We start from the raw sequence: 54,198 nt of genomic DNA on the forward strand, positions 1-54,198 counted from the left end.
CCAGCAGGGGTGGTGATATCTAGGTTAGTATACTTCTGGACTGCCTCTGTGAGGCATGCCAAGAATAAGGCTGGATTTTCGTCCGCCCCTTGGGTGACTTCCCTGACTTTATCATAACTGACATGTATAGGAGTATTTTTCTGCATTCCTTCTAGAAGGCAGGTAATCATGATTGAGTCTCCTGATACCTGGGTCACTGGGCTGGTACGTCCAGCGGGGATCTAACTGAGGGACCGCCTCATCAGCAGCTGGGCTATCCAGGTCTTGGTTATGTAAGTGATCAGCATGGGCTTTTGCTGCTTGCCAGATATGGTCTTTTCCATCTGGGGTGAGAGTGGCATTTAGGATATAATATACGTCACTCTATGTGAGGTTATAGGTCTTGGAGAGTCTCAGGAATTCTTTTCTGTATCTGGCAGGATTTACAGAAAATGATCCTAACTTTTCTTCTATCTGGCTCATGTCTGACAATGAAAATGGCACGTGGATTCGGGTGGGGCCGTCTGGTCCTGCCACCTCTCTCAGGGGAAACATGTACTGACTCTGTGGGTACTGACCTTGTGGTGGGGGGGTGGGGCGGGGCGGAGGGAAGGGGTCGGGTTGGGAAGATGCGGTAGTGGGGTTGAGGGAGAGTCAGGAGAGGTTTCGGAGTCAGTAGGTGAGTTGGATGAAGGGGAAGGAGAGGGTCGGAGGTGTGGCTGGTAGGGAGGGGGCTCGTCAGTGGGGTCAAACTCCAGGGGTGAGGAAGGCACCATAGGGGGTTAATTGAAGAAGAGCCCTTTTGTTTGGGAGACAAGCTGCATAGAAGGACCTCGTGGGTGGAGCAGGCCTTGCATAGGGAGGGCCTGCTCCGAAGGGCCTAAAAGGCTTTGGCATGTGGGACCTCCGACCACTTGCCATTCCCACTTGCCATTCCGTTTAGGGAAGTCGGTGAGATTTTGAAGAATGTTAAAGTCAAATGTGCAAAATTCAGGCCAGTGGTCTTGACTGTCCAATTGGTATTGAGGCCAGATCTGTATACAGAGTTGTTTTAAGCGGTTAGCTTTAAGTTCAGTGAGTAAGAGTGGTTTGAGATTTTTGAGAACACAGGCCAGAGGGGAATCTTTTGGGACAGACTGGCCAGACCCCATAATTGAAAGGCAAGCAGAGACTCCTATTGGGAGTTCAAGTTGTCATCCATAACAATAGGAATTATGAAAAGAGAGCTCTGTGTCGAGGTGCATCCCCCACGGTTGCTTACAGAGTGGCCTTAGGCCACGGGTCCCCAGGACCCGGAGAGGACTGGGTTCTAGGGTGCCTCTAGAACACCATCCAGATCTTACCTTAATCTAGGGGCCGGCTTGAGTGGAGTGTTGCATGTAGAGCAGTCGAATGGCAAGAGTTCCCTATTCCGGAGGCTGTCAGAGAGAGAGAGAGAAGGGGATAGAGCCGGAGGCCTGTGGGTACATAAAGCACCAATAAAGCCTTAGGACAAGGCTTGCACCACTCACAAAGGCACTAGGCATCCCTGAGGGGAACTTATGAGCCTTGGCAGAAAGTGAGTTCACGTTTCCAGATTCCAGCAACAGGGGAAACAACGAGAGGGAGAGTGAGAGCGAGAGCGAGCGAGTGAGCGAGAGCGACAGGACACAGGAGTGCCGTGCCCTCTCCCGGGTTTCAGCACCAAAAATGGAAGGTATAGTTCAGCTGAGGCAGAAAAGGAGAGACAACCTCAATGGAGGTAGGTTACCTTTATTCAGGCAAGGAGGGGCGACAGTCGGCCTAAGGCTGAGCGCCAGAGGGATCAGGGAGGCTTCATATTTAAAGGGAGGTTTGTGGAAGTGATAAGGGAAATGTTATCAGGCGGGACGTTTTGGGTAATCTTTGGTTGAGATGGCATTTGTAGTTGAACAGGGGGCGGGAAGTTTTGGGCAGGGGGTGGTTAAGTCCCAGGTAGATGCAACCAGCCCGGAGCACCAGGGTGGGACTTAAAAGTTCGGTTTTGTTTTCCCGGAAGTTAGATGGTTTAGCAAGGGCCTTTGTTTTCTTTTCTAGGCCCAAGGACTCCTCCAGACACAGTCATTCAGTCAGTCAACAAGCATGTACCATGCACCGGCTATATATCAAGCAATGTGCTGGGAGTGGAAGGTGCTGTGGTGGACAAGACAAATAGAGGGACTTTAGCGGTGGAGAAAAGGTTAACTTTACAAGTTAGAAATGGGGAGAAAGTGACAACTTAGAGCAGGAAGAGGCTGAAAGTGGTTGGAAATAAGGCAGGTATCACCAAAGGAGAAGCTATGTCCAGACGCACCCATGGAAGAGATTCTTCTCCTGGTTGATGCTGAGACCTGCAGCTGGAACCACCTGTCTGCCCTGGCTCTGTGGAGATCGAAGCAGGTAGGATGGGCAGGGGAGAAACTCAGGAAGAGGGACAGGAATGGGTACAGGTGGAGGTTATAGACTATTCATAGTGGTTTACCTGAGGACCCCCACCAGAAAACATCTTTGGGCTGACAAGCAGTTCTCTAATTTAGCTGCCTGTTGGAATAACCTGAGGAACTTAATACCCTCACCAGGGTTGCACCCCCAGAGATACTGATTTTCTTGGCCATGGTTTAGAATTTATTAAACAATCTCTAGTGTTCTTGCCTGGAGAATCCCAGGGATGGGGGAGCCTGGTGGGCTGCCGTCTATGGGGTCGCACAGAGTCGGACACGACTGAAGCGACTTAGCAGCAGCAGCAGTGAATCTAAAGAGCAGCCAGGGGAAAGCAGGCATTAGGAGCTGGCAACCTTGCCTGTCCTCTCTGTAGAGTCTGGGGGCCATCTGTGGGAAGCGGTCTGTGGGAAGAGAAACTGTGTGATGGCTTTAGTGTGTTGTAAGTGAGGCTCAAAGACTCCAAGGGTCCAGGCAAAAGTACAAGGGGGTCCTCTCCATGGCAGGTACCCCCTTCCTCAGCTGTACCTTTGGTGGAAACAAGAAACATGGTGGTCTTTAAAGGAAAGAACCATTTAAACTACTCAAAACTGCTGCCAAATTCTTCGGAGTTTTTGCACCCTGCCCACTACCCACACATGCAAATCCCTCCTGCTCTGCTGGCTTCATGACGGGGCTTCTGGGGTGGAAGAAGCACAGCAGCCCCAGCCTTCATCTCACAAGAGGTTTGGCAGCAGCCCAGCAGGAAATTCAACCCCACCTCGCCCCTCAAATCCCTGCACCCTAAAGTAGCTGACTCATGGAACCCGGGTGGAGTCCTTGGCTCAAAAGTGAAGCAATCTTACCTTGAATAATGGCATGGGAACAGAATGTACGGTCTACATAAACAAGTCATATGTAGATGTAATTGTATGCAAATATTCATTCTTTAGCTCAGCATACATTTCTTGCCAGTCTTCTAGTACTGGCCTCAAAACTTCCACGGCAGTCCACAGTCAAAAGTCAGAAGAATGAAAGTGGGTAATGCAGTGTGAGAGAGTGAAGCCCTTTGCCTGTGCCAAGAACAGCCCAGAGAAGGAAAAGGCTCTGGCTTAGCAGGAGATCAAACTTGGAGCAGGTTCTTGAAGGATGCATAGGAGTTTACCAGGAAAAAGGAAGGAAAAAGTAAGACAGGAAATAGAGGAGTATGTGTTTAGGTACTGTGGAACCTTTTCTTGAGGCAAAAAGGTAGGATTATGGAAAGAGAATAGGATGGCAGAGGGAGATGAAACATGAAAGGTACACAAAGAGTGTGAAGGCCATTGTTTGCCTAGAAAGGAGTATGGACTTTTTATCCAGAAGGGCGAAGGGAGCCAATGAAGGATCTTAACTGAAAAAGTGAATTCTTTGGAAGTCCTATTTTTTTCAAAGGGATAGCCTGGAAGAGACTAGTAACAATTATTCAACAATTACAATATACTGGGCATACTGCTCTGTATTTTATTACATCAACCCTTCATGATAATGTTATTCAAACTGCTGGTCATGATCAAGAAAAGAAAGTAAGGGAAGGGATAAAATAGGAGGAGGTTGGGATTAACATATACACATAGGGCTTCCCTGGTGGCTCAGATGGTAATAAATCTGCCTGCAATGCAGGAGACCTGGGTATGACTCCTGGGTTGGGAAGATCGCCTGGAGAAGGGAATGGCTACCCACTCCAGTATTCTTGCCTGGAGAATTCCACGGACAGAGGAGCCCCCATGGGCTACAGTCCACAGGGTCGCAAAGAATTGGACATGACTCAGCAACTAACACTTTCACTACTATATATAAAATAACAACTTCCCTGGTGGTGCAGTGGTAAAGAATCCGCCTGCCAATGCAGTAGATGTGGGTTTGATCCCTGGTTTGAGAAGATCCCATGGAGAAGGAAATGGCAACCCACTCCAGTATTCTTGCCTGGAGAATCCCACGGACAGAGGAGCCTGGTCAATGGGGTCGCAGAGTCATACACAACTCAGCAACTGAACATGCATGCATATATAAAATAGATAACCAATAAGGACCTACTGTATAGCATAGGGAACTATACTCAGTAACTTGTAGTAACCTATGAGGGAAAAGAATACACACACACTGTGTATGTATTTCAGAAGGAATACATTCCTTCTGAAAAGGAATACAAACACACACACACATATATATATCTGAATCACTGTGCTATACACCTGAAACTAACACAATACTGTAAATCAACTAGACTTCAATATTTAAAAAAAAAAAAAAGGAAAGGAGGGAGGGAGGGAGGGAAGAAAGAAAAAGATAGGACAAGACAGAAAACATCAGTGGATCATGGTAGGAAGGGTAAGTATTGTTTCTGTAAAATTTTATCATACACTCACAGGAGTATAAGTGTACTGGGTGAGAATGCAAATGTATTTCTCACTGTGGGGTTATGATAAAAAAAAAAAAAAGTAAAGTCCTGCTCTAAGGTGTAGGTGTGAGCAGCCTCATTTCACAGATGAGGACATTAAGATGCACGGAGTTTCGGTACCCTACCTCTCTTGTAAGTAGGCCGTGCGAGTTTCGAACCCAGGCTGGTCTGACACCAGAGTGGATTCCTTCTCACTAACGCGTTCCAAAGTTACACATCTTATAGGGAAGATAAACCTACCCAGGTCGCGCCTGCCAAGTGCTGTACTAACAGCACTTCATTCAAGGAGGTAAGTGGGGGCAGAGGCCAATTCTGTCCACCAGAGGCGCTCGTTAGAATGCATATTTCTGTCTATAATGTCTATATTTCTATAATGCATTTTTTTGCGCCGGACACAAGAGGCAGTCCTAGAATCTTTTAGAGAGCTTCAGGTGATTCTGATGCCCACGTTGGCAGGTTGATGCAATAACCAGGAGAGGATTGTGAGGGATTTGAACTGAGACGGTGAAAATACTTTGAGAAGTGTCACGCAGCCCCAACTCCCGCTATTGTGCCTGCTGCCAATGTCTCACTGACAAAGTCGCCTGGAGGCTCACTTCCCTCTTCAGAAGCGATGAAAGATAAAAAATTGAATAAAAGGCTGGTGGCTTTCAACTCACCAGGCAACGGGTTGAACAGCAGAAGTGCGAGACACCCCTACCACACCAGGGCGACGCTGGATTTAGGATCAAAGTAGATTCTATTTATAGGGCATTTGTCGGCCTCACCCTGAGGACTTTTGATTGGTTTTAGGGCAGATCTATCACTCATCTTCTGGATTAAAGGTGGGTGGAAGGTCAACCACGACCAATACAAAACCACTCCTTAGCTAAGCCCCTCCCCATCTAGCTTCCTGTTGCTGTCCATCAACCACCTGGTAGGTGGGACTTTGCCTCCCTTCAGTTGGCTGGCGAACATGTCGTTCACTCTTCAGTAAGCTTCCGGTTGGTGCCCTCTACCGTCCGTCAGTGACATTTCACAGGTCTATTGGCCAAACCAACGTCGCTCTAGATGCCTCTCTTTGATTGGTTGATAGTGCTGTCGGTCCCCAATGTACCGAGCTCTTATTGGTGAACGCTGCCGTCGCTCGGGCGATGGCAGGCTCCGGGATTGGCGGGTGCTAGGCGGGCGGTGTCAGGCTCTCGGTGGCGGCGGAGGCGGCGGAGGCCAGGGAGGAAGATGTCGTAATGAGCGGTGGGTCCTGACCGCTGCCGGCGGGGTCTTCCCGGCTCTCAAGGGTCGGGAAGACGGGCAGAGGCCGCAGGGAGAGGGAGCCGGGACTGGGGGTTCCCCCCTGGGGCCGGACCTGGCGCCGGGGCCCGGCTCCGGTAGGGGCGGGGAGGGAGGATTCCCGCCCGGAGGAGGAGCGGGGCTGGCCAGCCAGGCGGAGGCACCCGGAAGGGGGCGTTCGACTCCCCGCCCCCTCGGAGCCCGCTAGGCGGGAGGGAGGCGCTTCCGGGGCTGGCGAGAGGAGCGGGCACCCAGGGCAAACCTGGCACCCCGTCTGCCTGGTCGCCGGCCCACCTGAGTGTTTCCCGGCCCGGGGACGTTGCCTGGGTCTGCTCTGAGGAGGCGGTCGGCTCCCTGTGCGCTTGTCCTGTGTTCCGGGACCCTCTTGCATTCTGACTCTAGGTGCCCACCAGCGATTCAGTGTTCTCCCGACTGCAGAGAGGGGCGGGGGAATACTTGAAATTCCGACGGCGCCAACACATGGGCACTGATGGGCGTGGAAGCCAACGTAGTTCTCTGGGTAGAAAGTCTAGAGATGGTATCAGGACACACAAGGGCACTCCCTAAGTAGATGACCTCTCGCCTTAGGCTGAGGAGTGGGCGGAAACCTTTTAATATTTTCACTTGCATCTTTGAGCTTCCAGCTAGATATCTGCCAACGCTTAGCAGAATTGTGAGACGTTTAAGAACTTGTGGACAGAGCTCCCAGCCTGTTGCCTGATATCCCATGGGTGTGGGGAGGGTGGAACTGCCGAATCCCAAAGGCCAGGAGCAAACCTAATGAATAACAGAAGAAGTAAAACAATATGGATATTTACTTTCTTCCTCCACCCCACCTCCATGCCCATTGCTAGCTTATGATTCTCAGCCTTCTACCCATGCTTCTTGGTTTATGTTCTGGGTGGCTTTCTAATTTTAGATGAAAAGGAATTGTGTCTTCTCCTCTGAGCAGTTGAGAAACCTGTCCTCACGGCATTCCTTGGTTTTGATTCCAAGATACTGTCGTGTTTAATTGTTTCTTAATTAACTTGATCCAGGGCGCCTCAGTCTGGCTTTTCTCAGTGCATATTATCCCGAAGTTTGTGTCTTCTTCTGAGACTACTTCTTGCTCACTTATCTGTTGCTTTCTTAGAGAAAGGGAGGGAGGAACTGGTAAATCCGCTTTAAACAGTGAATTGACCCATGGTCACCATTACACGGGTTTGATTGCAGATAGAAGAGTGATGACTGTTGGGCAGTACACTGGCATGCAGTAACCTTGCATGCTGTACCTCGGAAGGCATTAAGTATGACAGTGGAGGACTAAGTGTTGAGTTGGTATTTTGGATGATTTTTCAGGCTAGAACATTTAGGGTGTTGGCCAGCTCGTAGGCTTTGAAGGGAATGATGGTAGAATCCACACCATAGGAGTAATTTAGATTTGATAGCATAAAGAAACCTGTTGTCTGCAATAATGAATATAACTGCAGTGTCTTGTTTTGTTTTAAATTCTTGTGTGCAATGAAGGGGGCGAATCTGTTAGACAGCCTATCAATTGGGCTGATGATGTCAGTGTTCCAGTGGCTTCTCAGTTCAGTTCAGTCACTAAGTCGTGTCTGACTCTTTGCGACCCCATGAATCACAGCATGCCAGGCCTCCCTGTCCATCACCAACTCCTGGAGTTCACTCAAACTCATGTCCGTCGAGTCGGTGATACCATCCAGCCATCTCATCCTCTATCGTCCCCTTCTCCTCCTGCCCCCAATCCCTCCCAGCATCAGAGTCTTTCCCAATGAGTCAACTCTTCGCATGAGGTGGCCAAAGCATTGGAGTTTCAGCTTCAGCAACAGTCCTTCCAGTGAACACCCAAGACTGATCTCCTTTAGGATGGACTGGTTGGATCTCCTTGCAGTCCAAGGGACTCTCAAGAGTCTTCTCCAACACCACAGTTCAAAAGCATCAATTCTTCGGCACTCAGCTTTCTTCACAGTCCAACTTCCACATCCATACATGACCACTGGAAAAACCATAGCCTTGACTAGACGGACCTTTGTTGGCAAAGTAATATCTCTGCTTTTCAATAACTTTCCTTTCAAGGAGTAAGCATCTTTTAATTTCATGGCTGCAATCACCATCTCCAGTGATTTTGGAGCCCCCCCAAAATAAAGTCTGACACTGTTTCCACTGTTTCCACATCTATTTCCCATGAAGTGATGGGACCAGATGCCACGATCTTAGTTTTCGGAATGTTGAGCTTTAGGCCAACTTTTTCCCTGTCTTTCACTTTCATCAAGAGGCTTTTTAGTTCCTCTTCACTTTCTGCCATAAGGGTGGTGTCATCTGCATATCTGAGGTTATTGATATTCTCCCGGCAATCTTGATTCCAGCTTGTGCTTCTTCCAGCCCAGCGTTTCTCATGATGTACTCTGCATAGAAGTTAAATAAACAAGGTGACAATACACAGCTTTGACGTACTCCTTTTCCTATTTGGAGCCAGTCTCTTGTTTCATGTCCAGTTCTAACTGTTGCTTCCTTACCTGCATATAGCTTTCTCAAGAGGCAGGTCACGTGGTCTGGTATTCCCATCTCTTTCAGAATTTTCCACAGTTTCTTGTGATCCACACAATCAAAGGCTTTGGCATAGTCAATAAAGCAGAAATAAATGTTTTTCTGGAACTCTCTTGCTTTTTTCATGATCCAGCGGATGTTGGCAATTTGATCTCTGGTTCCTCTGCCTTTTCTAAAACCAGCTTGAACATCTGCAAGTTCATGGTTCACATATTGCTGAAGCCTGGCTTGGAGAATTTTGAGCATTACTTTGCTAGCGTGTGAGATGAGTGCAATTGTGCGGTAGTTTGAGCATTCTTTGGCATTGCCTTTCTTTGGGATTGGAATGAAAACTGACCTTTTCCAGTCCTGTGGCTACTGCTGAGGTTTCCAAATTTGCTGGCATATTGAGTGCAACACTTTCACAGCATCATCTTTCAGGATTTGAACTAGCTGAACTGGAATTCCATCACCTCCACTAGCTTTGTTCGTAGTGATGCTTTCTAAGGCCCACTTGACTTCACATTCCAGGACGTCTGGCTCTAGGTGAGTGATCACACCATCGTGATTATCTGGGTCGTGAAGCTCTTTTTTGTACAGTTCTTCTGTGTATTCTTGCCACCTCTTCTTAATATCTTCTGCTTCTGTTAGGTCCATACCATTTCGGTCCTTTATTGAGCCCATCTTTGCATGAAATGTTCCCTTGGTATCTCTAATTTTCTTGACGAGATCTCTAGTCTTTCCCATTCTGTTGTTTTCCTCTATTTCTTTGCATTGATCGCTGAGGAAGGCTTTCTTATCTCTCCTTGCTATTCTTTGGAACTCTGCATTCAGATGCTTGTATCTTTCCTTTTCTCCTTTGCTTTTCGCTTCTCTTATTTTCACAGCTATTTGTAAGACCTCCTCAGACAGCCGTTTTGCTTTTTCGCATTTCTTTTTCTTGGGGATGGTCTTGATCCCTGTTTCCTGTACAGTGTCACAAATCTCCGTCCATAGTTCATCAGGCACTGTATCAGATTTAGTCCCTTAAATCTATTTCTCATTTCCACTGTATAATCATAAGGGATTTGATTGAGGTCATACCTGAATGGTCTAGTGGTTTTCCCCACTTTCTTCAATTTAAGTCTGAATTTGCCAATAAGGAGTTCATGATCTGAGCCACAGTCAGCTCCTGGTCTTGTTTTTGCTGACTGTATAGAGCTTCTCTATCTTTGGCTGCAAAGAATATAATCAGTCTGATTTCGGTGTTGACCATCTGGTGATGTCCATGGGTAGAGTCTTCTCTTGTGTTGTTGGAAGAGGGTGTTTGCTATGACCAGTGAGTGCGTTCTCTTGGCAAAACTCTATTAACCTTTGCCCTGCTTCATTCCATACTCCAAGGCCAAATTTGCCTGTTACTCCAGGTGTTCCTTGACTTCCTACTTTTGCATTCCAGTCCCCTGTAATGAAAAGGACATCTTTTTTGGGTGTTAGTTCTAAAAGGTCTTGTAGGTCTTCATAGAACCACTCAGCTTCTTCAGTGTTACTGGTTGAGGTGTAGGTTTGGATTACTGTGATATCAAATGGTTTGCCTTGGAAACGAACAGAGATCATTCTGTCGTTTTTGAGATTGCATCCAAGTGCTGCATTTCGGACTCTTTTGTTGACCATGATGGCTTCTCCATTTCTTCTAAGGGATTCCTGCCCGCAGTAGTAGATATAATGGTCATCTGAGTTAAATTCACCCATTCCAGTCAATTTTAATTTGCTGATTCCTAGAATATCGATGTTCACTCTTGCCGTCTCCTGTTTGACCACTTCCAATTTGCCTTGATTCATGGACCTGACATTCCAGGTTCCTATGCAATATTGCTCTGTACAGCATCGGACCTTGCTTCTATTACCAGTCACATCCACAACTGGGTATTGTTTTTGCTTTGGCTCCATCCCTTCATTCTTTCTGGAGTTATTTCTCCACTGATTTCCAGTAGCATATTGGGCACCTACCGACCTGGGGAGTTCCCCTTTCAGTATCCTACCATTTTGCCTTTTCATACTGTTCATGAGGTTCTCAAGGTAAGAATACTGAAGTGGTTTGCCATTCCCTTCTCCAGTGGACCACACTCTGTCAGACCAGTGGCTTCTAACAGGCATTAATACCTGTTGGAAATGGATTCTCATTGGCTGGGGTGATTGGTAAGTTTTCTAATTCTGGTTCTTCCACTAGGTTATACAGAGGCTTAACCTCTTTGTTTAAAAGCAGCAACAATGAGAAAAAAAAAAAAGCTGGTCTGACATAATTATGAACCCTCTGGGCTAGGCTTGTAAAGACATGGTCTCTTTGTCAAGGAGACCCAAGTAGAGTTAGTTCATCATTGGAGCGTCACTTCACAGCTCTGCAGGGAGAACTGATGCCAGGAGAAAGAGTTTGGCCTCACTATTTGGCTTCTTATAGACCGATAGGCTCTTTTCTCTCAGATTCTATTAAGTTTGGGCCTCTGCAGGCCTGTCAGAGGAGAGAAGAAGCGTTAAGAAGATTCTGGCAAATGTCTGGGTAAAGGAGCCTCCTGGCATAACAGCAGAGAGGACAATTCATTTTGATATCTTTGGCCTTGAAATTTCTAGTTCTTCTGTTGGTGAATAGTAGCGTTTTGGAGAAGTTGCACAGTCTCTTGTAGCCTAAACAGTTGCTTTCGCTATAGGTATATGATCATTCACAAGCTTGCTTTACGCAAGGATTGCCCAACCAAGGCCTTTTTGAAAACATTTAAGCTTGTTGCAGCTAACCAGTAGACCCTAGTGTTGGCTTGGGTTTAGCAATCTTATAGACCTTGCTCACCCACATTTCTATGATGAAATGTAACATATTCTTCTAAGATGTAATGTTACCTCCTTTGTTTTCTGTCAACACACAAATTGGAAGCTTTATGTCGAGAGATTGAAAAATTTAGGAATTATTTTGCAGGAGATAGACAATGGCCACAGAATGAAAGGTGCAGAGAAAAACTGCTTTAAAGGGTGCATAGAGTATCAGAAAATGTAGAGATATGAGTACTTCTGAGTTTAAATGATTACATTGTCCAATCTGAAACTTCGTGAGCTGCAGACTTAGAGCAAAATCTATTCGGAGGCACTCTAGTATTTTCTTATTAGTGTATTGGGTGTTATATCTGGAGTTTCCCTTTGAGCAGCTTAACTGGATTTGTGAATGTCTTCCCAGCAAGTTCTAAACCAGCTGGGCTGGAGGCCAAGATGGGCTAAGAAGTGGATATCATTATGGAATGCATTTGTTGATGCTTTTTTGTTTTTGCTTTGCTTTTGTTTTGAATCCACATGGATCTCCTCAAGTGACTTCCTTCTATTGAAGGAAGGAAAAAGAACTTTTTCTTTATTCCTTTCTACACAGAGTCAGCACTTAGATCTTTGTATTTCTGAAACATAGTTCAGAGTCACTTTTCTCTGTTAAGAACTACTTCTTCGGTTATCAGATCTTTCCTTGGCTAGCAGCATTCTCCTGGAGACCTCAGGGCGGGGAGGGTCTCACTTTGCTGTCAGTTTGCCAGTTGTCTGTTGAAGCTGGGTGGAAAGATGAATGAAGAAGGTGAAAATGTGGGGCAGTGCTAATTCAAGGGCACTATCTGTTTGAGTAGGAAAGAGGTTAGAGATTGCCCTTGTGAAGATGCTCCCACTGGTGGATTTGTTCCAGTTGACAGGATTCCGAAATGGAAAACGGGTTTTTGTATTGCCTCACTCAAGGTGAGAAGCGAGCCCAGAAGCAAGCTGAATCAGCTCTGGCAGCTTGGGGACGCTGCCACTTCCACTGCTCGTCTGGCTTACACTCTCCTGGGTATTCTGAGGCCCCCACTGGCCTGGGGGGTTGCTTCTCATCAGCTTGGCCTTCAAGCTGGCGTGCTCTTGGGAGATGAGTGCTGCTCAGGAGCAGAGGAGTACAAAGAACAAAGTGCTCAGTTTTGCTGCTTCTCAGTTTACCCTCTGTGAGCAACTCCAAGCAACGTTGAGACGTCAGAGCTGTTTGGCACAGGAAGAAGGTGCTTGCAGACCCAACGGAATCCTCCCTTTGCCCATCTCATTCCCCTGAGCTACAGTTTGTTTCCGCATCAGCACTGCATGTTGTCTCTAGCCAGAAGCCCCACCTCACTGGATGCATCTGTCCCCAAGCCATGATTGAGGCTGTTAGGTGGTCTCTTCATCCCAGCCACGCAGTGAAAACGGCTCAGAAAGCAGCAGGCACTGGCCTGCACACTCCCAAATGTCCTCTTTCTAGAGCTTCCTCTGTGGAGTGTTTGTTATCTCTCCTAGGGGACTCGGTGGAACCACAAAGCCGCCTTTCAGAGGGTGTGAATAGGGAGGAAGAGACGGCAGGCAGGGCCGTGTGATTGGATGTGGACTATTTCTGCCCCCAGCTAGTGTCTAACTGGAAGTCTTCTCAGACTAGCCTCAGAACAGACCCAAACATTTCCCAGCCATCAGAAGAATAAATGGTGACTGTCTCGTCCCAGGGGAAATGAAGTCACCACTAACTTTAACCAGTTATGTCCCAGACGAATGTACAGAGTGACTCACAAATGTGTCAAAGCAGAGAAAGCATGTACATAAAGTTTGTACATAATGATATTCTTTAGAGGGGAAAAAGTGTGTCTTGGTTTCTTCTTTCCTGTTTTTGGCAGTGTTCTGAGGCCCAGTATTTTTGTACCGTTGCCTGGGACTCTTTCTCACCACCCCCTGCTGGCTGTCCCATGTCCCCACTCACTTCTCTAGGGTCCTTTCCAGTCTGATAGGATGCGAGCTAGCAAATGATACGGTCCCATTTTCAGGAGAGAGCTGCAGGGTGGAGACAGATAAGAGGTCTTCAGACAGCAGGGACCCGCATCGTCTTAACTCACTTGTGAAAGAATTTCTCCCCAGTACCTGTTCATTGAAAGAGGCATTGAGATGCGGCATCTGGTGTGTAGTGATGAGGTGCACGTCTGAGGTTTCTGTCCAGGAGAAAGACTCGACTGTGCTGGTCCACACATAGACTTGTCCCCATGTGAGGTGACCGGCAGACTTGAGTTCCTTCTGCGATTGGATCGGCTGAGCTGACCTGGTGAGTGGATGCCAGCACCTAGTGCCAGGACATGCAGATCTGTGGGTTTTCTATATATGAAGTGTCTTCCTTGCCAGTAGGTAAGGAAGGTACATCTGGTAGAAGACATGAAGTAACTAGTGGATATCAGACAATAAGAAGTGCTAAGGGGAAAACTGAATAGAGGACAGGAGAACATGAGGGGTATGGTTTACGTAGGGCTGTCAGAGAAGGGAGTTTGAGAAAACCCTGAAGGAGGGATGGGAGGGATTGAGCCAGGCTTAATCTGGGGAGTCCATGGGGTCGTCAAGATTTGGACATGACCTAGCGACTAAACAACAATCTGTGGAGGGGAGACGGTAAGAACTCAAGCAGAGAGAACAGTGAGTACAAAGGCCCTGAAGAGGGGCCCTAGCTGGCATGTACTGGAATAGCAGGGAGGCCAGCATGGCCTAAGCGGTGAGTGAGAGAGAGTGACAGCTAAGTCAGAGAGGTCACATGGACCCCTTATGTGTTGTGGTGTGGACTTTGACTCTTAATTTGACTGGGCGATAGTATGCAGTGGCACCCCACTCCAGTACTCTTGCCTGGAAAATCCCATGGACGGAGGAGCCTAGTAGGCTCCAGCCCATGGGGTCGCTAAGAGTCAGGCATGACTGAGCGACTTCACTTTGACTTTTCACTTTCATGCATTGGAGAAGGAAATGGCAACCCACTCCAGTATTCTTGCCTGGAGAATCCCAGGGACAGAGGAGCCTAGTGGGCTGCCGTCTATGGGGTCGCACAGAGTCGGACACGACTGAAGCGACTTAGCAGCAATAGCAGTAGCAGGGACTCTGAGCAGAGGAGTAACAGGATTGCATTTAAGTTTGATGGGTCTCGGGATGCTGGTTGAGAATAAAACCAGCAGGGACAAAGTCAGAAGCCCAGCTAGGAGACTTTCACAGTTATCCAAGCGAGAGATGATGGGGACCTGAACCTGGGTAATAAAAAGAAGTGGTTGTGAAAGCAGTCAGATTCTGTATATATTTTGAAGATAGAGCTCAAGTGTTTCTTGACAAGTAGAGAGTGGGCTTCCCTAGTGACTAAGACAGTAAAGAATCTGCCTGCAATGCGGAGACCCGGGTTCAGTCCCTGGGTCGGGAAGATCCCCTGGAGAAGGGAATGGCTACCCATTCCAGTATTCTTGCCTGGAAAATTCCATGGACAGAGGAGCCTGGCAGGCTACAGTCCATGAGGACACAAAAGAGTCCAACAGGACTGAGCAACTAACACAGAGTGGAAAAAAGAAAGATCGAGGGTGACTCCCAAGGTTTTAGGGCTGAATAGCTGAAAAAGTGGAGTTCCATTCACTGCCCCGGGGAAGTTTGAAGGAGGCACGGAATTAGGGAGCTAACAGGAGCCCTTTTTGGGGCTAGGGCAGGTTTGAGTTGCTTACCAGTACATCCAAGTGGAGATAACAGTAGGCAGTCAAGATATACAAGTCTGAATACATGTTTAGGAGTCATCAGGACTGTGGTGGTTTAGTCACTAAGTTGTGTCCGGCTCTTGCAATCCCATGGAACGTATAGCCCATCAGATTTCTCTGTCCATGGGATTTTCCAGGCAAGAATACTGGAGTGGGTTGCCATATTCTTCTCCAGGGGATCTTGCCGACTTAGTGATCGAAACTGTGTCTCCTGCATTCCAGGCAGATTCTTTAGCACTGAACCACCAGGGAAGCCCGGACTAGGTCTGTATGAACCTATATATATGATTGGTTTCTAAAGCTACCAGACTAGATGAAATCCCCCAACAAACAGGTGTAGACAGAAAAAAAACAGGACCTAAGACTGAGCCCTGGAGCAGATTAAGCATTTAGAATTTGAGAGACAGACCCAGCCAAGGAATCTTAGACGAAGCAGCCAGAGGGGTAAGAGGCCACCCTGCAAGCCAAGTGAAGATGTTATTTCAAGGAGGAAGAGGGGCCAACTGTCAGATAACACAAGCCTAGATCTAAGAATTAACCATCCAGCTTGGGAAAGTGGAGGTCCCTGGTGGAGGGGTGGGGAGGTGATTTTTGTGGTGTGGATGGAAAGGGGCAACCTGGCTGGAACAGGTTCAAGAAAGACTGGAAGGAGAGCAATGAGGGACAGCAAGTACAGTGGCTGTTGCGAGGAGTTTTGTTCGATAAGGAGAGAAATAATGGATCTTGGCTGATAAAGGGAGTCTTCTTGATGAAATTCTGGACACACACGTGGGCTGAGGCTGAGGTCAAAGTTGGGAGAAGACTGGAGGGCTCAATAAGTGGGTGGAGACAGGATCTGCAATCTTTATTTGCCTCTGGCAATAGCCACACCTGGAACTATTCTCTTTTCATGAAAATTAATGAAATTCCTTCTACTGATCTCTTTTATATGATTATTCTAATTGTTGGATTTTTTGCTCAGAGTATTTTAGAGTCTTTCTTGATCCTTTCTCTCTCAGTCCATTCTTAGCTCCCTTTGAGGTCCAGCTTAGTTTCCTAAAACCAGCTATGGTTTAGTCTTTCCCTTACCAGCTCTGAATTCTTCCAGGCTAGGCAATTGGACTGGGCCTAGGAACTGTTGCTGGCTTCAGGCCCAGGTGAGCTGACCAAAATAGCCACAGAAGAACTGTTTGCACAGAGTGAAATTCCTCTAGGGGAAATAGCATAGCAGATAGCCAAGAAAGCCATAGTTAGGGTGGTAAGACCCCACGACACAGTAAAAACAAGTACCCCCAAGGCCTGGCTGTGGAATTTGAGCCAAGTTCTTTCTCAGTTGTGTTTCTTTGTTTCCCTTCTCTCTCATTCCCTGGCTCAAGAGTAGTATTCTCCAGTGAAAGACTAGTGAAACAACCCCCGGTCTGATGGCCAGGGCTCCAGGGTCCCGTCTGAAGCTTCTTCCTGTTACGTGGTGCTCCCTGAGGCAGCCTATGGAAAGAGCTCTAGAACGAGCTGCGCTCCGTGCCCTGTTGCGGGGGGAAAGTTCTGTGAAGGTCCCATGGTGCATATACACTGGCACAGAGCAGCGGCACTTGCCTCACACGTGGGCAGCACTTGCCCCAGACGTCAGGAGGGCTACACATGAGCTCTGAAGAAGGACTGGAGTTGGCCAGACAAATGGGAGAGAGTGTGCTTAGGCTCCAGGTGAGAATGTGTTGTAGTTCCTGAAATGGAAAAAACTGAAATGTTTGTGGAGAGAGTTGAAAGGGCAAGAGATAAAGTAGGAGAGATTGGGGGTGGGGAGGGGGGAGGTAGTCAGGGAGGGGCAGCTTGTTTTGGCCTAAACTATTGAAGGATTTTTTTGCTGACTGTATAGAGCTTCTCCATCTTTGGCTGCAAAGAATATAATCAATCTGATTTTGGTGTTGACCCTCTGGCGATGTCCATGTGTAGAGTCTTCTCTTGTGTTGTTGGAAGACGGTGTTTGCTATGACCAGTGCGTTCTCTTGGCAAAACTCTATCAGTCTTTGCCCTGCTTCATTCTGTACTCCAAGGCCAAATTTGCCTGTTACTCCAGGTGTTTCTTGACTTCCTACTTTTGCATTCCAGTCCCCTATAATGAAAAGGACATCTTTTTTGGGTGTTAGTTCTAAAAGGTCTTGTAGGTCTTCATAGAACCATTCAACTTCAGCTTCTTCAGCGTTACTGGTTGGGGCATAGGCTTGGATTACTGTGATATTGAATGGTTTGCCTTGGAAACGAACAGAGATCATTCTATAGTTTTTGAGATTGCATCCAAGTACTGCATTTCGGACTCTTTTGTTGACCATGATGGCTACTCCATTTCTTCCAAGGGATTCCTGCCCACAGTAGTAGATATAATGGTCATCTGAGTTAAATTCATCTGAGCTGACTGTGGCTCAGATCATGAACTCCTTATTGGCAAATTCAGACTTAAATTGAAGAAAGTAGGGAAAACCAGTAGACCATTCAGGTATGACCTCAATCAAATCCCTTATGATTATACAGTGGAAGTGAGAAATAGATTTAAGGGACTAAATCTGATAGATAGAGTGCCTGATGAACTATGGATGGAGGTTCATGACATTGTACAGGAGACAGGTATCAAGACCATCCCCAAGAAAAAAAAATGCAAAAAAGCAAAACGGCTGTCTAAGGAGGCCTTACAAATAGCTGTGAAAATAAGAGAAGCAAAAAGCAAAGGAGAAAAGGAAAGATACAAGCATCTGAATGCAGAGTTCCAAAGGATAGCAAGGAGAGATAAGAAAGCCTTCCTCAGCGATCAATGCAAAGAAATAGAGGAAAACAACAGAATGGGAAAGACTAGAGATCTCGTCAAGAAAATTAGAGATACCAAGGGAACATTTCATGCAAAGATGGGCTCGATAAAGGACCGAAATGGTATGGACCTAACAGAAGCAGAAGATATTAAGAAGAGGTGGCAAGAATACACAGAAGAACTGTACAAAAAAGAGCTTCATGAGCAAGATAATCTCGATGGTGTGATCACTCACCTAGAGCCAGACATCCTGGAATGTGAAGTCAAGTGGGCCTTAGAAAGCATCACTACGAACAAAGCTAGTGGAGGTGATGGAATTCCAGTTCAGCTAGTTCAAATCCTGAAAGATGATGCTGTGAAAGTGTTGCACTCAATATGCCAGCAAATTTGGAAACCTCAGCAGTAGCTGCAGGACTGGAAAAGGTCAGTTTTCATTCCAATCTCAAAGAAAGGCAATGCCAAAGAATGCTCAAACTACCGTACAATTGCACTCATCTCACACGCTAGTAAAGTAATGCTCAAAATTCTCCAAGCCAGGCTTCAGCAATATGTGAACCATGAACTTGCAGATGTTCAAGCTGGTTTTAGAAAAGGCAGAGGAACCAGAGATCAAATTGCCAACATCCGCTGGATCATGGAAAAAGCAAGAGAGTTCCAGAAAAACATCTATTTCTGCTTTATTGACTATGCCAAAGCCTTTGATTGTGTGGATCACAAGAAACTGTGGAAAATTCTGAAAGAGATGGGAATACCAGACCAAATGACCTGCCTCTTGAGAAACCTATATGCAGGTCAGGAAGCAACAGTTAGAACTGGACATGGAACAACAGACTGGTTCCAAATAGGAAAAGGAGTATGTCAAAGCTGTGTATTGTCACCCTGTTTATTTAACTTCTATGCAGAGTACATCATGAGAAACGCTGGGCTGGAAGAAGCACAGGCTGGAATCAAGATTGCCAGGAGAAATACCAATAACCTCAGATATGCAGATGACACCACCCTTATGGCAGAAAGTGAAGAGGAACTAAAGAGCCTCTTGAAAGTGAAAGAGGAGAGTGAAAAAGTTGGCCTAAAGCTCAACATTCAGAAAACTAAGATCATGGCATCTGGTCCCATCACTTAATGGGAAATAGATGTGGAAACAGTGTCAGACTTTGTTTTGGGGGGCTCCAAAATCACTGGAGATGGTGATTGCAGCCATGAAATTAAAAGACGCTTACTCCTTGGAAGGAAATTTATGACCAGCCTGCTGCTGCTGCTGCTAAGTCACTTCAGTCGTGTCCGACTCTGTGTGACCCCATAGACGGCAGCCCACCAGGCTCCCCTGTGCCTGGTATTCTCCAGGCAAGAAACTGGAGTGGGTTGCCATTTCCCTCTCCAATGCATGAAAGTGAAAAGAGAAAGTGAAGTCGCTCAGTCATGTCCGACTCTTAGCTACCCCATGGACTGCAGCCTACCAGGCTTCTCTGCCCATGGGATTTTCCAGGCAAGAGTACTGGCTGCTGCTGCTAAGTCACTTCAGTCGTGTCGACTCTGTGTGACCCCATAGACGGCAGGCCACCAGGCTCCCCTATCCCTGGGATTCTCCAGGCAAGAACACTGGAGTGGGTTGCCATTTCCTTCTCCAATGCATGAAAGTGAAAAGTGAAAGGGAAGTCACTCAGTCGTGTCCGACTCTTTGCGATCCCATGGACTGCAGCCTACCAGGCTCCTCTGTCCATGGGATTTTCCAGGCAAGAGTACTGGAGTAGGGTGCCATTGCTTTCTCCAATGACCAACCTAGATAGCATGTTAAAAAGCAGAGACATTACTTGTCCAGCAAAGGTCTGTCTAGTCAAGGCTATGGTTTTTCCAGTGGTCATGTATGGATGTGAGAGTTGGACTGTGAAGAGAGTTGAGCACTGAAGAATTGATGCTTTTGAACTGTGGTGTTGGAAAAGACTCTTGAGAGTCCCTTGGACTGCAAGGAGATCCAACCAGTCCATCCTAAAGGAGATCAGTCCTGGGTGTTCATTGGAAGGACTGATGCTGAAGCTGAAACTCCAGTACTTTGGCCACCTCATGCGAAGAGTTGACTTACTGGGAAAGACCCTGATGCTGGGAGGGATTAGGGGCAGGAGGATAAAGGGACAACAGAGGATGAGATGGCTGGATGACATCACCGACTCGATGGACATGAGTTTGAGTAAACTCTGGGAGTTGGTGTTGGACGGGGAGGCCTGGCGTGCTACTATTCATGGGGTCGCAAAGAGTCGGACACGACTGAGCAATTGAACTGAACTGATTGAAGGATTTAATCTGGGGGAGTAGTTGAGTGAATTTACATTTTAAAAGATTGTTCAGACAAGATTGTGGAGGCTGGATTAGAGGTGGCTAGGCCAGAGGCTAGGGAGCCATCTTGAAGGCTTTGGGCCGTATTTCGGGCTGGGCTGAAGGTGGTTAACTCTAGCATAAGGCAGATGGAGAGAGATTCATATTTAGGAGGCAGACCCAGGAGGACTTGATGATTGGGTGGTGATGAGGATGGAACTCTGGAAGTACCGGAAGAGCGTCTGGGTAACCAGAAATATTTATTATCCATTCAGCCTTCAGGCACTGGTGTCACTGTGCTGTGTAATAGGCTTGATGTAGCGGCTCAGCAGTGAAAACAGACCTGAGCCCCCTGATTTCCATGAGTGTGGAAGAGAGACATTAAGCCCATAATGATTTAATGAATGGTGAATTACCAGAGGAGTTAACCTCATCTCAAGGCTCCTGGAAGGCCTCTCTGAGGAAATGACATGCCTTTTACACAGTGGACTTTTGAGGGAAAAAAAACCAGCCTGAGATCTGAAGGGTGAGTCATGTTAGCTAGTGAAGAGAGAAGAAAGTTCTGAGCAAGGACAGGGCAGGGATGAGAACTGGGAAGAGATGGAGGCTCTTCAGGGATCTGGAAGGAGGCCCGTGGTGACTGGGGATGAGCAGGCTGGGAAGAGAATGGGCCCAGGTAACAGCTCAGCATTGGCAGTCCTGGGTGAAAAGCCCACAGAGGGCTGGAGGTACTGGTCCACCACTCAGAGGGGAGATGTGTAGGCCATTCATAGACCTAGGGCTCATCAGCCTGGGAAAGGTACTTGAAGCCATGTGAGTGGGCACAGTCACTTCTGGAATGGGTGTTGGGTGGGGAAGATGTTAGTGAGGAACATCCGTATTGAAGGAATGGCAAAAGGAGCCCACACACAAAGGGAATAGGTGGCTGGAGAGGTAGGAGGAAATCTGTGGGGATTTCAAGAGGAGGAAATGGTCAAAGGGTCAGGGGTCCGTTGAATTTAACAATGAGGGGGCCCCTGGTGGCCTGGCAAGTGCAGTATCAGCAGAGACCTGGGGTGCAAGTCCAAGTGAGGAGGTGAGAAAGGAGGGGGACAGCAGGGTGCTGGCAGCTTTTCCACTAAGTTTGGCCAAGGAATGAGGAAGCTACAGCTGGAGGGATGGAGGTGGAGACGAACTATCGTATGTTCATCCAGATCTGGGACACTCATGGTTTTAAATTGGAATTAAGTTGGTTTCCAGTATAGGGAAAAGGAAAATCAAGGGTGGACCCGTCAGGCACTGAACACCCCCCAACCCCTGCCTGGAAGCCTTGTGTGACAGCCTTGGAAATTTTCCTTGGAGCCTAAGACAGCTGCAATTGCTGGTATAGCAAATCACCATAAAACTTCATGAGACAGGGAAAGGGGAAAGTTACAGCAGAGTCCTGACGCCAGCGCAGACTGAGGGCGTTCTCCCTGCACCATCTTGGTTGGTTTCATTCTCCTCCCCGGCCGGCCCCTGAAGTATTCATCTAGATCTCAAACCAGTGGTTTCTCTCCTAGAGTCTCGCAGAGCTTTGTGGCCCCCGGGCTGTGGAGCTGGACAACCAATATGGAGACTCATCTCCCTGCCACATCCTGGAATTTCATTCTGCAGTGGCATCAGGACTCTGCTGTAACTTCCTAACTGAAAAGCCACTCAGCCCAGTGGAATCTCTAGACACTTTGACTCCAGGGTGCTAATGACCGCAGAGGGAGAGGGATGGGAAAGGGAGGTGAATAAGCACTGGGCCAGTTTTCATTTTGTTTGCACTCTATCCTTTCCTGGTGTCCTCCTGTTTCATAACAGGGGATGTCAGAGGGAGAGTCATTCGCCATTTTTAGCTAAGTGAACCTGAGCCCAGGGGAGCCTCCTGGAAGAGCCCCTGCCTGCCCTTCCCAGCCCTGCCAGCAACCAACTCATCCTGTGTTTTTATCTGCAGTGAGGTTTGAGGATTATAAAAAGATTTAAATTCTCAGATCAGATCATTTCATGCACCTTCCCACCCCACCGGAGGGACACACATCGCACCTCTGGCTAAATGACTCCAGAGAAGGGAGAACATTACCTCAAGAGGCAACTGATCCCAGTGTTTGAAAGTTCTCCCCTCTAGAAAACTGAAATGTCCACCCCAAAGTCTTGGTTCTTCTCATTCAGTACATGTGTGGAATAGATGTCCTGGTGGATATTGCTGCTCTGGTGTCCTGGTCACCACCACAGCTGCCCTCAAGCTCCGCTTGAAAATCCCTCTTTCAAAACATCCCTCAGGACGGAACCCGACACTCCAGGCGGGGCCCAGTACAGAGCAGACGAGGACTATTATTTTCTATGACTGAACTTTTGGAAATGCAGCCCAAGATTGCAGTAGCTTTTTTGGCAACCACATCTAGGTTCTGTTGCTTCCCATATAACTTTGAGTCAAAACCACTGGGGCTTTTTCACTTGAGAAACACGATTAAGCTCTGTCTTCCTGTCCTATATGCATGTGATTTTTTTTCTCTTCTTAACTGAAATGCAGTGTTTACTCAACTTCAAAGTTTAAACCACCATTTATTGATTACCCACTCTAGGCTCAATATTTTTCATTACTGACGCCTCCTAGAATCGTGTCAGGACGACCTTACCTCTGTTTTACAGGTGGTGTGCTGAGGCTGGGAGAGGAATGCCCCGGCCGTCCCACAGTCTGAATGCTCATTTTGGTCTGGAGCCTCATGCTCTTAAGCACTGCACATACCAGTTTTTTTAAGTTCTCTTTGAACCCTCGTACAGACACCCATTGTGTTTACAATCCTCAGTTTTGTGACATCCATAAAGTTAATTTGCCTTCTAGGTCTTTTGCATGGTTTCCCTAACTTGGGTGGTGGATAGACTGCTTTGAAGCCATGATTCCAGCCTGTAGGGCACAAAACCAATTTAGTGAGTCACAACTGGCATTTAAAAAAGTGAAATAGAGTAGAAAAATATCAAAGCCCATCACATGTAGCAAGGGCAAATTTTATTTCAGGAAATTCTTACTGCATGAGCACAGGACGGGGAAGTATGTGGGGGTGTATGTGCATATACTGGGTCTTGATGTAAATTGTTTTTATGATTGTGGTTCATGGTCTAAATAGTTTAAACACTGCTCTAAAGGGAAGATGTTTTTTCAGTCAACTTAGGTTGTTTACACTGTAAGGCTGCAACCTACCGTAATTATGTATAATAATCTGTTTATCAGTTCATAGATGTAGTTCCTATAAAATTAATTCAATAACTAAAGAAAAGCCAATAAAATCAGCAGCATCATTTGGTGGGGGGAGAAGTTGACTGAACCTAAATTGCTGCTGTCAGTGTACGTTCAGCACAGATTTGACACCCTGGCTCCTTGGGTTCTGCACACCCACCCTGCAGTCTCTAGTGTCCAGCGACGTGGTCCTCCGAGGCTTCTGAAGAGCCATCATCCATCACTTTGCATAAATGTGCCTTGAATTAAATGTGCAGAATCAAGTTGTCTTAAGCCCATGTAGTTAGAGTGGTGCCACTTGGTACCAGTACAGTTGTGCACAACTCACAGAGGCCCAGAAATGTGCGAATCTTGGTTACGCAGCAGTTACTCATCTGTAGTTACATGTTCTTTTTTGGCTGCCTCACAAGTCAGTGCGTGATCCTAGCCCTGACTAGGGGTCAGACTCATGCCCTCGGCAGTGGAAGTGCGAAATCTTAACCACTGGACCACCAGGGACGTCCCAGTGTATGTTCATTTTTAAAAGATGATCATCGCAGTGAAAACACAAGAATAAAACTTTCTGCTAGAAAAAGCCTCCGAGGGGAACCCTGCCGACCCGGTTGGGAGACCCAGCTCTAGCAGGAGACCCTGGATGACCTCACAGCAGCACACTGCTCAGGACAGACTGGATCTCAGCGCTTAGGTGGAGGCATGTTCAGCTTAGCCCCCAAACTAGACTATTATCCTGCATGTAGTTCTTTGCCTTGTTCATTAGAATACTATGACCGTTTCCATCAAATGCCCTGTTGATACAGAGCTTTTGTATACTACTCTCTCAGTGTAGCCATCCAAAACCCCATAAAAAAGAAACAGGTTTGTTCAGTATGACTTGGTTTTAGCAACCCCATGCTTATTCCTTGAGATCACTGCCTTCCTTACCTTAGTAATAGTAGTGCTGTTTAGTCATTTGTTCTAGGGTTTTGCTGAGGATCAGTGTCTGTAATGTTTCAGGATCCACCTGTGCGATCTGCCCAGAGCTGCCCTCTGGCTCCTCACACAGTTTGCTGCAAAGTCTCTGCCTACTGTGGAGTGCAGCTCATGTGGCCTCGGGGCCTGGAAACCGTCTAAGGCATTGACAAGCCTGCTTACTAACCTGTCCTGGGCTGCAGTTTGCTGCTTTACCTTTTCTTTACCTTTTCTCATTTAAGAATCATTCTCCCAAAGAGAAGTCAGAGACCAGCCAAACTGTGAGTGGTTCCCAGCGCTCAATGCCTGAGCCGTTCTGCCTCTTCCCGTCTCTGAGTGATGCCCTTCTTGTTTCTGTACTTCCTGAAACCTGCTTTCCAAAGGTCTGAGGTGTATACAAGTCTGACTCTCTGCATGGTGCTCTTTTTCTTGTGATCTATAAACTATAAGATGGCTTAGAGTCTCAGATTCCCCTGATTTCCATTTTACTTGTCTAATGTTTCTCTTAGATCAGACCTAAGTTCAGAGTAGAGATTCCTTCATTACTTGCTCAACGTTCTTTATTTTCCTTATTTAAAATGAAAGTATAGTAGAGTATATTCATTGTGGGGAAATGAGAAAATACAGAAAAATGGGGAAAATTATTTAAATGAAGCAAAAATCTACCACCAGGAGATAATGGCTTTTAACATTTTAGCCTTTTTTTTAATAGATTTTTTCACTGCTGTATTCATATATAGAATTACATACACATATAAAAAAAAGTAGGATTTTTGAAATTTTCATTCTCATTACATTGTTATTAACTCTCCTAGTCTCGGTGATACTATGGGGCCATGCCTATCATGCTATGTAAAACTATAAGTTCATTTAAAGTAATTATTCATATGCGTGCTCGCTCGCTCTCTATATATATGTATATAGCTCGATACCTAGGCCATTGTGTTCATGTGATAAAGGCTGAGCATAAAGCGATCTAGACTTTTACATGGAGTGGATGTGTCCTTCTTGTCAGAGATCCCAGCTCAGCGATGCTTCTCTCCCAGACTGGCTTGGCATCTGGTTACAGCAGGCGTGAGCAGAAGCCCTTGTCAGAGCTACAGGAATAGCTGGGGGAGACGCCCCTGCCCACCGTACAGGGGCTCCAGTCTAGCTGGGGAGAGTCAGCAGTGCCTGGCAGAGAGGGCTCCATTAGGTGGCACCGCTTAGTTACTGAAGCCCATGTTTTTATAGTCTCGGTATCTTTACATTCTTCTAGACTTTTTGATGGTTGGAAGACAGCCCAGTGGAGGCAGGACCAGCTGTCCTCACAGCCTGGATGGCTAAGTCTGAGAAAGAGAGGTCTTTGTAGGGTTGCTAACTTTGAGTAGGGTAGTGTGGGGAAAGGTCATCAACCTCTCATGGAGAAGCAACAGCAAATAGAGGCAAAAAGAAAATCTGAGGCCAGGAGACTAGGGTTCTTGTCAAGCACCATGAGTATTACTCCATCTCTTCTCTTCCAACAGATCCACAGACCAGCATGGCTGCCACTGCCGCTGTCAGTCCCAGTGACTACCTGCAGCCTGCCGCCTCTACCACCCAGGCGAGTGGGCAGTGGGCTCTGGGGGTTGGGGGCTGCATTAGCCTGCAAGGACTTGCTGAAGCTGACATGAAACCACAACTGAAGCTCTGTGCTGGCTCACTATAACTCCCCAAGGCTATGAGACCAGTTGGGTTCAGTTTTTCACTTTTTCTGACCTAAGAAACCAAGGTAGCTCATCTAAGGTGCAACAATTGAGTCAGGAGGAAAAGCAGAATGCAACTCAAGGTCCTTCCACCAGTCCCCACTGACCATACAAGGAAAACAGAGATTGTCCCTGTACCCCAGAGGCTCTTTCCTTGTAGCTTCGAAAGAGCAGCCCTCCTCCATCGAAAATGTCATGTCCCAAGCACTGGAAAACACTTTTCCAAAGGGTTTATTCCTCCTGTCCCCTCCACTTGTCTTTCTCTCCTTCCCTGCCTCAGTGCTTCCTCACTTGATGACTCAAGGATCCTTTATCGCTGGGGTGGGGTGGAGGCTAATAGAGCTCCATCTAGAAGCTGAGGGTGATTCCAGGTCCCCATTAGACACCATTCGGCCCAGGGAGTAAGAGGTCAGCTCATGTTGCTAGTTCACCCTGTCAAGGGGTGCTTCTGGGGAGTTCCTTCCTGAGAAGGACACTTTCCACCTTTTCTCTGTTAATTCCTCAGTGGAGAAACCACTGGGGATGGGGAGACTGGGACAACTGCGGGGGAAGGATGCTGGCACCCCACTCGTCAGGTGGGGAGGAGCCTGCCAGGAGGAGAGGATCCTAAAGGGTGGGGCTCCTGGGCAGCAGGCCTCACATCTCACTCTTGGTCTCCTCCTGGTGTTTTGCAGGACTCCCAGCCATCTCCCTTAGCGCTGCTTGCCGCGACATGTAGCAAAATCGGCCCTCCAGCTGTTGAAGCTGCGGTGACGCCTCCTGCTCCCCCCCAGCCCACTCCACGGAAACTCGTCCCTATCAAACCCGCCCCTCTCCCTCTCAGCCCCAGCAAGAATAGTTTTGGAATCTTGTCCTCCAAGGGAAACATACTTCAGATTCAGGGGTCACAGCTGAGCACGTCCTACCCTGGGGGGCAGCTGGTGTTTGCCATCCAGAATCCCACCGTGGTCAACAAAGGGACCCGATCGAACACCAGTATCCAGTACCAGGCGGTCCCTCAGATCCAGGCCAGCAGTCCTCAGACCATCCAGGTGCAGCCCAGTCTGACCAACCAGATCCAGATCATCCCTGGCACCAACCAAGCCATCATCACCCCGTCCCCGTCCAGTCACAAGCCCGTCCCCATCAAGCCAGCCCCTGTCCAGAAGTCAAGTACGACCACCACTCCAGCACAGAGCGGGGCCAATGTGGTGAAGCTGACAGGTGGCGGTGGCAATGTGACCCTTACTCTGCCTGTCAACAACCTCGTGAACACCAGCGACCCCGGGGCCGCCACTCAGCTCCTCACGGAGAGCCCCCCTGCCCCACTGTCTAAGACTAACAAGAAAGCCAGGAAGAAGAGTCTTCCTGCCGCCCAGCCCCCTGTGGCTGTGGCCGAGCAGGTGGAGACGGTGCTGATCGAGACCACCGCAGACAACATTATCCAAGCAGGAAACAACCTGCTCATTGTTCAGAGCCCCGGCGGGGGCCAGCCAGCCGTGGTCCAGCAGGTCCAGGTGGTGCCCCCCAAGGCCGAGCAGCAGCAGGTGGTGCAGATTCCACAGCAGGCCCTGCGGGTGGTACAGGCAGCGTCCGCCACACTCCCCACCGTCCCCCAGAAGCCCTCCCAGAACTTCCAGATCCAGGCTGCTGAGCCGTCACCTACTCAGGTATCACGCTGACCTTTCCGCAGCACTTCCCTCTCCTCCTCAGCTCTAAATGGCTGATACTCCGTTCCACTTGGCTCGCTTTTCTAGGTGATGCTGGTGCATCTTCCCATCTGACCTCAGCGTTGGGAGTCAGGATCGTTTGGGATGGGTAGTAAGGGCCCATTTCTGCCAGATTGTAGGGCCACATACTGCTTGTCTTTAGAAATCAAGTACAACATGCATATATACCCATATTTTGAAAACTTCCTTTAGGGGAGTCTTTTGGTAGGGGGATGAGTAGGTGGCAGATATGTAAAGTTCAGGGACTTCCCCTGGCAATCTAGTGGTTAGAACTCTGCTTCCACTGCAGGGGGACACAGGTTTAATGCCTGTAGAGGAACTAAAATCCCACATGCCGCAAAAAAAAAAGTTTTTTTATTCTAGAACTACATATTCAGAATGATAGTAAGAGTGAAAAAATTCTAGTCAGAATCATAGAATTTGATATAAAGTAAGAAAACTAATGAGAAAAATGCTAATCATTGTTAATGACAAAAGTTCAGAAGAGGCACCCCTCCCTAGCTTTATAGCAGGAACATTTAGGATACATCCATCTGTGATGCTGACCTAAACAGGAACTTACTTTTGGCATTTATTAGGGGGCTGTAATATTCAAATTTATATGGCTCTGCAGGGCAGCGTTTATACTTTGTGTAAATTTAGTAAAAGCCAGAGATTAGGCCCATGTTGCAGATGGAGAAGCTGAAACTCAGAGAAATTATTAATATCCAGATCTAATAGAGCACAAATAAGTGGATTCAACATAAAGAGCCAGGATTCAACTCAGATTTCAGACCCACACTTTTTTTCCCTTATTCCACCCTGGCTCACTATGTTATGTGTAGCAGGGGCTACAGTTAAAATTGTATAAGGATTTCTTTTTGAATATAAAAAACCAGCTTCTGCCATGGAGGAATTTATAATCCAGCTGTCTATAGAGAGAACCAGGGCATCGGGGTGAGTGATGACAGTAGGGAGTTGTGCAGGTGAAGAAGCACCCTGGGGAGGAAATCTGAGTCCTGCCCTTAAGTGCCTCCTCCCTTCTGGTATATTGCACACTGCCAAGTGGCTTTCTATGAATCAGTGTAATTTGTTGTAGCACGTGTGAGCCTCCCTTATCAGACCTACCTTGATGGTGAAGAACTGAGGCAAGACTGCTCAGGTGCTGCAGCCTCCAGGTGCCTCCCTCTCTCCCCTAAGGTTCCGGGTCTTGAGACTGATGGAGACAGGGCTTAAAATCGGGGTCCTCCTAAGGAAGTAAGGATACATGTGCAGAAAGATTAGCGCTACAACGTCATGTTTTAATGATCGTATATTTCCTGAGGTACTGTCTGTTATCCAGCTAAAACCCAGCTATTAACTATGGATCTTCTAGGCTAATTCCAATCTTATCACTAAATAAATTCCTAAAATTGGGTCAAAGGATATGCATGTTTTTAAAAATGTGTACTGTACTCTCTATGAGAGAGATTCGCAGTCCTCAGTCCTGAGGTCACATCTGGCCAATTTGTGTGGTTATTCACTGTAAGACAGAGACCTCAAGACCTGCGTAGCCTAAAATACGTATGTATTATCTTCCCTTTAGAGAAAAAGTGTGTTGGACTCTGCTCTATATTGTGAGAAAGAAAATGTTCTAGTAACAGAAATTTCAGATATGCAGAAAATAGCAGTGATTTTTTTTTTTTAGCAATGATTTTCAAAAGGGGCAGGCACATACCAGAAAATTGAGGATGAGATGTGTACTTAATAATAGATAACATGAGGTTTGTTTGCTTTTAACTGAGAAATCTGGTTCTAAATAATCCAAGGATCAAAAATAATCCCAATCAAAAAAAATAATAACTCCAATCAAAATCATAGCAGAATTTTTTTTAACAAATCATTTGAGTATAAGTTGCCATCTTGCCCCTGTTACTCCCGAATGTTTTATAGAAAGTGTGTAATTCTTATACACAAGAAGGACATTCTATATAACAACAGCACAACCATCAAGCATAGAAAACCAGCAAGGATGCACACTAACTTTTAATTCAGAGACTCCATTCAGGTCTCACCACTTGCCCCAGTGATTCCTTTGTGGCAAAAGGATCTCCTAAAGGCTGTTTTCATTTGTTCGAAGAGCATTCACAGTGCATCTTTTGTGAGATCATCATTTAGCTGCCTTCTAATTCTTCAGTTCGGAGATTTGGCATTATATTTTTCTATGCTAAGTAAACTGTTTTGTTTCAAATCAGCAGATAACATCTGTCAGCTTAGTACAGGGATGCCATCAGCCCTGTTTGTTGGGCATCAGCAGCGGGCAAATGTAGGTCTGGGCTAGTTGGAGAAGACTTGGGTGGACAAAGAGGTCCCCATTTCTTTCTTGGGGCAGGGAGATGGTGTTGCATTGAAACGTGGCAGGTGCCAGGACTCTCAGGGGGCACTGACTTTTTCTCTCTGGCCCCTCCCAGGTCTACATCCGTACGCCTTCTGGTGAGGTACAGACGGTCCTTGTCCAGGACAGCCCCCCAGCAACAGCTGCGACTGCCTCCACCACCACTTGTAGCAGCCCCGCGTCCCGTGCTGCCCATCTGAGTGGGACCAGCAAAAAGCACTCGGCTGCAATTCTCCGAAAAGAACGACCCCTGCCAAAGATCGCTCCTGCTGGGAGCATCATCAGCCTGAACGCAGCACAGCTGGCAGCGGCGGCCCAGGCCATGCAGACCATCAACATCAATGGTGTCCAGGTCCAGGGCGTGCCCGTCACCATCACCAACACTGGCGGTGAGGGAAGGCCCCTGGGCCGGGGTGTGGGCAGCATGCCTGTGCGTCCCACACATGGGCCTGATGTTTGCCTGGTCCCTTCCATCTCAGAAGCATGTTCCTTGGTCCTTATGGCAGCTTTGTGAGATAGTTTAAGACACATGTTGGCCCTTCCAACAGCTAAAGACCTTGAATATGATGGCGAGCATAAGTTGCACTCAGGAAAACTTTCCAGCTAACATATGCGTACAAAATAGTTTGGTGCAGACCAAAGACATGTTCAAGGGAGGCTCTGGGTAAAGGTACTTGAAGAAAAGCCTTGACTTAAGGTTGATAGAAGAGAAGGGAGCCTTTGGTAGCAAGACTGGCTTGTATGGCACTCAGTTCGGTGGCAATATTTAGTAATATCTTCAGTATGAAAGCCACCTTGCAGCTAATAAAACACTAGTTACTGAGCAAAAATGGTTCATTGCATTCTTTAGCTGGGTGAAGGGCACTATTCAGAGTAGTTGAATCTGTCTGAATCTCCTCCCTTCATCCTTTCAAATGAATTTTGGGCACTTTACACCTTTGGTTTAGCAGCTGGGAGGAGTTCACCTGCAGGCACTCCCCTGCTTTGATGGCTTTGTGCAAGTCCTGGGGGACTTGACTTACTCCAGAGCGCAAGGCACTGTCTCTCCCTCTATGAACAATAATTCCTGGATGCTTTTCTGGGAGCAGAGTTGGTGTCTCACAAGGACCTAAAGCTGGAGGAGATTCTGGGAAAGCGTTTCAAGATAAGACCCAGGTGGGCAGTGTCTGGAAGTGACTTCAGCCTGTGTAGCATGGTGGTTCTGGGCATTGACTATGAAGTTGATGACTGGGTTCAGAGCCAAGTTCTACAAGTTCTGGCTGTGTGACTGTGAGCCTCAGTTTCTTCATCTGTAAAAGGGGATGGCAGCCCACTCCAGTATTCTTGCCTGGAGAATCCCAGGGGCGGGGGAGCCTGATGGGCTGCCGTCTGTGGGATCGCACAGAGTCGGATACGACTGAAGCAACTTAGCAGCAGCAGCAGCAGTACCTATTTCATGGGCTTATGAAGCTTCAGTTCAGTTCAGTCACTCAGTCGTGTCCAACTCTTGGCGACCACATGAATTGCAGCATGCCAGGCCTCCCTGTCCATCACCAACATTTAAGATCTCTAAAATGGTATCTGGCACACAGCAGGCTGAAAACTGTTAGCCACTATGACTCTCAACCTCACCCTGTGCAGGAGGCCAGACAGGGGTCAGGCTCCCTCCTCTGCACCTTTCAGCTTCCTCACCCTGAACTCTGCCCCCGTCCTTCCCATAGGACAGCAGCAGCTGACTGTGCAGAATGTATCTGGAAACAACCTGACCATCAGTGGGCTGAGCCCCACCCAGATCCAGCTGCAGATGGAACAGGCCCTGGCTGGAGAGACCCAGCCTGGGGAAAAGCGGCGCCGCATGGCCTGCACGTGTCCCAACTGCAAGGACGGGGACAAGAGGTAATTTGAGGCAACTGGCCAGGTGGCCAGCCCAGAGTGTGCCCTGTTCCCCAAGCCCTCTCTGGAACACAGAGAGGGGACAGGCAGCAGTTCCTGCCACCTGGCCTCCTCCCCTTCCTGTGCTGTCCGGCCTGACCCCACGTCCTCTCTCTATCCTGTCCTGCCCCATCTCTACCTCCCACTCTCTCTGCTTGTTCCTCTACCCCACCTTCAACCCAATTCCCAGGTCTGGAGAGCAGGGCAAGAAGAAGCACGTGTGCCACATCCCCGACTGCGGCAAGACCTTCCGTAAGACGTCCCTGCTGCGGGCTCACGTGCGCCTGCACACCGGCGAGCGGCCCTTTGTCTGCAACTGGTTCTTCTGTGGCAAGAGGTTCACACGGAGCGACGAGCTCCAGCGGCATGCCCGCACCCACACAGGTCTGCTTCCCTCCCCTGCAGCGCCCTCCAACCCACCCCATGTCAGCTCCCCACCAGCAACATGGAGATTTCTGGCCTGGCCACGGTATACTGCCCCACTGAGCGCAGGGTACAGACTGCTTCTCCAGTGCAGGACTACCCGGGAGATTCTCACAAGCCTTGCCTTTTTCACAGTGTTTCCCACAGTGAGGTCACTTGCACTGCATGCCTTGATGACTTCTGCCATAGCTGCATAGTTATTTAACAAGCACTGTGCCAAGCATGTTTTTGTGGTTGTTGTTCAGTCTCTAAGTCATGTCTGACTCTTTGCAACCCCATGGACTACAGCACACCAGGCTCCTCTGTCCTCCACTCTCTCCAGGAGTTTGCTCAGATTCATGTCCATTGAGTCGGTGATGCTATCTCACCAGCCCATCTTCTGTTGCCCTCTTCTCCTTTTGCCTCTATCTTTCCTAACGTCAGGGTCTTTTCCAGTGAGTTGGCACTTTGCATCAGGTGGCCGAAGTATTGGCGTTTCAGCTTCAGCATCAGTTCTTCCAGTGTTCAGGGTTGACTTCCTTTAGGACTGACTTGACCTCCTAGCACGCCACGGGACTCTTAAGAGCCTTCTCTAGCATCACAATTTGAAAGCCTCAATTTCTCGGCACTCAGCCTTCTTTATAGTCCAACTCTCACATCCGTACATGACCACTGGAAAAACGATAGCTTTGAATAGATGGGCGTTTGTTGGCAAAGTGATGTCTGTGCTTTTTCATATGCTGTCCAGATTTCTTTCCAAGGAGCAAGTGTCTTAATTTCATGGTTGCAGTCGCCATTTGCAATGACTTTAGAGCTCAAGAAAATAAAATCTGTCACTGCTTCCACTTTTTCCCCTTCTATTTGCCAAGAAGTGATGGGACCGGATGCCATGATCTTAGTTTTTTTGAATGTTGAGTTTTAAGCCAGCTTTTTCACTCTCTTCTTTCACCCTTATCAAGAGTCTCTTTAATTTCTCTTCACTTTCTGCCATTATAGTGGTATCATCTGCGTATCTGACGTTGGTATTTCTCCCAGCAGTCTTGATTCCAGCTTGTGATTCATCCAGCCCAGTATTTCATGTGATGTACTCTGCATGTAAGTTAAATAAGCAGGGTGACAATATACAGCCTTGTTGTACTCCTTTCCCAATTTTGAACCCAGTCAGTTGTTCCCTGTCCAGTTCTAATTGTTGCTTCTTGACCTGCATATAGGTTTCTCAGGAGACAGGTGAGATGGTCTGGTATTATCTTTTTAAGAATTTTTCCAGTTTGTTGTGATCCACACAGTCAAAGGAGTAGTAGTCAATGAAGCAGAAGTAGATTTTTTTTTTTTTTTGGAATTCCCTTGCTTTCTCTATGATCCAGCAAAGGTTAGCAGTTTGAGCTCTGATTCCTCTGTCTTTTCTAAACCCAGCTTGTAGATCTAGAGGTTCTTAGTTCACATATTGCTGAAGCCTAGCTTGAAGGATTTTGAGCATAACCTTGCTAGTATGTGAAATGAGCCCAAGTGTACGATAGTTTGAACGTTCTTTGGCATTGCCCTTCTTTGGGATTGGAATGAAAACTGACCTTTTCCTGTCCTGTGGCCACTGCCTAGTTTTCCAAATTTACTGACATATTGACTGCAGCATTTTAACAGCATTATCTTCTAAGATTTTAAATATCTCCTCACACCTGGAATTCCATCATTTTCACTAGCTTTGTTTGTAGTAATGCTTCCTGAGGCCCACTTGATGTCAGACTCCAGGATGTCTGGCTGTAGGTGAAAGATCAAACCATCATGGTTATCAGGGTCATTAAGATCTTTTTTGTATAGGTCTTCTGTGTATTCTTGCCACCTCTTCTTAATCTTGTCTGCTTTTGTTAGATCCTTACTGTTTCTGTCCTTTATCGTGCCCATCCTTGCATGAAATGTTCCCTTGATATATCCAATTTTCTTAAAGAGATCTCTAGTCTTTCCTGTTCTGTTGTTTTCCTCTACTTTGCATCGTTCATTTAAGAAGACCTTCTTATCTCTCCTTGCTATTCTCTGCAACTCTGCATTAAGTTGGGTTTATCTTTCCCTTTCTCCCTTGCCTTTTGCTTCTCTTCTTTCCTCAGCTATTTGTAAAGCCTCTTCAGACAAGCATTTTGCCTTCTTACTTTTTCTTGGGGATGGTTTTGGTCACCACCTCCTGTACAGGTTACAAACTTCCGTCCACCGTCAGTCCTTCAAGCACTCTGTCTACCAGATCTAATCCCTTGAATCTATTCATCACCTCTGCTGTATAATCACAAGGGATTTGATTTAGGTCCTATTTGAATGGCCTAGTGGTTTTTCCTACTTTATTCAATTTAAGCCTGAATTTTGCAATAAGGAGCTCATGATCTGAGCCACAGGCAGCTCCAGGTCTTGTTGTTACTGACTGTATAGAGCTTTTCTATGTTTGTCTACAGAGAATATATAATCAATCTGATTTGGGTGTTGACCATCTGGTGATGTCCATGTATAGAGCTGTCTCTTAGGTTCTTAGAAAAGGGTCTTTTCCTATGACCAGTGTGTGCTCTTGACAAAACTGTTAGCCTTTGCCCTGCTTAATTTTGTACTTGAAGGCCAAACTTGCCTGTAATCCAGGTCTCTCTTGACTTCCTACTTTTATATTCCACCCCTATACTGGAAAGGAGATCTTTTTGTGGTGTTAGTTCTAGAAGGTGTTGTAGGTCTTTATAGAACTGGTCAGCTTCAGCTTCCTCAGCATCAGTGGTTATGGCATAGACTTGGATTACTGTGATGTTGAATGGTTTACTTTGGAAACAAGCCAAGATCATGCTGTTGTCTATGAGGTTGCACCCAAGTACTGCATTTCGGGCTCTTTGTAGACTATGAGGGCTACTCTGTTTCTTCTAAGGAATTGGTTATCTGAATTAAATTCACTCATTCCCATCCATTTTAGTTCACTGATTCCTAAGATGTCGATGTTCAGTCTTGCAATCTCCTAGACATTTTCTCATTAAGTAATTTAATTGCCATACGACTCTATGCGAACAGTACTATGATTTTGCCCATTTTCTGAGGCATGGAGCGGGCGCAGGGTCACATAGCCAGTGACTGGTGGAGCTGGTTCAGCCCAGGCCCTCTGGCTCCCAGCTTTCCTACTGTTATTTAACAAATGATTTTCCTTAAATCATTTCACTATTTTTACTCTTTTATGTCCAATGAAGGATTAACTTTTCACATCACAGACTTGAGACCATAACTAAGTGTTTTAATGTACTGACAAATAAATACAAAACTATAAAGTAGAAAAATGTTCATCCATCTACCACTTAAAACCTGGCTGCCTCCAGTGGTCCACAGCACATGCTTTGAGAACTGCTTTTCTGGCAGATGCTCCCAGTGAGCAGACACGTGGCCTGGGCCTGGGACACGTGGCCTGGGCCTGGGACGCGAGGCCAGTAGGAGGGGCAGGTCTCACCCACCCTCTGTAGCCTCGGAGTCAATACTCAGAACAGTAGCTAACCCAGCCCGGTTGGTGGGTGTGATTCGGGCTGTTAGTGCTCAGGCTGGCAGGTCAGAGGGGAGAGGGCTTTGAGCCGGGGTTAGGCAGAGGGACACATATCTGTGAGTGACAGGCATCTCCTCTTCCCAGGGGACAAACGCTTCGAGTGTGCCCAGTGTCAGAAGCGCTTCATGAGGAGTGACCACCTCACCAAGCATTACAAGACCCACCTGGTCACGAAGAACTTGTAAGGCCAACTGAGGCAGAGGCCCCACAGATGCAGACCTGCCTGGGCCTCTGGCAGAAAGGAGGCCCACGCTGTCATGGGCCCGCCTCAACCCCCGTTCCTATTGTGCGACTGTCCCCACAGGAAGGGGCTCTGCTGCCCCATATGCACCTCCTTCTGAAGCCCCTTGGCTCCGCCCTGGCCCTCCCCTCTCACCACAAGCTCCTGGCCTGCCCAAACCATGGACACTGGCCATGCCCAATGAGACGTTCTAAATCAGGACGAGTGGGAACCCTTATTTCCAAAGGAAAAACATGAATTTCACTCCGTCGAGGAGCAAAGTGAGCCCCCTCCCCCCAACACTGCCGGAGTCGCATCGTGCCATGCCCCCTCCCTCTCCTGTACCTCCCTGGCCCCCTCGGCCACTGCGGGCGCCTGGACGTCCGGGGCCCTGCACCCAGGGCTCCACTGGCAGCCAGTCCGCCTCCACTCCACACGCCCCACCCCACCCTGACTCTCCTCCAGCACATTCCAACTTTCTATTTAAAAGTAAAGCTACCCACCCACTCCCTGATCCCCCTTTTTCTATGGAGAGCGTTGCCTTATACTCTACTTCCGATGATGAACACTGTGTAGTGTGTGTGCTTTAAAGACGTTTATTTAATTGCTCCCTTCTTCCTGTCCTTGCTACTCACCTCCCCCATGCCTGCTTTTAGTTTAGGGTTTTTGGGGGGCAATGATGAGCATATGAATTTTTTTTCTCACTTTAGCAATTCTCTTTTCTAAATGACACAGCATTTCAACTCAAATCTGGATTCAGATGAAACACCTTCCCATCCTGAACCTCCTCCCTCTCCCCATCATCTCCCCAACCCTGACCAGCCCGAGCCCTACTTGTGTACAGTGTATATTGTATAATAGACAATTGTGTCTACTACATGTTTAAAAACATATTGCTTGTTATTTTTGAGGCTTTTAAATTAAAACAAAAATCCAACTTTATTTTTAGTTGTAACTGCTTGAGGTATGTTTTATGAATTAAGTGACAGATTTGTTATCCTTTATTAACGATGTACTTTGTTGGTCAGCGCTGGGCTGACAAAAATTTTTTCTTGCTAATAAATTTAGTTGCCTGAGGCAAAATCTGCAACTTGGCAATGCAGCTTCCTTTGTCTTTTCCCTGGTAGCAGGGAATCCTGAGAAGGGAGCCCTGGTCTCTTCAGAGCAATCCACACTGGGACCAGGGTGGGGCCTTGCCCTTCTGCCCTTGGCAAATCCAGGACGCAGCCCAGAAAGGGCCTCAGCCACATGGACCTGGCTTTGGCACAAGCCCCCAGACCACCTGGTGGGACTCCAGAGGGCTGGGCTTGGTGCAGGAGTTTCTGCTTTGTTTTGCCTGGTTTTGCCCAGATCAAAGCAGGCAGACTCTGTCCACAGGCTCAAGTCAATAGCAATGCCTTCCTTACCAGCATGTGAATTCCTCCACTCAACTCTCCAACCCCTGGAGGAGAGCTTTGGCCTCCGAGCCCGTTAATAAGAAGCTTGGGAGAGAAACCCAAAAGGACTTCACCTCATTCACTTGCAGAAGGCTAAAGAATCTGGAGAAAACAATTCCCCAAGATCCCTTCCCAGAGTGGAGGGCCAGGCCAGAACCCAGCTCGAGAGAGAACCCTGGCCACAGATTCTGTTTTTCTTCTATCCCCTCATCCCAGCACCCCAGGGAAGGCAGCAGGCTAATTTTGGTTTTTACTGCAGATCTGAATTTCTGGAGGGGTGGGGATGGGGCAAGGCTATGAGGAGATCCGGCCTCGTGATGGTAGGCAGGCTGAGATTAGAGCCAGTTCAGTACCTGTGTTTAAACCTAGGAAGGGCCTGAAGAGCATCTGGCCTGAAGGAGAAGAGACAAGTTGTTCTCAAGCATATAGAGAACGGTATGTGCTTTTCTTATATCAACAATTCCTCGTAACCAGCCTCAGAAGGATCCAGCCATGGTAGCGTTCTGTGCAGGAGTGGCAGGGCTCGCTTGGAGCTCTCCACCCCCTTAACTCAGTTTCCTCTGCCACCAGCAGCCTGCATTTTTGCAGGCAAACACCTTGTCTTTAGAGCCTGAACACTCTCAAATCAGCTGAAGAAATAAAAAGATGCATCACAGGTTTTTCTGCCCTGATGACTTCTTTATTAAGGTAGGGAGGCCCGTCCAACAAGCATACTTAAGCCCTTTGAGTGATACCAGACCCACTACTGACATCCCTGACATGAAGCCTCCTACCTAGCCCAGAAGCCCCACCTCTCATCGCTGCACTGGCAGGAGGCAGAAGACATGAGGTATATTCATCCACTCTCAAGCATGGAGTGTGTGACCAGAAAGCTGCCTTACTATCTTCTGGATTGGGACTGGCGGAAAGAAGGGGAATGTTAACAACTGATCTCTTTCTGCCACATGTTCCCCACCGGCTTTGCTCTCAGGCACAAAGAACTACCCTTTCCTGGGAACTGTGGTTTATGCTTCAAGGGTGGAAGCTGACCTGACTCCTCGGCATCCTTTGGAAATGAGGTGCCAGTCCTCTGCCAGTCTAACGGGCAGAACAGCATGCTGTCACTCAGGGTTTCCCTTCTCCAGTGAGACACATACCTGATCATCTCTACCTCCTATGGGATGCCTGAGTTAGAAGGGGAGCAGGAAGATGTATTCTGCCTGGCATGGCTAATGGCCTGAGGAAAGAACAGAGAGACCCAGTGGTAATTAGGCCTCATCTGCTTCAATCTATCCCTTACTGAGACAAGAGTTGCAGGGGTGGGGACTGTTAAAGTGATGCAGCCCAAGCTCACTCCAGGCCAGAGGCCTCCCCAGGACACCTGATTGGCCCTGGTTGAAAATGACACCCCCATCAGGCCACCCCCAGCAGCGTGAGAGTGGGGGTCACACAGTCGGAGTTCCCCGCCCAGGGTCCAGTGCTCCAAGGCCACCTCTCTTGTCTGTTCAGTGATGCTCAATGCTGCAGCTCACCCATCCCAGATACGAGGATTATGAGGCTGAATAAAAGGGGTCTGGGAAAGACGCTCCTCTCCTGAAGGCACATCGGGCACGATTTTTTCTTAACTAAACCAGCAAGTAGACCTCAGGCATCCTTCAAACTACTAAGCCCATCTTGACAATTACCCTTTGAGGCCCCGCACTTGAGTTTAATGATGGGAGCCACCTGCAGCAGCTTAGGTCACTGGACCCATCAGGGGCTCATGGCCGAGGTCTAGATGGTGGTGGATTCAGGGAATCTAACTTGGGGGTCAGGGACCTTTTGCGATCTGACCAAGGTCTCTGGGGCTGGGAACTGCTACTCAAGGAACTGCAATAATCTCAGGACAGGTGACAGTTGGGTTTCCTAGTGAAGGGGCCCTCAGGGAGTAGAAGAGCAGGAAGTGAGCCTGGGAGGATGGAATAAAGAACAGGAGTGTGGGTGAAAAGAAAGCAAAGAATGGAGGGAGAAGCAGAGAATCAGGGCTTGGAGACGAGCATTAGATACCTGCTCACTGGGATCCTGGGCAAGAGGAAATAAATGACCATAGGTCAGGCCAAGACAATTGACCAGGAGTCCTTAAATAAAACTAAGGAGCCACAAGGTCATGTCCTTTGGGCCTGCTGAGACCCCATCAGGCCTCCTCCCGCTCCTGTGGCTCACTCAGTGCTGGGGCTAAGATAGACGCCCCAGAGCTCACTCAGCCTTGGAAACCTTAACATCCCTCCAGTCCTACCAGATGCCCAAAATCCCAAGCTCCACTCACCAGGTTCAGAGAAGCTTAAGAAAAGCAGATTATGCATAAATATTACACATTAGCATTTCCTGGCTGGGATTGTGGGAAGGAGCTGGGGACATTAAGGAGTCCTTCCCATGAAGGAGCTTCTCATGGGGTACACATATGAAAACGAAGGGACATATTTGGGAAGCAGCCCGTGAGCACGTGAAAAGGATCACATGAGGGGTTAACCCCATAACCGCAAGTGGGACACTTGGGTAAGGGTTAGCCTCCTTGCACCCCACTCTGGGTCCCCTGGTAACCACACTCAGGGTTCAGGCATCTGCCAACAGAGCACCCTCTGTGCGTTCTGAGGCTCCAGGCTGAGTTCACCCAAGGCCGGGCCAGAGAATTCCTGAGATTTGGGCCCCCAGTAAACCTGGGGTTGGTTTCAGCCTGCTGTTGGTTCCCTGGAAAGCTGGGGGCTATACTGCACAAGCATCATTAACTCCCCCAGGTTCCCCTCCCTTCCCAGACATTCTCATCCTTCCCTATGGCTTCAAGTGCAACCTTGGAGGCTCATGACACCTAAACCATCCCATCAGTCTAGACCTCTCCCCCAGCTTCAGAAGGGCTTTTTCAACCTGACCACACGTGGTTGTCCCATAAACCCTCACACTCAACAGGCCTGATGGCGACTTCATCTTTCCCTGAAACCTCTGCTCCAACATGCCCTCACTTTAAAGAATAGCACCTTCCCTGGTGGCTCAGACGGTAAGGCGTCTGTCTACAATGTGGGAGACCCGGGTTCAATCCCTGGGTTGGGAAGATCCTCTGGAGAAGGAAATGGCAATCCACTCCAGTACTCTTGCCTGGAAAATCCCATGGATGGAGGAGCATGGTAGGCTACAGTCCATGGGGTCGCAAAGAGTTGGACACGACTGAGCAATTTCACTTTCACTCACCGCCCAGCTCACCTAAAGGCATCCTGCTGAGCTAAATCGTTCCTCTCCACTTCATACTTCCCAAACTCAGGCATCAGGCTCCCCACTCCCAGCTCTAGCTTAGAGAACAGCATCTCCCAATGTCTCCCTGCCACTGCCTCACCCTCCTTTGCCCATCACCTACTGGTAACCAGAGCCAAGTCCCCAAACAAAAATCTAGCCACCAAGATGTAACTGAAATGTATAATTTAATCAAACAATTAGACTAAAAATGGTGATTTAAGAACATAAATGCAAAAGCATTTATGCATTTATGAAAACAGGCAAGAAATAATAGGCAATAGAAAACAGGCAAGGCATAGTCCCCAAACAATGTCTCCAACCTTTTGCTGCATATTGAGAAACTGGGGTGTCTCTGTACAATGCAGTATTGCAATATAGCTTCTATTCATTAAAGACCTCCAAGAAAAGATTAGTAAATTTACAAAGTTGGGGGGTGGTAAGCAAAATATTTAAGAAAAGCAGTAAAAAAGAAATTCATTTCTCCCAAGCAGTCAAACCCCTTGCTTGGGGTCACAGGAGGAGCAGCACCCACAGCGGGCATCATGTCCCCACTGTGGTTTGCACTGCAGGGCCCCTTTGTGATCTAGACACCAAATTCCACTAGGCAGAAAAGCATAATACAAGCCTACTGATTATCTTCAAGACAAAGGGGAAATATAAAAAGGCAACAAGTTTAAAAAAAAAAAAGGGCAACTAGTTGTAAATTTCCTCACTAACAGCCAAGGATGGAAGAGGCTGTCAGAATCTAGTACTTTTTCTTGCTACCTGGCCTTAAAAAACTAGGAATTAGACACCCTGGTTCGACAGCAGCACAGGATGAAAACTGAGAAGAGATATCTAAAGCTGGCCCTTGCCACCTGTCTGATCTTTAGCTGTCACCTAGCCCCTGCCTCCTTGCCTGGCCTGTTTTCTCACTACCTTGCTCTGGCAGTATCACACTCAAGTTACTCCCTCTTCCTGGAATGACTGTTCTTTCCCCATCTGGAGAACACTTACTCATTAAGACAAATCAAACGTCTGTTCCCTTTATGAAGCCTTTCCCAACTGCGTAACCCTTGGAGACCACGTTCTCATTTTTGCTCCCTTTACCTTGCAGATACATCTGTTAAACTTCCTGTAAATCCTCAGTTTACAGATCTGTCTCCCCCTATAGAGTGTAAGCTCCCTGTGGGCAGGAACCATGCACCTTTATCTTCATATTCTCAGACCTAGCTCAGTGCCTGGTCTTTAACACATGTCTTCCCCACTACACTGAGCCCTTGGCTTTTAAATTTTAAGCAAGTCATTCAAATGATCCTAGTCTTCGTGCCCCAGAATCTGGGCCCAGGGTCGCATAACCCAGCAGTGCTAAGAGTGTAGCCCCATGAACAAAATCATGTGAGCTGAAGAGTACTAATCACTGCTTATCCAGGTTCAAATGCAGGGAGGAGGGAAGCAATGGTCATATGTGGAAGAACAATCTCAACAAGAAAGAAAGTCCAGTCACCTCTCTCTCAGTTGTGTCAATAGAGAAAAATGATGGCCACACAAAAAAATTTCAACCAGTGGAGAATCCATTGATCAACATCATTAAACCTTGAGATGAATTATTTCTTTGCAGCAAAATTGTCTTCCAGATGCCATTTGGCTCAAGCTACGAGCACGTAATAAAGAATGACAGTCATCTAATGCAGGGCTTAATGAAGCTTGGCAGTAATGCAAACACCTGGGCAGGGCAGGGACGTTCCCCTTACCTGACACAGGCCTGGGGTGCCTGCCTAAAAGGCTCTTGCAGCTCCCCCTCTTGATGTTCAGGAAGGACTACAGAGAGGCCTTGACCCTAGGCTGCCCAGCCAAGTCAAAGCTGGAATGGGCACTGGCAAGTGTCCTATTACTCAGCCCCTAGTCCACAGCCTGGAAGTGACTTTGCATGGCAACCTGCTCCCCTGTGCCTTTAATTATGGTTGGTGACTCCAACTACCTAGAAGGGGCAAAATGTGAAAAAGGAGAAACAACAAAGAGAGAGGTGGCCCTGGAGCGGTGGGGCAATCTTTCCATCTACTGGAACACTGGGTAGTATGAGCTCTGGGGCAACCACAAAAGAGGAAACCATGAGGAAAGGGAGGAGCATGCTCTGACCTGCATTACAGAAATGAGGCTGGAGAGCAGCAGTTCAGAGCTGAAAGAGGAAGATGGTTCTCGTCTGGGATAGTTTGATCCCACATTTCCCTCTTCCCCTTTCCCATCAGGCCATCTGCTTTCTTACCCATAGTCTCCTCCTGACCCAACTGATCCTCCCAGACACCAGAGTACCTCCCCATACTCACACACTATATACACACGCCTATCCCACGAGACCCGAAGTCACATTTCAGCCTCTCCCACTCTCGAGCCCAAATTTCATCCCCCCACCAGATCGCCCCTTTCTGTGTCTCCACTACACTTTGCCTCAGAGTCTGGCCCCTAATTCCATTTTCCGTTTGTCCTTTGCAGACCGCCAATCTCTAAGCTAGCCTTCGGGCATCTGCTAGGGGCGGGCCTCTTAATACTGACTATCTCCACAAGCCCCCAGGGGCTCCTCCCTTGCCCCTCCCGCCTGGGCCGCTGCAGTCCCTATACCTTTAACAAACCTCCACGTGCGTGTTAACCTCGGTGACAGCATTTCCTTGTCTCTTTGCTCCCGCCCCGGGAGGCGCCGTCCATTGGCTGCCGGGTTCCTCTGTTCTTGTTCTAATTGGCCTCGCTCCTGGAAAACTCCAACCAATGGCCTCTCCGCTCCCGGCTCCCTCCACCGACTCTGGCTTCCCATTGGCTCCCAGTGGCTCGGAGGACTTAGGCTGTCGGCCTGGCTTGGTGACTGATAAATTCTTCCTTGCCGGGAGATTCCCCGGCTAAGATACTGGTTCCGAACGCAACGGAACCCAGCGCGGAGCCACGCCGAGTCACGTGGCCAGCGGCCTCATGATATTCTGGCTGCGGAGCGTCATCGTGACGTTTGGGCGACCTGCCGAGTGGCCCCGCTGCCTCCGCCACCTCTGCAGCCGCGGTGCTGCCATGGACCTGGGACCGATGCGCAAGACTTACCGCGGGGACCCAGAGGTGCCGCTGCCCTGCAGGGCCTCCGCAGTCATCTCCCGAGGGGAGGGGCATGGAAGGGATCCTCTGGGGTTTCTGATCCACCTCTTGGGGCTCGGGGTTACCCCTATGGGAGAAGCGGGGGTTCAAAGACAATCAATGGGGGAGGGTTTCTGGAGAAACCAGTATGAAGGTGGACTCCAAAGGCAGCTCGTTATAGTCACTCAGGGCGCTCATTCGGGGGTTGCCTGGAAGGAATCCTGCCGGTCGTTGGGCGCACTTCTAGGGCGGTTTACTCACTTCTCTGGGTCTCAGTTTCCTTACTTCACAAGTAATATCACTGACCTCACGGGGATGTTATGGACTTTGATATTTGTAAAATACCTCTGCTGTTCAGTCGACAAGTTGCGTCAGACTCTTTGCAACCCCATGGACTGCACGGGGCTAGGCTTCCCTGCCCTTCAGTATCTCCCAAAATTTGCTCAGGTTCATGTTCATTGAGTCGGTGATGCTATCTAACCATCTCATCCTTTGCTGCCCTCTTCTTTTGCCCACTTTCTCATTTTGCCTTCAATCTTTCCAGCATCAGGATCTTTCCCAATGAGTCGACTGTTTGCATCAGGTGGCCAAAGTAGTAAAGCTAGTATAGTGCCTGTTGCTGCTGCTGCCCCTAAGTCGCTTCAGTCGTGTCAGACTTTGTGCGACCCCATAAACGGCAGCCCACCAGGCTCCCCCGTCCCTGGGATTCTCCAGGCAAGAACACTGGAGTGGGTTGCCATTTCCTCCGGTGCATGAAAGTGAAAAGTGAAAGTGAAATCACTCAGTCGTGTCCCACTCTTAGCGACCCCATGGACTGCAGCCTACCAGGCTCCTCCGTCCATGGGATTTTCCAGGCAAGAGTACTGGAGTGGGTGCCATTGCCTTCTCCCGAGAAAAGTGCCTAGAACAGTGATAATCAGCTTGTTTAGTCACCAGTTGTCTCCAACTCTGCGACCCCATGAACTGAAGCCCACCAGGTTCCTCTGTCTATGGAATTTCCCAGGCAAAAATACTGAAGTGGGTTGCCACTTCCTTGTCCAGGGGATCTTCCCAACCCAGGGATTAGAACATGTGTCTCCTGGATTGGCAGGCAGATTCTTTACCACTGAGCCACTTGGAAAGCTTATGTTTGTTGTTGTTGTTGTTTTTAAATGTAACTAGTTAATTTATTTTGTCTATTTTTGGTTGCTCTGGGTCTTCCTTGGGCAAAGGCTTCTCTCACTGGGGAGCGTGGGGCTCTAGGTGTGCGGTTTTCCCATAGCTGCAGGCCATGGGCTTAGTGGCTGCCCCCCGGCATGTGGGATCTTCCCAGACTAGGGATCAAAACCCAGCGCCCTGCATTGGCAGGTGGGTTTTAAACCACTGGACCCCAGGAAGCCCATAAATGTTTGATAAATAAATAACACTTTGAGGAGGAGGAATAACTTACCTAGGGGTGCAGGAGAAAGCTCCTGGATCTTCTTTTTCTCTCCTCAGATGAGAAACCAAGAGAACTATTTTGGAATTAGGGCCCAGAGCCTGGTTACCAAATCTAGTTACATGTGAACATTTCCAGAAATGCTTGTGAAACATGCAGTTTTTCATTAAATCTCAGACTTGTTAGGGGAACCACTGACCCAAACTGCCCACCCAGGCCAGGCCCCAAAGTAACCACTTGCGTGAGTTATCTTAAACCAGAGGTCCTGGGAAAGAACCTGGAACTAACAAGCTAACACCAACTAGAAGAATTGAGAAAGGTCAAAAGGAGAGAGGAGACAGTCTGTATGTCCTACCCACCTCCCAGAATCCTTCTGACTGGAATCCATCTTGGCTGAGCAACGTGCGTGCCACCAGGAAGGACCCTGAGTCAGAATGATTGGCCAGAGACAACCCAGAAACCAACAGCATCACCATGAAACATGATTGTAAGCCATGTGGCAGAGCAGTCCTCCTGGGTTCCCTTCCCCTGCTGCTTGCCACCCGGGCCCTCCGTCCCAATAAAGTCTTGTTTTGACAGCAAGTGTACCTCCTTGGACAATTCGTTTCTGAGTGTCAGACAAGAGCCCGCCCTCAGGCCCTGGAAGGGGTCCCCCTTTCTGCAATTGACCTGCTGAATGAGAATTTACTGGGTGGAGCCCAGGAGTTTTTTGTTTTTTGTTTTTAGGCTTCCCAGGTAATAGGTTTGACACCCGTGATATGAAACCCTGATTTGTCAAATTATTCACCATTTTGTACCTGTTTTCTCACCTATAAGATGAGGCTAACAGAACCTTCCTGGGGATGGGTTTTTGTTATGAGGACTAAATGAGTTAACACTTGAAAAGTGCCTAGAACAGAGCTATGTACACAGTAGACACTCCATGTGTTTGTAAAATGAAATAAAACTCTCCCTTCCCAGGCATTTGAGGAGACTCATCTGACCTCCCTGGACCCTGTGAAGCAGTTTGCTGCCTGGTTCGAGGAGGCTGTTCAGTGTCCTGACATAATGGAAGCCAACGCCATGTGTCTGGCTACGTGTACAAGGTAGGCATAGCCGTGGGCCCTTCTGTAGGTGGGTGCAGATGAAGTAGCAAACTTAGGAAGCTCTCAGTTTGATGGATGACAACTTTATGACTAGTTCTATTATTAACATGCTGTGTGGCCTCAGGCAAGTAATTTGTCCTCTCTGGGCCTCGGTGTCCTTACCTGTAAACCAAAGATTAGACTTGACTCAATTCCATTTAGTGATAAAACGTAGTGCCTCATTCACCTCTGCCCTTGATGCTTCCACCTCCCAGTACACACACCCTTGTCTCCCTCAGCTCCCAGTCTCCCCAGTTCCCATCTGGGGAGGTAGATCTCCATAAAGCCATCTCCCTCTCTTAAAATCTAGCACAGTGCTGGTTTGTATCATTCATTTGACAATCAGTCATAAATCCCTTGAGACATCTCTTGTATTAGCCTCTTATTCAACTCTTCTTCCCCTCCTCACTAAAGTGTAAGGCTTTGGAGCCAAGGCTCTTGTACTGTGCCCCTGGATACCCCCCCGAGCTAGTCTGCTTGGGCCACCTTAACAGAGACTGGGTGGCGTAACAGAAACTTGTTTTCTCACAGGTCTGGAGGCCAGAAGTCCAAAATCAAGGTGCTATCAGAGTTGGTTTCGAGTTGGTTTCTAGCAAAGCCTCTCTAGAGTCCTGGCTTACAGATGGCTGCCTTTCTGCTGTGTTCTCGAATGGCCTTCCCTTTGTGTATGCAGGGAGAGAGGGAGTTCTCTGGTGTCTCTTCCTTTTCTTATAAGGACACCAGTCCTACTGGATTAAAGTCCCACTCTTAGGATCTCATTTAACCTTAATCATTCCCTAAAGGTCCCATCTCCACATACAGTCACATTGTGGGTGAGGGCTTCAAAAATGTTAGTGGAACCCAGTTCAGTCCATTATAGGGCCCTAGGCAATGGTGTCATGCTTGCATCTCTGGGACAAATTCCCATGGGCAGCTTGAGTGCCCAGAGAGTGCAGAATAAGGGGGCACAGGTGTAGGGGTGCTCAGACATCCTGTGGGGAGGGTCTCTCACCATAGTGCTCTGCTCTTTGCCCCAGAGATGGGAAACCGTCTGCCCGCATGGTGCTGTTGAAGGGCTTTGGCAAGGATGGCTTCCGCTTCTTCACTAACTTCGAGAGTCGAAAGGGAAAAGAGCTGGTGAGGGTTCACGGTAAACCCTTCCTGGGCCTGCAGGGTCCAGCCCTGGCTTCTTGGTCGCCTACTCATGCCACCCCTGCCCAAGTCCACTTGCCAGCCACGCTCAGGCACTGTCCTGACTAGAGGCCTTTGCACTTGCCTTCTCTCTGCTGTGAATGAGGGCAAGCTTTAAGCACCTCCACCTCCCTAGCTGTTTATCTGAGTAGCTCCTGTTTCTTCGGGTCTCAGCCCCCACGTCACCTCCTCACGGAAGCCTCTGGATTCCCAGGCTGAGCCAGCCCCTCTCACTTTGGTCACTATAATTTACAAATTTCCTTTCTGCCATTGTTTTAGTTTCTAACTGCATGTATTTGGGGGATTATGTGATTAATGTTTATGTCCTCTGCTAAATGGTAAGCTCCGTGGGGGCGGGGCTGCTTCTGAGATGTCTCTGTTAAACCCCCAGCACCTCTCCTGGTGTTGAGCACAGAGCTGGCACTTCGTATGCGTTCAGTTAATGAATCTAAAATGAGTAGCTCTCCCCCAAGTCCAGTGCAGTCAAATGTGCATTTCAGAGGATTTGCAAATCTGTGGGTGAGAGAAATGGCAAGCCTCACTTTGGAGTCCCTCTGGCTGAGGGTTTCAGCGCAGGTCTTCCATTGACTCTGTGAACCTGGGAGTGTTAGTGAACCTCTCTGAGCCTATCTCCACACCTGTAAAAGTAGGCCCACCTTTGGGGACTTAACAAGATGCTACAGTAAATGCATCTGCAGTGGGCCTGCGCGGTACAGACCCCCTAGCTTCCCCCTGTGCCCAGGCCTCCTCTCTGCTGTCCTGATGACCGTCTGTGGATTCTCTTCCATTTCCAGGACTCGAATCCCTTTGCTTCCCTTGTCTTCTACTGGGAGCCCCTGCACCGTCAGGTGAGTGAGCATTCCTGGGACAGCCAGGGGTGGACTGGAGGTAGGAGGGGCGTGAGTTTATGGATGGACCTGGTGAAGGTCCCCAGGCTGCGTAAACATCCTGCCTTTCAAATGACTCTCACTTAGCTGGGCTACCTGGAGTCAGGCACAATGGGGCAGTGGATAAAGAGAAGAACAAAGAAGACTGGAGCCAGTGCTGATCGGGAAGGCAGGTGGCCTTGAATGCTATCTAACCAGGGCCATCCCTGGGCAGGTGCGTGTGGAGGGGCCCGTGAAGAAGCTGCCTGAGGAGGAGGCTGAATGCTACTTCCACTCCCGCCCCAAAAGCAGCCAGATTGGGGCTGTGGTCAGTCACCAGAGTTCCGTGATCCCGGATCGGGAGGTGAGTGGGGCTTCTCCTTAGTCCTTTGAGTGGTGGGTGCCTTGGCTCAGCCCCAGAGGCTGTCCCCAGGGGATGCCAGGGCCCTCTCTCTCCAGAAAAGTGAAATGGATAGTCTCCCTGGGGAATGTGAATATGGGGAGCAGGGGTCAGGCCTCCTGTGTCTGTCTGACCCTCCTGTTGAACTGTGCCCCCGAAGGTCACCTGTATCCCCAGCACCTGGCACGGAGCACAGGCCCTGTAAGTGGTGATTAAATGAATCACTGACTGAGTCTGGCCCTTCCTTCATTTCCTTCCCCTGGACAGTATCTGAGAAAGAAAAATAAGGAACTGGAGCAACTCTACCAGGAACAAGAGGTGCCAAAGCCAAAATACTGGTGAGTGATATGGGGGGGTCACCTAGAAAGGGACACTGGGACCCTCATGCTTCCTTGAAGCCATGCTTGGAATTACAGATATACTCGTCCCTGGAAACCCTTGTCAGATGCATGCCAGCAGCTTCCTTCACGGGACCCTGGGATGGCGTGGAGGGTGGTGAGGGTTGCCTGGCTAGAAAAATGCAGAGCACCAAACCGTCTACTTCTCCTTGTAGGGGTGGCTACATCCTGTACCCACAGGTGATGGAGTTCTGGCAGGGCCAAACCAACCGCCTGCACGACCGGATCGTCTTTCGACGAGGCCTACTAACCGGAGACTCCCCTCTGGGGCCCATGACCCACCGAGGCGAGGAAGACTGGGTCTATGAGAGACTTGCGCCCTGACTCCCAGTCTGTTGGCACTGAGTGGAGCTGGAGCCAGTGCCCCAGAGAGGGTATGGGATGTGGGGCCAGACCCTTCTAAACTCAACCCATTTCCCTTCCTGCCTCTTATATTCAGGGCCCTTCAGTGTTTACCCTTGGAATTCTCCGTAGTCAGCTAGTCTAGTGGAGTTTAACAGTGGCACAGACCATCACAAATGGAAAATCTCGTGATTATCTTCTCAACCTTAACTATGATTTATTGGACTAGCTCCCTGTAGGAGTGGGGCTGGTGTGACAGGGGGTGGGGCCCAGCAGTCTTGTCTGTTATCACATGACAAGAGTCTGACCAGAGCCCATTGGTCCCAGCAGAAGCACCCGAGGCAATCTAGCCAGTTGGTTTTTCTTTTCTTTCATATTTAAAATTTGGAATCTAGAGACTCAGAGCATAGGAGCTGTTATAGCCAAGTAAATAATGGTGGCCTAGAAACAGCAACTTCTGGCTGCTGCTCTTGCAATTCTCTGAATGATCCACGGATCCCTACTTCCCACACCTGGGGTTGTCCAATTCCTCCTTCTACCTCAGAAAACCCATTGTCTGTAAAAAAAAAAAGAGAGATTTATTTTTTCTTGGCTTAAACCAAGTCAGAATTGATGTGCTTATAACAAACCTTAACTAACTCATTTACTAATAGGATATTTTTAAACCTCTTACCCAACTGATAGCTGCCCTCCATTATCTGAAGAAGAGCAATATGGAAAAGAGACTAAATTTATTCTCTGTAGCTCTAAAGGACCCATAGGTGGAAGTTAGATGAAGTTAGATTTCATCTCAATATGGGAAGAAATTTCAAACAATTGGAGCTGCCTAAGAGGGAGTAGGTTAGTTAGTGAGTGTTCTTTCCCTGACAGGAGTTTTGTAGAAGGAACTCATGCTAGTACCTGTGGGTCAGGAAGATTCTCATCAGGCCTTACTTTCCATATTTGTTTATAAAAACTCAATGTATGTGAGGGCTTTCCAGGCGGTACTAGTGGTAAAGAACCCACCTGCCAGTGCAGGAGATGTAAGAGATGTAGGTTCAATCCCTGGATCTGGAAGAGCCCCTGGAGGAGGGCATGGCAACCCACTCTAGTATTCTTGCCTGGAGAATGCCATGGACGGAGGAGCCTGGTGAGCTACCGTCCATAGGGTCGCAAAGAGTCAGACACGACTAAAGTGACTTAGCACAGCACATATGTACGTGAAATACATATATACATACATTTATATGTATTTCACTTTCCAGATATAAAATTAAATAATAGAGCTTGTACTTTTCTGACACACATCCCTTTACCTCCCTTCCACCCCTACTGATGATGACTCCTAGGTCACTGGTTTTCACTGGAATTACCCAGGAGCTTTAAAAACCCTGCTGCTCAGTCCCACTCTCAGAGGTGATTTGACCAGTGTGAGTGCAGCCTAGACTTGGGGACATTTCAAAGGTCCTTGGGAATTCTGTGTAGCCAAGGTTGAGAGCCCCTGTTAATAGATCCTTGCTACTTGCATTGGGCTTCTCTTGTAGCTCAGGTGGTAAAGAATCCGTCTGCAATGCAGGAGACCTGGGCTTGATCCCTGGGTTGGGAAGATCCCTTGAAGAAGGGAAAGGCTACCCACTCCAGTATTCTGGCCTGGAGAATCCCATGGACTATATAGTCCATGGGGTCAAAAAGAGTCAGACATGACTAAGCGACTTTGATTCACTTGCAGTGTAGTCCACAGGCCAGCACCTTTGGCTTCCCTTGGGAGCCTACCCCAGACCCATTGAATCCCACACTGCTTTAAACAGGACCACCCCTGCTTCCAGGTAACCAGATTAGCCTCAACCTCTAAACCAACCACTTCTGCAGCTGGATTCTTTGGTAGCATTTGGCTGAGGCCTGTGCTGAGCTATAGTCTTCTTCGAGCACAAGTCTGGTGACCAGGGGTAACGTGGATGAGTGGCCTCCAGGCTGCGGAGAGGCGCCAGGCTGGGCAAATGTTTGCTGTGACTAAGCCAGGATCAGAGAACTGACTGTTTGCATACATTGGCCATTGAGCTTGCAACTCTGTAAACCGCTTCATTCCACTGTATGGGTGTGTGCTTTGGCGTCTGTTACTGACTGCCTCCTCTAAGAGCGGCCCTCTGGGTGTTGACCACCCCCAACCCCCACGGGCTTCCTTAAGCCAGGGTGCAGGAAGGCACAGTGCTAGCCTTGTGGCCACTTGCAGGAGAGGGTGCTGGAGTGCCCTTCTCTACCTTGTCCTGTTATGTTATGGGGTCTGTGTATATCCCCTGCTTTGAGCCTGGTCTCAGCTGTTCCTTTCCTTTCCTCTGTCTGACAGTCCCTGTGCCAAGTCTAAAATAAAAGTTCATCAGCCATGCATGATGTAAATATTCAATCTAGCCTGGTCTCGTCCCCCGCCCCTCCCCCATATTTGAGGGGAGTTGAAGAATTTAAGCGACTCCTCGTACCTTAAGCTTCTCCACTTGGGGAGGTTGGGTGTCCAGCAGGGGGAGCCCGATGCCCAGGGTTGGCCCCTTCTAGGCAGCACAGGCCAGTTCTAGTTGGCCCCTCCTGCCCCCCTTTCCCCTCTTGGGTCCCGTCCCAGTGAAACTGTGGTCAATAACCGTGGCCTCTCCCGCTCCTGCTCATATTTTCATATTTGCACTCGTGCTTCCTCCTCCTCTGGCCTGGTGAACACTTGCGGCTGCCTGGGCACTGACTTCCTGGGCAGCCAGGTCTCCTTTGGCTCTTATTGCCTGCCCCCAGCCCGTCCGTCCATCCCTTAACTTAGGGATATGTGTGGAGTTTTCGTGGGAGATTCTGTGGCCATCACTTTGGGGCCGTGGAGTGGAGTGGCATGCACAGGGTTGAGGAACCCACAGACCCTCTCACCTAAGAGAGAAGATAGTGGCCTGGTGGTTGCCCGTATGAGACAGAAGCACAGGTCAGTGGCCTGGGGCCCAGCCTCTCACCCCTCCCCACCCCTTGCCTCAGGGAACCTCAGGATGGCTGAAGCGGGAGGTCCCTATGGTTTGGGGTCTCACCCTTGAAGCTGGTTGGCTTTTCCTCACTGGTTCCAGATTCTGGGCGGCCCCCTCAGAGGATGCTCGCCTCCCAGGACCGCAAGGCCCAGGAATGACCCTCTCTCCCCACCTTCCCACTGCAGAAGGTGACTGTACTCCTTTCCTTGTTCTGAGCCTCAGTTTCCCTTCCCTGTTGTTGTTCATTTGCTCTGTCCTGTCCGACTTTTTTGCAACCCCATGGACTGCAGCATGCCAGGCTTCCCTTCCCTAAGCAGATAAAAACCCAGGGGGAAGGGGGCTGTGTGGTGCAGCAGCCATATGCACAGATCTGGCCTCAGTCCGAGCTCTGCCACTAGGAACCCCTGACCCAGGTCTGGTGACTTGATCTCTTAAGCCTCAGCTAATGCAGCTGGAAAACTAGAAAACGGTGGTAATGACAGCACCTATGATGAGAGGCTTACAGGAGGAACTTCGTGGGGTACTCACCACAGAGCTGGCTGATTATAAACCCTCTGAGTATCAGGTGCTAACTCTGGGCAGAGCTGCAGTCGGCGGAAAGTCAGCTCCTCCATGGGAGGCTTTATGGACTGAATGATTGTGGGGACCCTAGAAAGTTCCATGTGGTGGGGCGGGATGGGGAAGAGGCTTGGGGGAAGGCCATACACCTGAGCCCACCTTCCCTCCCTCCAGTCCCTGGGCTCCCTCCCTCTTCTTCAGAGTTGCCTGTGGCCTGGGTGAGGCCAGCTAACAAAGGCCCCCTTTGTACAGGTCTGTTTGTTTTGGTAAATGTCCTGAGTAACCTCCCTGGGGTGGCCCAGCAGCCTGTGAGGAGCTGACCTGGAAGCCACAGAATCACATTGTTTAGTTGTCACCTTGGTCTCTTTCTGTTCCCACCATGAGCTCCAGAGATTTGGCCAATTTTTTCCCAGTTCTCGGCTCCTGGGGCTTGAGGAAGGTCTAGACCTAACAGCATAGGGAGTAAGCTCTCTCTTCATCCTTAAACGGAAGCATGAGCTGTGGTGGAGTTCCTTCATAAAAGAGAGGAAAGGAAACCGATATGCATTGGGCACAGACGTAGGACTACTTATGGGTCATGTGATACTGACCATGTACATGTGCTAAGTCACTTCAGTCATGTCTGACTCTTTGCGACCCTTTGGACTGTAGCCCTCCAGGCTGCTCTGTCCCTGGGATTCTCCAGGCAAAAATCCTGGAGTGGGTTGTCATGCCCTCCTGCAGGGGATCTTCCCAATCCAGGGAAGATCCAGGGATCAAACCTGCATCTCCTGTGACTCCTGCATTGCAGGTGGATTCTTTACCAGTGAGCCACCAGGGAAGCTTATACTGGCCACGGTCTGTGAAATAGATATTAGTACAGCCCCTTTTACAGAAGAGGAAGCTGAG

The 54,198-nt window shown here is 48.5% G+C and overlaps 2 protein-coding genes and 2 long non-coding RNA genes across 9 annotated transcripts; 2 read left to right on the forward strand and 2 right to left on the reverse strand.

The window, feature by feature from the left end:
• Positions 1 to 1,715: 1,715 nt before the first annotated feature.
• LOC147351778 (uncharacterized) lies at positions 1,716 to 5,560 on the reverse strand. Its single transcript, XR_015147679.1, has 3 exons — positions 5,491 to 5,560; positions 2,291 to 2,358; positions 1,716 to 2,130 (listed from the first exon to the last, which is right to left on the reverse strand). It is a non-coding gene; the product is annotated as an uncharacterized LOC147351778 (long non-coding RNA).
• A 457-nt stretch (positions 5,561 to 6,017) lies between these two features.
• On the forward strand, positions 6,018 to 37,387 carry SP2 (Sp2 transcription factor). 3 transcript variants are annotated; one of them, XM_086358013.1, is made up of 7 exons: positions 6,018 to 6,064; positions 25,940 to 26,016; positions 26,833 to 27,807; positions 30,297 to 30,609; positions 31,921 to 32,095; positions 32,322 to 32,515; positions 36,162 to 37,387. In XM_086358013.1, the coding sequence occupies exons 1-7, from the start codon at positions 6,058 to 6,060 to the stop codon at positions 36,260 to 36,262; spliced, it is 1,842 nt and encodes a 613-aa protein (XP_086214139.1). In that variant the 5' UTR covers positions 6,018 to 6,057; the 3' UTR covers positions 36,263 to 37,387. The 3 variants fall into 3 exon arrangements, with proteins under 3 accessions (XP_086214139.1, XP_086214140.1, XP_086214141.1); XM_086358014.1 differs by lacking the exon at positions 6,018 to 6,064 and adding an exon at positions 6,378 to 6,502; XM_086358015.1 differs by lacking the exon at positions 6,018 to 6,064 and adding an exon at positions 13,458 to 13,712.
• On the reverse strand, positions 28,202 to 43,750 carry LOC147351780 (uncharacterized). The gene is made up of 2 exons (XR_015147680.1): positions 43,575 to 43,750; positions 28,202 to 29,095 (listed from the first exon to the last, which is right to left on the reverse strand). It is a non-coding gene; the product is annotated as an uncharacterized LOC147351780 (long non-coding RNA).
• A 33-nt stretch (positions 43,751 to 43,783) lies between these two features.
• Positions 43,784 to 52,148, forward strand: PNPO (pyridoxamine 5'-phosphate oxidase). 4 transcript variants are annotated; one of them, XR_015147678.1, is made up of 7 exons: positions 43,784 to 44,054; positions 46,447 to 46,571; positions 47,627 to 47,726; positions 48,575 to 48,628; positions 48,755 to 49,010; positions 49,207 to 49,384; positions 49,600 to 52,148. XR_015147678.1 is itself a non-coding variant. In XM_086358016.1 (7 exons), the coding sequence occupies exons 1-7, from the start codon at positions 43,917 to 43,919 to the stop codon at positions 49,766 to 49,768; spliced, it is 786 nt and encodes a 261-aa protein (XP_086214142.1). In that variant the 5' UTR covers positions 43,784 to 43,916; the 3' UTR covers positions 49,769 to 52,148. The 4 variants fall into 4 exon arrangements, 1 of the variants encoding a protein (XP_086214142.1); XR_015147677.1 differs by having other exon boundaries at positions 49,314 to 49,384; XR_015147676.1 differs by having other exon boundaries at positions 48,882 to 49,010.
• The last annotated feature ends 2,050 nt before the right edge of the window (positions 52,149 to 54,198 follow it).

This window comes from Bos grunniens, chromosome 19, assembly GCF_055505025.1.
Source record: "Bos grunniens cultivar Pamir isolate PY7600 chromosome 19, Bosgru_T2T1.0, whole genome shotgun sequence".
Classification (NCBI taxonomy): domain Eukaryota; kingdom Metazoa; phylum Chordata; class Mammalia; order Artiodactyla; family Bovidae; genus Bos; species Bos grunniens.

Coding starts and splice junctions, on each gene's coding strand:
- PNPO (XM_086358016.1), top strand. CDS start 43,917: ATGATATTCTGGCTGCGGAGCGTCATCGTGACGTTTGGGCGACCTGCC. Junction 46,572..47,626: donor TGTCTGGCTACGTGTACAAG/GTAGGCATAGCC, acceptor TCTTTGCCCCAG/AGATGGGAAACCGTCTGCCC. Junction 47,727..48,574: donor GTCGAAAGGGAAAAGAGCTG/GTGAGGGTTCAC, acceptor TTCCATTTCCAG/GACTCGAATCCCTTTGCTTC.
- SP2 (XM_086358013.1), top strand. Junction 30,610..31,920: donor CACCATCACCAACACTGGCG/GTGAGGGAAGGC, acceptor TCCTTCCCATAG/GACAGCAGCAGCTGACTGTG. Junction 32,096..32,321: donor TGCAAGGACGGGGACAAGAG/GTAATTTGAGGC, acceptor CCCAATTCCCAG/GTCTGGAGAGCAGGGCAAGA.